The following is a 72,089-nucleotide window of genomic DNA, read 5'->3' as shown; positions in this document are numbered from 1 at the left end:
CAATTAGGAACACATAGTGATTCTGCGGGATCGAGCAGATTCAACGGTCAGGTGGGAAGTTTTAGAAATTCTGCAGGATCGAGTGAGTATAACCGTCAAGTTCAAACGTCTAGAAATCCCGCAGAATCGGGTGGTTCCAGTGAAGGTGGGAGCGTCAATCAATTCAGAGATGCGTATCCAAGCACAGGCGGCACTGGTGCTCAAAGCGAAATCTCAGAGGACATTGCTCCGTTACAAAGCGACCATAGTTTGCCTGCTCGCGTGGAATCTCAAGGGGGTGAAGCAGAGGGAAGTTTCAAGACTGAAAACAGTGGTTCTTTCAGCGACTATGATGGTTTCGGAGGGGATGTTACTGGTTCTGGCGAATTCGCCTCTTCTCATGGGCAACCAATCGGCCATAGCTCTGGAGAACAAGAAACAGTATCCTCGACAACCCAAACACCACATCAGCATTCTAGTCAAGCCTACAGCGTACAGGAAGATGGACGAGGCTCCTTAGAGCTTGCAAGAGACAAAGAGACATTCATCTCCCACAATGGTCAGAAGGAATATCACCTCCACAAGATCATCAAGCACATACCAGTAGAAGTTCCCCACCATATTCCTATTCACATTGTCAAGCATGTCCCATTGCCCATTGAACGTCCAGTTCCCGTCCAAGTCATCAAACACTATCCGGTCCATGTTCCTAAGCCTTACAAGGTCATTGTTGAGAAGAAAGTTCCTGTGGAAGTGGAAAGGAAGGTGCCGTATCCAGTGCCTCAACCAATAGCTGTGGAGATACCAAAACCTTATGTGATCCATGTTCCGAAACCAGTCCATGTCTATGTGAAGAAGACGTATCCCGTTGCGATATACAAGCACAATTCTTCTCACGATGGTGGTGGTGAGAAGGAAACGAATCAGAAGTAATCTACTATAACTGTATTCTGTTTTCTAACCTGTTCTGTTACGTTTTGTAATTAAATCCTTTTTGTACGTAAAATAATAATATTTGTTTTCTTCATAAAATCTGTCGAAAATCATGAACGTCAGGTTTGTCCAGGAGTGTTTGGTATTGGTTCTAATCCCCCATCTAATCTAGTTTAATAAGAAATTAACAGAAATATGTTAGAAGACAGACAGCAATGGTTATTTCACAGAGAAATTATAAAATTCATTATAAAATGGTAAATATGGTATTTGGAGACTTTGAAGTTACTGATATGGCTGTGTTAATGTTCTACCGATATATATATATATATATATATATATATATATATATATATATATATATATATATATATATATATATATATATATATATATATATATATATATATATACAGGGTGTCGCAAAACTCTTTCAACAACGCTTGGGTGCTGGTAGATATCATAAAAACAAGTAACTTCTCCCTATAAAGTTTACCTCGAAAGATTGTTAGTTTCTGCGCTGTAAACGCTTAAAATCTATCCTGTACGTATGCAACCCAACACACCAAACGCTTGCTCTGACATAACTACCAGGGGCGCGTGGCAGGGTTGCCACTAGCGTTTCTCGTTAAGAGAGACGACTTGAAAACAACAACTTAGGAGTCTTGCCTGAGCAAAATCCAAAACATTAATGATACTTGTGATGTTGTAAGAAGCATTAACAGTATTTATAAATTGACCAAGACAAAATGGGCAGACTGAAATTCAAGATTACTCATTCTAAAATCTCTATAATTTATTGATTGATTTGCTTTATTTCAATTCGCTTTTCTGCCACCTTTGGCTAATAGCGAAGATGAGGATGATATTATGAAATAACAAATGACACCAATGTCTAGGCCAGGATTTAAATCCGAGACACCTGACGCCGTAGCGAGCTGTGCTAACCACATCACCACGGAGTATTTCGTGTATATCAACAATTGCAAGGTACACGTGAGATAGGAGAAATCCACGAACGAACAAATGTAAACATGATGTGATTGCTGCCTCGTTTCAAACACGCAGACTGTAATATTATTACAATTTATTTATTAGAAAATTGTGAACTAGCGCTATTGCGAATCGAGTTTGTTATAAAAAGCAGGCAAACCTCTATACTGAAAAGAAACAAAAATCTTCGGCAGATGAATATTCTTGAGCCACTTCGGTGACTGAGTATGTTTAGTGATCAACACATGATTTCTCTACAGAATGATCCGGGCACGAGTTCCGACCTGGACACAGGTGTCACTGGATCTTGTTTACTATTTACCTGAAATTGCAGAAAAATGACGTACAATGAGAAGAATAGAAATTCATAGAAATATCTCGGAAATTCTAGATGTCAGAATCTCGCTCGTTTGCTACAAAACGTTGTGTCCAGGGTGAACTAAATGTTGACATTTTGGTGTCTTCCGAAAATGTTACTCTTACATTTCAATGTTGATATCAAGTTGCTACAATGAATGATAGATATGTACAATTTGTGACGTGTACTCAATGGTTTCCTTTTGATTATTTGTATCACGTTCGATGATAAGAATGCGAAACAAAGACACAAAATGAGAAAACTAATTCCCACACATGAAAAGAGTGTAAATTACGAGAATTTCTCTTGATGCATGTACCAATATCAAACGATATCGTGAAGTGCGGAACAAAATTGTACAAGCAGTATGCACCGAACTCAATGTAATTCCTTTCAATGAAATATTAATTTACAACTTCTTTAATAGAGCATTCAAGATGAACCAGTTTGAGTGGAAAGAGAGAGAGAGAAAGAGAGAGAAATAGTTTTTAAATGGCATGTTCTTAGTATTGCAAATAATCGTTGGAATTTTCTTGAAATCCACTTTTAAAACACATATTTTTTTCTTACATGCATATCAGGTGTCTCTAAAATTTATAGGTTGCCACTATTTTCTAAAATAAGTATTGTATGTTGGCTATTTGTGACCTTGGCCTCATAACGCTGCTGCGTGTTTCTTACGCGGGCGCTGTGGACACCAACCCCGAGGGTTTCTTCGTATTGTTACAGCGCCTTGAATAACGTAGTGTGGAAAACGGCAGGGTTCTGCGCTCTCTGGCTGGTGCCACTCGAATATGATCCGCTAGAGGCGCTGGTGTTGACCCCGGTGCTTGGTATTCGTCTGCTTATAATGGAAGTAAATTGAGTTTTCGCTCCAACGTCTGATTCTTTTACATGAAGCATTTCTATGAATGTGATAATTGCTATGATATTTGATACAGTGGTCGCGAAGATATTAACGAACATTCTAGACAATCCTGTTATTGTCATACTTTCGTTAATAATACGGGAGAAAAAAATACGCGTGGAATGCTCTTGGCAACTAAATTTCTGTGTATGAATTAGGTTCATTATTATTATCATCATCATCATTTCTTTTAAAGATATACACACTGAAGCATTTGTATTTTTGATATTTACTGTCTCTTTTCTTCCGCTTTAAACTAATCGTGGCAATGATGATAATGATGATTGCATGAAACGACAAGGGGAACCCCACAAACTCTCGTAGTGCCATCGTAAGCCACACGTGTCGCTGTGTCGCTTCTGCGTCTCTCAAACTGGGCCATTTCCTCAATAGCTTGCAACATGGTGTCGTGGTTTGTTGTTCGCGCATATGCGATGCAATGAGTGTCTTGCTTTAGTGAGATTGCGCACCAAAGCGACAAGCGGCACGCGACACTTATCGCTTGAGGATTTCACCAACCGAACGCTGGCCTGTGCTTCCCGTTATGCAGCTACGATGTGAAATGTTGCTCTTGATTGGCTCGTTTCCAAGCAACGTGTGTCGCTTCGGTATGAGAGTTGCCTTGGACCAAATGACCCGTGTCGCTTTGGTGTGAAATCCTCGTATCGTTTGTCGCGTGTCGCTTTGGTGTAAAATCTCCTTGAGGAAACGGTGCAGTCAGAGCTTGTGTCCCTACGGTTCGAAAGGCTGCATTGATTTCCGACTGCTAGCTTTCAAGCGACACTTGTGGTTTGTCGCCTCGGTATGAAATATCTCTCAGGATACTATTTATATTCTAATAACATAGAAAAATAAACTCTAATGCACAGTCCAAGACCTGACGCCCGGAATCACATTGCGATGTTTCTTGTGTTACGCACGCATGCTATTTATTTCTTCATTTTATTTTACTTTTCTTTCTAAATTAATACCATTTCGTGACTGCAAATCAATCCACAAATATAACTGTTTCCATCAATTCACGTACCGCCTTTCAAGACAAACAAATCTACATAATATATTCCAAAAACTAACAAAGCCGCATTACTTTCATAAGAAAATTAGCACCGACATTGATCGCACTGCCATCTATGTTTCTCATCCGTCTGGGGAACCAGTTTCTTGGGTCGTTTTCCACACTACGTTATTCAAGGCGCTGTAGTATTGTGGATGACGTTGGATTTCCCCTATCTCACGTGTCCCTTGCAATTGTTGATATACACGAAATACTCCGTGGTGATGTGGTTAGCACAGCTCGCTACGGCGTCAGGTGTCTCGGGTTTAAATCCTGGCCTAGACATTGGTGTCATTTGTTATTTCATAATATCATCCTCATCTTCGCTATTAGCCAAAGGTGGCAGAAAAGCGAATTAAAATAAACCAAATCAATCAATCAATTATGGAGATATTTTAGAATGAGTAATCTTGAATTTCAGTCTGCCCATTTTGTCTTGGTCAATTTATAAATACTGTTAATGCTTCTTACAACATCGCAAGTATCATTAATGTTTTGGATTTTGCTCAGGCAAGACTCCTAAGTTGTAGTTTTCAAGTCGTCTCTCTTAACGAGGAACGCCAGTGACAACCCTGCCACGCGCCCCTGGTAGTTATGTCAGAGCAAGCGTTTGGTGTGTTGGGTTGCATATGTACAGGATAGATTTTAAGCGTTTACAGCGCAGAAACTAAGCGCTTTCGAGGTAAACTTGATAGGGAGAAGTTACTTGCTTTTATGATATCTACCAGCACCCAAGCGTTGTTGTTGTATATATATATATATATGTGTGTGTGTGTGTGTGTGTGTGTGTGTGTGTGTAGTATAGTAAAATACTTGGGTTCTAAACCCTGAGTTGAATTATTGGAATCAAGAGGTACAACTGTTGCTTAAAGGCGTAGTTTTTCAGCCTTTATTTCTATAAAATTATTAGTATATGTGTTACTTAAATAGTAATTTAGGACAAAGAATTCATGGTGCATCGTGGCACTAAGCACAAATAAAATCTATAGGAATAGTAGACAAAAACACATCAACAAAATAGTAAAGGAATGACTATCTTCCAAAGTTTCGGATATTCATTTTGAATTTATTCATAATTCTCTGTTCAATGACCAGGTAGTCTGTTGTTACAATTAAAATATTTAGACTTTACTGTCTTATAGCTTATTGTCTTGTAGAGCATAGGAGCTACATAATTTAATGTAGGTTTCAGCTGAGACATACTTATTATTCAAGCTCCCTTCTCTTAACCATTGCTTCTATCTGCTGTTTCAATATCAGTGTCATCTATCGACTAAATATTACTATCTTAATAGTGCTGCAAGGCAGAACATTTTTTTTGTTTGCTTACATTCCCAATATTTGTTCAAATTTATTAATTTATTTATAAGATAAACAAGGAAACTATCATATAAGATACACAAAATTATCACTGGTTTCATAATTAAGTATAGTGCGATGGATAAATATTACCAAATTGTCCATCGCCCATGTACATTCTCTTTATTTAATCCAATGAGAACCTAAAGAATTGTAACACGATGCTGATAATTTCAGCACATGTAGAAATATATTCCTTAAAAGCACATAGGATGCAAGAGATACATTCATGAAAGTAGTCGTGGACAATTTGCCGAACACTTCTTGTGTATCCCACTGTACAGACCCGTAGCGTGACCTGGAAGTCTGAGACCAAGGCACAGGCGCATTGTTTTTATTTTTTAAAACACAACAAAGTCATAACATGACACGGAGAAAGTTACACTTGGCAGAGGTACATACAATGTATTTTTACTCGACTCTTTTTCAAATGATGAATTTACCCCTTGATACATCGTCTTAGGAACCGAGGGTCACCACTTGAAAATAGATGTCACCATTCAACTCAGTACATAGCGTTCCCTGTTTGACCACGTTGCGAAAAGATCCCTGTCATAAGTCCTTTTTAGTTTCTGAGGTTAATAAGAAGTTACATACTTATATAAATTTTACATTATGCATACTAACTGGCATTCTCAACCTGCCTTGAAAACTTCGTTGCATGAAATAACTTTATTTATATTTGTAATTAAAAACAGTCAGTAAAAGGCTGGAATTTTCTGTTTCGTAAAGTATTAGTAATAATACGCTTTTAAAGATGTTGCTCAGACACTATGACATAAAAACTAAAGCATATTTAAATATGCTAAACTTTCTTTTTTAAAAAAATCATAGATGAAAATTCTGAATCTTTAAATATGTATAACCTATATTATTTTGTAATGAGTTTTTTCTATGTTTACTCATTTCAAAAATATCGAAGGACGTACGTAAAATGTTGGTGCTTGGTAGTGCGGGGGGGGGGGGGGGGCGGGGGCTCCAAACTACAATCGTGCATAGGGCGCAAAAATATCTAGCTAAGGGGGCTGACACTGTACATTCTCCAAGTTTTAAGTATTCAGAACATTTTTTCATTGTAAAATCTTGCCATATCAAGAATATCACCTGATATAGATTCGTGAGTAATCTCTTTTGTTGAAATGTTTAGTCAACGCAGCGAGGAATGAATAGAAAAAAATGTTTGTAAACGCACTGTGCTGTGTCTTTCAAAGTCAATTCTTGCATGTGTTCTAATAACATGCTTAACCCATATACGTCTGCACTTGACACGGTTTCCCGGTGCCTAGAACTGGAGGTAACTGGTATAGTCCTCATGAAAGGCAGGGTGTGTGAAGAAAGCTCTCTCTGTCGGTGGCTGAGCCTACGAAGGGATCAATCAACACAAAGGATTCTAACCAGGTGTAATTGGAGCTCACTTAGTCACGTTTCAGATGCTTTCACTTGATACTGCGAGTTCGCCGCGTGGGAGAAGTTTTTTTGTCTTTCATTGGCCAGTCAACCTTGAAGGAGTGTTACCCTTTATACACCTGAGAACTTCATACTATCAGGACTTCTCCCCAAGTAACTAGGAAACAAGACCAAAGTTAAGGCCAAATAACACGGAACTGGATTTCCAGTACGAATACGCTAGTTGGCCCTGAACTGGCTACCCATCTGCTAGTTTTCGCCTCACACAATACTTTTTGCCGTACTTGTAGATAGTATTTTGTTCCCATAAGACATTGCGCAGAGCAGACAAGATATAAAGATGGACGAGCAATTTGAAGAACGTTGTAAGAGAATTACTGCTGTTATGAAAAATTACAAAAGAAAAGTATGGACTAGACAATGGCTAATAAAGGACAAGCTTTTTAATGAACTCGGGTATGCATATTCACACACGAGGTTCGCAGGGTTCATTCATAAAACAAATATTTTGTTCAACTAAATATATCAAACATTTAATACCGTCAAAGTGGGCAACTTCGTCTTTGAGAGGGTAACTTCGTCATGAGACCGATAGATGTCGGTAGTTGTTTCCTTATGATACATGTGCTGAACTTGTTTTGTTTTCAAACACGTTGTAAGATTTCAATGGTTAAAAGCAATAAAAAAATAAAATAAAATAAGAATAAGAGACACACAAACGTCACTAGTATGACAAGAGGATATATTTTGCAATTCATACCATTTTCCGTGACGATCTTACCTCTTCATGGGGGTAATTTTGACCTGCTAGAAACGTAAGCAGAGGAGATGAAGTGAATTTCTTTGGTATTCCTTCAGTACATTTATAAAGGACAAAGTGTTCCTCGCGTATAATTTTCGTGTTGTCACTCGCCACGGTTTTTGCAGGGCACATTAGAATATACCGAAATCTGTAAGAAGTGACGGTACATTGTAATAATAAGGATTTTCATTATTGGCTAATCATATTTTTCACGTGTACAAATCTCATCGCTTTCCATAAATACCCAAATATTAATGAACTGAACACGAATGCACATCGTCTCTGTTACTTGGTCTTTTATCGATAAGCGAACAAGAATAGCCAACACTCGGAAACCACAGACGAAAAACGTTCCTTTGGCAAACTCACAGATTATCCTCACATGGCCAAACTTCGTTCTGATTGGCCGTTCCACAGAATCCAGTCGAGGAAATACAATTTGAATTTGAACATGGCCTACTCGTCAAGGTAGCCAGTTCAGCGCCAATTAGGGCATTCCTACTGGAAATTCAGTTCCGTGTGATTGGCAACAAAACTGCTGTATACGAGGATTATGATTAATTAGACAAGCGTGACCTGATAGGTCAAATCACTATTATTTCCACCTTCAATTGCCCTGTGCTTTCTGTGATTTATTTTATCTCCAACAGAGGTCACCTTTATCAAATTTCAGAAAATTCCCCTTTAGCCATTTCAAACTGTTACTTCTTTTATACTCATCATTTAATAGTTCATATTTATTTTTATGACTTTATTGTTTCATTAATTTTAGTGTCACATCTTATTTAGTTTCATTGAGAGATTTTCACACCAAAAGTACCCCTGAGGGGCATTTGTGCATGTACATTATAAAATACATGTTGACATCCGACATATATACGTGTATTTATACATCAATTTGGTAGTATTATTATATTTAGCAAGTAAAACATAATATAATAGTAAAATCGTACAATGACAAATTATATCTTTAAGTGGAATAGTGCTGTAAGAGTACAATATTATATAGAGTATACAATCTAAATTTATTTTATAAAGTTATTTAATTCCTGAAATTCTTTAAGTGAATACAATGTAAAATTCCAATAGCAATTTTTTCACCTTACTTTTAAAACAGTGGTTCTTTGAAATTTTTTGTAACTATTTGGTAACATATTGTATAACTGGATGCCTGTGGAAAAAGATTTTGTTTGGTATGCAGTTAGCCGCACTTTGTGAATGTGGAAGTTATTTTTTTGTCTGCTATTTGAATTGTGAGTGTCTATGTTCTTTGGATAGTTCGTTCGATTTTGTTTCGTGTTTCAAGTATGTACAAACCTGGAAGTGTTAATATGTGACTTTTTAAAATAAAAAAAGAGGTTTACATGTATCAGTTTTGTGTGCATTTGCCAAAATACGCAATGCTCTTTTTTGAATTTTAAAAATCCTCTGCGATTGTGAGGAGTTCCCCCAAAATTGGATACCATATGTAAAAATACTTTCGAAGTTTGAGAAATAGTTATTTAGCATACATACCGTACTGAAACTATTTTCTAGAGTTCTCAATTGGTAACATACGGTGTTTAGCCTCTTGCATAAGTGATCTATGTGAACTTTCCAGTTTAGACACTCGCCTATTAATATTCCAAGAATTTGCAACGCTTTTATCAGTTCCATTATATTTACGTTTCCATGATATTTTTTTACAATTAGTTATACTGGATAAACTGTTTATATTGTTTTTGGAGATACGAAAGATTCTATTTAAATTCATTATTTATTACATTTTTCAACTTTGTACTATCGCATACCAAATAATCATGCTTCCAATACCTATAGGCTACTATGATGTAGATCGTAAACAACATTTACTTCATCAACAAGTATGCATTATGGTTATTTAAAATCTCTTCCTTCATCGCAAAGATTATGATTAACGGTGAATTGATGAAACTGAAGCATCAAAAACAACAAAATGTTCATGCCTTGTCGTGGCTGGGGCTACTGATTTCGTAGCACACTAAGCTTATCATAGCGTCACATTACCAAGTATTACCTCAATGATATTACATATATTAAAAAGGCTGAGCTTAACAAGACTGCCACGCTGAAGACCTGAGTCGATTCCCGAGAAGCATAGGCGTGCGCACGGGGGGAAATTGCCCCCCCTAAATCATTGGCGTCCGCAGATTTTTTCACGGAGGGAGAAGCAAGGTATTCCATGGGGCATATTACCCCGAAAATAGTGTTGCCCCCCTCAAAATACACGACTTGAATTTTTCCTGCATCGCCATTATAATAATTAATGTAAATTACTATGACTGAAATTATACGTGTGAAATACAAACTTTTAGGTTGACATTCGTTTTCTAAGGGGGAGGTGTGGCCATTCTTGCCCCTCCTCCATACACCTGCATTATTATACTTTTATCTAGAAATTTAGTGTAGAGGAATCTTATCGCCATTATTAAACGATATTATACGCTTAATGAAAATGAAGTATTTTCAAGCCGATGAAAGTTCAAAGCTACTACAGGTGAAGGGGGTGTAGTGGAGCGACCACAGGGGTTAGAGGAACCTTGCCCCCCAACCCTGGACGGAAATCAATTTTAGGGGGCAAGGAGGAAAACATTGAAGTAAAAGACTAGTAGAATCTAAAAGGATACTCAAGATGATATTAGTTTTCACGTTTTTCTTGCATTATTTCATCTAGACGGCCAAAAACACCTGCAGGGGGACACAGAGGGGCAATTGCTCTTCCATTTCAAATTTTATGGGGAGTTGACCCAGTGCGCTGAACGATCTAAATTAAAGAAAATTGTAAAAGAGAATCCCATTGCGACCTATGATTTTCTTGCGCCCTATTAAATTAATAAAATTAATATTGTTCTTCAGTTTGCAAAAAATTTAGGTCTAGAAATGTTCTTGCTCGCAATTTGGCCATTTCCTGTAATGCATTTTAAATTACCGGAGAGAGAAGTGAGAACAACTAGGTACCTCAAACAGCTAAACGGTTTTGTCTTAAATGAATGAACAATTCTTCGGAGGAAAGGGAGCGCGCACATTTCAAAGACAAATTTACATCATTTTTGATGTTGGTGTATATCATGCACACACACACACACACATCGATGCAATAAGACTAAAACAGTGAGATAATATGAGTTTTTCTTTCCATACTGAACTTTCATCAAGACCTTTGCCCCCCCCCCTCCCCCCGTTATTAGAGGGTTTGCGCACGCCTATGCCGAGAAGGGTGATCTCTGGTTGGGAAATCTTCGGCAATAACATAACATCACCCGTGGCTCTACAGCCCTCGAAAGGGGGGGGGGGGGCTTGGCCTATCTCCCGACTGCCAGTCTCCCTCCCACAATCCTACCCAGAGGTGTGGAGGTCCTCAACCGGTAATGGGATGACGTAGGGTCAGCACGTAGAACTCTCAACCGTTGTAGGAGATTTCCGAGACCGGGAATTCTTCGACAATGATGTCCCTACATTCTACACGTAGACAATTTTATACACGTAGATTACGTAAACTATGTCAACAACATGGCGAAAGGTCATAACTTAGCAGAGGGGCGCCGTGGAATTAAAAGAAAATTATACTGCATATCAGTTGCTGATGTGTAAGGATAACTTTTCATACTCTTTCTTCCAAATTCGAACAATTTCTCACCTAGGAAGAAACCTAATATAGGCAATATTCTAGTGTTTTATGGGAAAAAGATCACTCTTGGCTCACGACTGCCATCTGTTGTTGTTTTTGATTACTATTTATCTTCTTCCATAGTTGATAATAGAAGAGAAGATAAATTTTCTTGTAAATAGGGTTCTTTTAATTTCGTTAAGAACCAATATGTAGACCATGTAGACAACGCATGTAGACGTAACCGTATAGTCTACGGCACATCACTGGTGGAGACCAGTGATGTGCATCTATCTACGTGTAAACAACGATAGTCTACATTCTACACATAGACTATTTTATACACATATATAACATAATCTATATAAACAACATGACGGAAAGTGAAAACATAGCTAAGTACACTGTAGAAGTAAAACAAAATTATACTGCGTATCAGTTGCTAATGTGTGAGAAAAACTTTTCATACCCTTTCTTCCAAATTCGAACAATTTCTCACCTAGGATGAAACCTAATATAGGCAATATTCTAGTGTTTTATGGGGAAAAGGCCACTCTTGGCTCACGACTGCCATCTGTTGTTGTTTTTGATTACTATTTATCTTCTTCCATAGTTGATAATAGAAGAGAAGATAAATTTTCTTGTAAATAGGGTTCTTTTCATTTCGTTAAGAACCAATATAGTTGAAAATGTCACTTTCCTTTCATGAAAGCCTTGAAAATTAATTTTAATGCACTTTAGATTGTCTACGTAGTCTATGTAAACTACAACCTAATGTAATCTACGCGTAGATTACGTGTAGACAACGCATGTAGACGTAACCGTATAGTCTACGGCACATCACTGGTGGAGACTAAAGGAAACTGATCACATCGCCTCCACTATGGCCGAGATTGAGAATCTGTTGTGTCTGTGTGTCTCCATTGCATGGTACAACGGGATCCATGAGTATTACCGTGCAAATTGTCCATGACTATTTTTAGTTAATTTTTCTATTACATCCTATGTGTTTTTAAGCTATGGATTTTTATGTATGCTGGTGCAAAAGTTGTCAACAGCTTGTTTTGAGATTACTTTTAATTCCTGAAGCTCTTATTGGGTCAAATAAAGTGCACGAACATGGTGATGGACAATTTGCACGGCAATACTCATGGAAGACGTCTTGCTGACAGTGCAGTTTAAAATACGAATATATAGTTTGCTTTAATAATAGTAAGAATACTACAATTGAAATAAATTTTTAATGCGTTGAAGTATTAAAAAAGGAACACCGTAAGATGGCACCGTTATTTCATCTTTTATGTACATATTAAATTTACATCAATTACGAAATTTAAATTAAAAACTTCTATAATGTTTTGTATACTTTATCAGATTATTGTAAAGGATGAAGTATGTTCAGTAATGATAATCTTATTGCGGCAATAGGATTCAATTTGTTCGATATCCCGTATATAGTTATAGCATTGTGTCGTTATATCTTGGAAACCAAATAAATCATAAGTGGATTTGGAGGCAATTTAAATTGGGGAAATCCAATGATGTAAAGCATATACAAGTTTGATACTGTCCGACCACGGAAAACAGGATCAGCTTCAGAAGACCTATCTCAACGCGAAAGGGAATTTAGGTACAATTGCAAGAAATAATGCTGTAGGTTATAGATCAGTACTCATTTTCATGCGTTCGGTTGTTTTCTTTATTATCACTCGCTTTATTGTCTTTGCGGTGGCTTTGAGAACCTCCTAACTCCTTCCTCAATGTATTTTCGAAGCGATATAAGAGTGTTGGAGATTTCAATTTTTCTCCAGCAGCAGACGATTTTTGGGTTTTGGCTCATATTTCACATATTTTAGTTATTTTTGCATATTATTTCCATATTTCAGGACACTTCTCAACAGATTTAATATTGTTGAAACAATAGAGATTAAGGGCTCATGGAAAGGCTCCTGGTTGTTACAGACGTTATTTTCGCAACGTTGGAAGATAGTCCCATATCGAGCCGCCTATTGCAGCCTGTGGCAGAGCCATACAATTTATATTATTGTTATTATTATTGAATTGCATACATTTGTACTTTCCATATTCTGTATATCTATATACAGATAAATCAATGTAAAATAGAGTGCAAGCTTAAATTTAACCCTACTCAAAAACAATAATAATAATAATAATAATAATAATAATAATAATAATGATAATAGTTGCTGTACCTTTCGGTCTGTAAGTCATAGAAAACAATATTTCTTGTTATAAAATATCGCTACTATTTCGCCATTCGAATTACGTTAACTTTTTCAAGAAATCTCAATGGGGGGGGGGGGTCGATTTTTTCTATGACATACTTTTAAATGTTTATGACATAATTACATACATATTTTCCCATACAGCACAAATCTCCAGTGATATTCATTGGATACCCACAATGTCCAGATCAGGCAACATATATAAAATAAAATAAAGTTTTCGTAATACAAATAATGGTATGTTTGATTATAAATATAATGAAAAATTGTGTTTTAACACCCTTCGAAAGATGTGTGAACATTAAGCTACAAGCACGAGAAGAAAATGTAGTGCAGTGAATAAAAGTGAATTTCCCATGACCAACCCTTCTGATTCATGACTATATAATCAGGAGCTATGTGTGGTGAAAAACTGACATACTCAGAGATCGGTTAGTTCATATGAACTTTCCAGCCTGCTCATTACCAGTGCGTAGTTACAAATCGGTTAGTTCATTGAACTATCCAACTTAACTGGTGACTATTTTTAGGAGGAGCAAGACAATTAACGACAAACATTCGTGGTTTACTGTTGCATGCATCTTTTCATATCGAAATAATATCCAGATGAGATCCAAACGTAGTCCAAAAATTGTACTTTTCGTGTCCATACAATATCCAAAGTACGTACAAAAAAAGTCTAAATCAAAGCATAATGTCCAGATTACGTCCCACTTGATGTCCAAAACATGTCCAAAAGTGATCCAAAATATATCCAATTCTGGATATCACGTATGCGGACAAATTGATATCCAGGAGATATTCAATGGATATTCAGAACTTCCGACACAAATATCCAAAAGATATCCAATGGATATATTTTGGACATTTGTGTGCTGTGTGGGTTACAGTTTTAAAGGACGTTAAGTCCTGGGTCCCTAATCATAACCGTATAGCATCCACCTGCATCCCTATTTCGAGCAGACAAATTCTTCTAGAAAAACTTCCCTCTACCAGATTTCAGAATAACGCAGGTGAGCTCAAGCCTGTAATTTTCTCGCTCGTTCTTAGAAAACACCAGTTACGTTAGCTTGAAAGGAGGAAAAACCGTAGCAAATCCACATCCTGTAACAAAAAAAGATTAAAAAAAGAAAAAAAACACGGAGAAAAGCTTTCTAATTCGAAAAGGAAAGTGCAAAGAAACCAACTTGTGAACTGGAGAGTGTGGAAAAAGTGAACAAGCAAAAAGGAGGCACGAACAAGAAAAGAAGGAAGTGCCAATTACATCAAAGGACTGAATGGATAAGAAAAGTAGAAGGTCATTACCAATCCGCAACAGTTGCTGGTAAAAAGTGCCTAACAAATTGCGACTAATTGTTGCAGTGCCGCCATCTTGGGTTGGCCTTGATCTGCATGTAGCTGATGCTTCAGGCTGTGGAGGTTCTCGGGAGGGAGGGGGGAGAAATTCTTCCACTTTCAATGCCGAAAGTGAAAGGTGGACGAGTTCTGGTTTGAGTGCAACGGACGCATTTGGTCAACGAGGATGTGTGCTACGATGGCACCTGGCCGTGCCCAGTAAAATTCATGGGACTTCTAAATCTTGTGTGGCCGCCCACCATGGCAGAGTGGTTAGCACAGCGTGTTCGAATCCATGGTCTGATCTCAGGTTCTCTTTGTCAGTGTTCCTTCACCAATCTTATCATGTCATCACTCATCCTCATCTTCGCGATTAGCTAAAGTGACAGAAAAGTAAAGTAACCGAATCAATCAATGAAATCAATTCCTGTGCCCAGAATCGTAGCGTGGCGTCGCCGCCATTTAATCAAGGGGTCCTGGGTTCGATACACTGTGGAGGCATTTGGATCTCACTTTAAGCTGTAGGTCCAGTCCCGGTTAGCCTTTCTGTGCACAAAGTGAAGTTAAACAAGTAAACTCTGAGTAAAATCTTCAGATTGAGCCGCGAAGTTCTCCGATTTTCTCCAAGCGTCACGAATTGAAGACTAAAATTGGTAAACGCTGTAAGTGCCACAATAATTCAAACACCGTTTTCCACGTTAAACTGTCAAATGTGCCATGCTTTATAATGTGGTAAACGTGAAAAGTGGCTGGTAGCCCTCTAAGTAGTTCAAAGGGCGTGTAAAGAGGTCACTAGTGTGAACGTTCTTACGGGCTGATGTGCGGAACGATGCGATTTCCCAACACTTTCGCTTTTGGCACTTACAACGTTTACCACTTTTATTCCTGAATTCATGTGAATTCCACGGCCTTCCATATAAAATTAATGTGAACCTAAAATTATATATTTCAGAAATATTATTTCATTTGAGTCCCAGTAACTTATGGGGTAATACGTCTAGGACTGGTCTGGCCCCTTACCCAGGAAACTAATACCTTGTTTTACCCTCCCTGGTAAAATATCCTGCAGACGACCATGGCTATACCGTGGAAGACCAGTAGCGTCATCTAGGAGGGATAATAGGGGTTAAATTTCCCTCTTCAGTAACAGACCTCCCCCGATAACGTGGTGGTAACCAAGAGGTTCCGAGTTTGCTTCGATACACGGTGAAGGCACATTGCACTGGTTCGGTTCACACTTTAAATTGTAGGTCCAGTCTCAATTAGCCTATCTGTGAATAAAGTGGACTTATGGATTCCAAAAAAAACGTATTCAGTAACAATGTTAGGGGTTAGGTGGCAGAACAACCTCGCACTTTCAATAAAGGAAAATTAAAATTGAAATTGAATTTATATCTTATTTCTTTGTTAGATACGCAGTGCTACATTTTACTACGCTGTTTACGCATTCGATGCTTTTTTGTGAAAATAAAACAGTCAACATAAATATTGTCAACGCTTCAATATTTGTCCAGCAGTACAAAGTCTCAGCAAGCCCAGGCACCTGGCAACGCCGTGGGTGAGAATTAGACAAGGGAGATTACTTTAAATTATTCTGCCTCCCATTTCCTCCTCGAAACATACAAGTGGCTATTGTGGAGGTCACTGCAGGCAGGCTTAAAAATGCATTTCTGATTAAAAACTAGACGAGATATTTATATTTGCTTTAGTTACTTTACATTGCTTTTCTGCCTCTTGGGTTAAACACGATGATTCGAACCTAGGACGTCTTGCTTCGCAGCACATGACACTGACCACTCCAGCACAGAGACCAGTTAGAGAACATACATTTTTTTAAGTAATTTAGTTGTACCATGTGGTTATAATTAAAGTGACGGTGTTCAGAGTGGTACAGCACGGGCTGTAATGAGAGTAGCAGTCTGAAACTTCGTAGATAATGAAGCAATGCGCTCACGAATTATGCAAAAAAGTTCCAATTCTCGCCACCAGGGTAAAACATGGCGCTGTAAGCAGTCAAAACGTGGAATTTCCCGTAACTCTGACGTCAAAGTCGGTGACATTGCCTAACCATTGTGTGAGCTCCCTGGTTGTTGTTGGTGACGCTTGTTGCTTTTCTTCCTTTAGTGATGTGAATGTTCGCCGAACATTGGTATTAACATTTGGTATTAACCAAACCACACCCTATCAGTAGCAATAGAATAAGGATAATCAACTTACTGGTGCGCAAATTCATTGTTTAATTACTTATTCGTGACTATTACAAACCCAACGTTGACAACAAAAAAATCTCATCCATGATATTTACAGACAATAATGCACGTCACTCGTGCGCATTATGTGGGGTAAAATACAAAATCATAGTGTCATATGTAATATTCAATATGTTCATTTTATATGAAAAGCAGTCACTTGTTATTTAACTATGGGGAGAAAATTTTGCGGAAGTACTGCAAAGTAATTAACATTGACGTAATTTTCATTAATTATAACAATCGCGTCACAAGGTCTTTCTCTTGCAGATTGTACATATTAGGTTTTTTAGTGCATTAGATAATTAGCAATACTAAGGTGTGTCAAAGAGTTCTAAGAAAAATATTGGGCACTAGTTGTGTGCTAAAGAACTCACTAATTAATATTAAATATGGACATTGATATTTAGCGCAAGAATGTTGATAGGAAGGAATAACTGTCCAGGACCGTCAAGATATACTGTCATCCAACAAACCTTAAAAACAATTATCAAGATCGTTTCTAAAGCCATTATATAGTTACCTTAATTAATATAATTTTAATGGTTCAGTTTTTTAAAAAAATATATGTTCCTGGTACTCGCAACTGCAATTTATATCTACTACCTGTGTCTACTGGTGGCATGTTTGCAACACGCATAGTTCACTACTTCTTGAATGAATGTCTTGGAGAAAATGTATTCTGTATAGCACGCAATAGAAATATATTGTGATAAAAAAGCATTTAATACGAAATCTATGCAAATAGTCAGTTACGATATCTTGCAGAAGGTTTGATTTTATTAAAATGAATTCATCTTTTCTTCTATGGCATGGATAGTACTTAGAAGTATAATGTTGATCTATATTTACAATTTTAACTTGCATAATTATAATACCGTTGTAATATACATAACTGATATAGTAATCATTAGCTATCTAGTAATATGACACCCCATCTTTTGGGCGTTTCGCTAACTACAAAGTATTCAATGAAGAAAAACTTGAACACGTTCTGATGCAAAAGCGCTAATTTTATATATAATTTTGGGGGGTAGGAGCAAGATTGAACTAAGCAGTATTTATAAATGTGCAGTAAAACTTCGTTATACCGGACCCCGATAAGCCGGACTTCGCTTAGCTAATCCTGACAGGCAAAAAAAGAAGAAGAGCAGAATGCAAGGTTTTTAATGTGGCGAGAAGTCAAGAAGAGAACGTCCCAAAGAAAAGGCAGTCAACCACTGATGAAATTCTGTTTCCCGTAGACTTTGAACTGTACTGTATAGTGTATTTAGGCCTATGAACTTTAAATACACCATAATAAACGTGTTTTGTTGCTATAAACGGAGTTTTAATGCTCTTTCTACTGTGCTTTAAGGTTATTTCAGTTAATCCGGACTTTCGTTAAACCGGTCAACTTATCCCCCCATTAGTCCGGATTAACGAGGTTGTACTATATATATAAATAAAACTACACCCTCCATACAGTGAAGGAATTTTGGGAGATGTGATTGTAGTGCCATACATATATACAATCTCAGTTCTTTGTGCAGGTGGTGTGATCAGCACCACGCTCCTGCCACCAGGTACCCATTTTTAAAGGCTGGGTGAACCCCAGAGCCGCTCCATTCAGGGACATTGCTGAAAAAATTCCCACCTGAAATTGCCGAACCCGGGAATCGAACCCGGGCTTCCCCCGCGATAGTCATGCTCTACCCACTGGACCAAAACTGTTCCGTGTGTATGTATGAATGTATGTCTGCCTTTCCTGAAGAATTTTAAGGGGAAGGGAAGAAGGTGCATTGGCCGCAAAGTCGGCGTCTGTTTTCATAGTATAACTTGTGGGGACACTCACCACACCCTCCCCCAATTTTCAGGTTTATTAAAAAATTCAAGTTAATGGCATTTTCGAAGCCTCCTGGGACCTGTAATCATGGGGAACCGGGTTCGATACCCGGTGGAGGCACAAAGTGATTCGGATCCCACTTTAAACTGTAGATCCAGTCCAGATTAGCCTTACTGTGCATAATGTGGACTTAAAACACCAAATCAACCAACCAACATACACATCTTTACTCAAGCTTGTGTATTTGTCAACATATAGTTCCACAATTTGCGATATTATGAAATTTTTACATTTCTGGAAAGCAGTGTGATTATTTTTGCCATTTCGTAACAAGAATCCTGCACGGTCATTTTATCATGAGATTCGCACGCAAGGAACGTAAATCTTCCAGAGCGTAAAGATAGAATCAAATGTAAGGATCTGTATTGCAATTTAAGAATCTTGTTAGAAAGGTGCACCTCCCCAGATTAAATCATTAATTTCGTGACGTAATCACAGCGACAATTAATACGATTTCATGGTGCAAGTTGGTAATTGCATCGATGGGACTAGATATATAGGGTTAGCCAAAAATCAGGTTACATAGGTGAATGGCAACCACGCTCACCAGACCTAATGCCCTGGATATACAGTATTGGCCATATTATTGGACTCATTAGTTGAAAAATTGAAACACAGATTAACTCAATTTAAGTAGAGAAATTTGACATATTTAGTGCTTTTTTACAATGAGTCCAATAATTTGGCCAATACTATATACGTACTTGGGGCACATGTAAAGGGCATCATGTACGGAAAGAAAATTAAGAAGCTGGACCACCTAAAGACAGGATCACCCCACCACACCAGCAGACGCGGCTTCCCCGATCGCGAAGTGGTAGCTCGTCGCCTTGTAATCAAGGGGTCCCGGGTTCGATACCAGGTGGAGGAACATGGTGGTTCGGATCCCACTTTAAAACTGTAGGTCCAGTCCCAATTAGCCTTGCTGTGCATAAAGTGGACTTAAAACACCAATCAAAATCAATCAATCGGTATAGGTGGATGGGGGATTAATTATTTATTGGACAGCAGATGCTTTACGCAACTTGGGACGTCGACTTGAAGCATAACATTTGAGCATATTAAACATGTACTGAACATGCCAATCATGTGTATGTATGTGTTCACGTGTTTGCTTTAACTATGTAACCTCACTTTTGCTTCATCCTGTACAATGTTTCTGAAAATTTGTCACTCACAGGTGACGTTACGTTGTCGTGTACATACCTGCTTTTCCTTTCAAATTCTTATCCATATAGCATTTGTCAAAGCACACAAAACAAGATGCTCAATTTGAGTCGAATTTCCAACAGTGCTGCATCATTTGAGCATTATCTTTTGTAATTTACAATCTCGCGATTTGTCCTTTCAATTTCAATCTTGTTACTTCACGTCCCTTTTCTGCCCCTTTTGGCTCATCGCGACGACGAGGATGGGTGATAAATAGATGTAAGGTTGGGTACTAACAAAGAACACGGAGGATGGGACTCGAACCCGGAAACTTCAGAGGCGAGATTGAAAATAGAGCACTTAAGAGGCTTTTAAAAAGAAAAAAGTCTCGATGAAGTAGTGGCAATTACCCCTCTTGTACCCCCGCGCGAACGCCTATGACGCACCCTCAATGAACTTAAAGATCGGATACGGGAAAAGGTGGCTCAAATCCCTATCAAAAGTGTGGGACGAAATGAAGGTTTTCGTAGTAATGTTATTTTCAAATAAATCAACATGTAAGGATTGTGTTTGTATTTTCTTTCGGTATTTCTTCTTCAATGGATGAAGTAGTTATTTTTTTATTAATTTAAGAGCTTGGGTTTAAAACATGGTCATTTTTGAGTTCATTAAGAAAGAAGTTACTGTAGATAAATTGTTTTCATGTTGTGTTTACCAGTTTCAGAAGTTTTCACTGAGGCCAATTAATATTGCATGACATGGCAATTACACGTGAAAATTGAAGGACGTTGTTTTTACTTTCTAACTCAATAATCATCAAAATGTCATACACCATGATTTACGTTTTGTTATGCATTATGGATTGTTTTGTCTTAAGCAGTGATGTGCGTCTACGCGTAAACAACGATAGTCTACATTCTACACGTAGACTATTTTATAAACGTAGATTAGGTAAGCTATGTAAACAACATGGCGAAAGGTGATAACTTAGCAAAGGGCGCCGTGGAATTAAAAGAAAATTATACTGCGTATCAGTTGCTGATGTGTAAGGAGAACTTTTCATACTCTTTCTTCCAAATTCGAACAATTTCTCACCTAGGAAGAAACCTATTATACGAAATATTGTAGTGTTTTATGTGAAAGAGACCACTCTTACCTCACGACTGCCATCTGTTGTTGTTTTTTGCATACTATTTATCTTCTTCCATAGTTGATAATAGAAGAGTAGAGAAATTTTGTTGTAAATAGGATTCTTTTCATTTCGTTTGGAACTAATCTAGTTGAAAATGTCACTTTCCTTTCTTAAAACCCTTGAAAATGGACTTTAGATTGTCTACGTAGTTTATGTAAACTGCAACCCAATGTAATCTACGCGTAGATTACGTGTAGACAACGCATGTAGACGTAAACTTATAGTCTACGGCACATCACTGGTCTTAAGTCTGAAGTATTTATAATATTTTTCTATGTTAAAGAACTTTTTTTTTTACAAATTTACTGGTAACACGAACAATTTGAATACACTTAATCCTTGTGGCGATACAAATAATTCCACAGTATTTAAGTGAAGTCGGTACAGAACTTCTTGCGCAAACCTCACCGTAAACAACATTTTCTCGAGGTAATGAGTGTGCAAGACAACAATAAACATCCTTTGGATAACACTAACAGAAAACCAGAAAAGCACAGAAGCAGCCGACCTGAAACGCATGCTCCGACACAATTCATTAAGAGGTGTGTACGTTGGTAGACAAGGCCCTCTACGAGGACAATTCCAAGGCTTTTTCCATATCTTGCAAGCCACGTATTACAACCTCGTCTGGCCTGAGTACGTGAGATTTCCCACGTGTTGCGTCGGTGAAATCTGTAAGGTTTTACGTAACTAAAAGATAGCTTCTGAAATGATGAAATTTCAATTGCAAGTATTCGGAACGTGGAAGGTTATGAGGGACGAAACACCTTGATCTTACTCAACCAAAGATGCCCGGTGCTATACGAAGCATAATTCCTTCTTAGGAGAGGGGCGAGAGGGAGGGGCCTATAAAAAGTAAAGGAACGTCCAGATATATTTCGTAATTCCTTCTAGGATTGGAACAGTGAGGAGAGCTTTTCAAACCTCAGGAAAATGAACCTGGTAAGTACATGAAACTATTAGCCATATTAGGATTCTTCTATTTGGTTCATTAATGATATGATGTGAGTCCCGGGGGGGGGGGGGGGGGGTATCAACCTCGTTGCAGTAGTGGTTATCCTATCGCGATTTGAGGCCCCACAATATCCCGAAAATGTTTCGAAAAACCCCGATATTTGGTCATTTTAGTTCCAAATTTATCCCCAAAATTTGAACTTACATCCTCCAGAAAAAGAAATTTCTAGATAAATCCTAGTTCTAGGTCTTGGATGTTTCTTCCACCATCGATTTCATCACTGAGCCTCATCGCCGCGACACTACCTAGAAAGCTAGGAAACACAGGCGTGCGCACGTGGGACAAGAAGGGGCAGTTGCTCCTCTAATACTCTTACTTAGAAAGTTAGTGTGGAGGTATCTCATCACTCTTATTAAACGAAATTATTCGCTTTAAAAAATTAAGTATTTTCAAGCCGACGAACGTTCCAAGCAATTAGAGGGGGGCGTGCATTATTTCCTATGTAATTGAACTATTTAACTTCGTTCTCTAGTAAATTTCTTGTTATCAACACTATACACTGTATTCGTTACATGTGTTACCTCTATGTGTTTGCAGAATAAATTGCCCATACATTGGAAATCAAAGGGCTAGTTTAGTTTTTCTTTGTAGACAAGGTTTAGCATTAAGAGGGCATCTCCCTAATCTCCCTCCCTGTTGGAAATGAACAAATTGTGTGTAGTTATTTTGATTCTGCTGCATGGCCTCCCAGATGGCGCAGTGGTAGCGTCGTCGCCTTGTAATCTAAGATTCCCGGGTTCGATACTCGGTGAAGTCACATAGTGGTTCGGATCCCACTTTAAACTGTAGGCCCAGTCCCGATTAGCCTTACTGTGCATAAAGTTGACTTAAAAAGCCAAATCAATCAATCAATCTCTTTGATTCTGCTGCATGAATTACATGTGCATTAGTGTGAACCACAGGATGATGGGGGTAGTGGAATTGATGCAACAGAAATTTGAATTCTTCAAATACAGTGATTTTCGGTCCGGACACACACTATATACGACCCTGTTCCATACCCATCAATACAACAATTTTTCTTTCTCCGATTGAACTTTGTTCCCCTAATCAGAGCGCCCCTATGGTAGAAAAGTGAAGTAAAATAATCAGGGAAAATCAGCGAATGTATACCATGGATAGTTTCATCACTGCTAAACAAAGGGGTAATCAGGAGTGTATGCAAATAACTAGTAACCAGTAACGTTCAAGTAACAGTTACTTGCAAATGTAATTATCTACTTTCAAACGTAACTCTTACAGAAAGTTTTTATAATAGAAGTAACTTTATCAAGTTACTTTACGACACTTGAATTGTTCACTTCAAAATTTGCAATGCGAAGAATGGGCGTGTAACCTTGTTTCCAACAATGTGTATTCTCTGGATGCTAAGGGGGACGGATTCTTGTAATGACTGAGGCGACCAGGTAACAGCTACCTGTTGGCTAGACTGATGGAAGGGAGATTCCTTACGTTTTTAGGTTCTGGTAATGTGTTCTACTTCACAATATATCCTGATACATTTTGACTTACTTTTTTAAAATATATGTACATACTTCCTCAATTTAGCAGCGAGCAATGTAATTTTTAAATATGATATAGTTGAAGGATCGTCTTAAGAAGTCCACGAGTTGTTACTAAAAAAAAAATACTCCCAGACTATTATATACTCAGGACCTAAGCTTTCTGTATAAGTTATAAGATCTTCAATTTATGCAAATCTTCCATTTTCTGACTCGATTGAAAGCGAGAGAGATAGGGAGGGCATGGGGGAGGGGGAACGGAAAGAAGGACAGATGAGAGAAACAGAAAAGAGAGATACGATGGAGAGGAAGACTAAGAGGGATGGAGAGAGAGATAGAAAGAGACAGAGAAGACTAAAAGTGATAGAGAGAGAGACAGAAGGGGAAGAGGATACTAAAAGTGAGAGAGAGAGAGACAGAAGGGGAAGAGGATACTAAAAGTGAGAGAGAGAGAGACAGAAGGGGAAGAGGATACTAAAAGTGAGAGAGAGAGAGAGAGAGAGAGAGAGAGAGATAACAAGAGACAGAGAAGACTAAAAGTGATAGAGAGACAGAAGGGGAAGAGGAGACTAAAGGTGATAGAGAGAGAGACAGAAAGAGACAGAGGAGACTAAAAATGATAGACAGTGAGGGGGAAGAGAAGACTAAAAGTGATAGAGAGCGAGAGAGAGAAAGAGAAGGCTAAAAGTGAGATAGAGAGAGAGAGAGAGAGAGAGAGAGAGTAGAGAGAGAGAGAGAAAATAGAGAGAGAGAAAGAGTCAGAGAAGACTAAAAGTGACAGAGAGAGAGGGTGGAAGAGAAGACTAAAAGTGATAGAGTGTGAGGGGAAGAGAAGACTAAAAGTGACAGACAAAGAGATAGAAAGAGACGGATAAGACTAAAAGTGATAGAGAGTGAGGGGGAAGAGAAGACTAAAAGTGATAGAGAAAGAGATAGAAAGAGACAGAGAAGACTAAAAGTGATAGAGAGCGAGAGCGAGAGACAGAGAGAGAGAAAGAAAGAGTTCGAGAAGACTAAAAGTGACAGAGAGAGAGAAAGAGGAAGAGACGAGAATGAAAAAGGAGGAAACAGTGAAACAGAAAGAAAGAGATTGGAGAGAGACAGAGAAAGTAAGACTAAAATGGATAGAGAAAAAGAGAAAGAGCAATAAGGAGAAAACGGAAACAAATAAAGAATAATAAGAAACAGAATGAATGTGATAGGACAGAGAGAGAGAAACAGCCAAACAGAAAGACTAAAGCGATAGAGAGAGGAAAAACAGGGAATGGGAGATAAGACAGAGAAGTAGAGAAACTGATAGAAAGAAGGAAACGGAAAAATATGGACAGTGAGATAGAGAAAAGCGTATGCGAGAGAACTATACAACCTCAATGGAGCACACTCGAACAAAATTCTCCGATGACGTCAATGGCCAGTTTATTCAATCAAAAGTCTCCCTGCTACTAGAACATATATAACGCAGTCTGAGAAGGTCGCCATTGAGATTGGGAATGTCGTCAAAATCGAAGATGAAGGTTGGAGCAACTCATTATATCACAAAGTCTACTGTAAAAGGCCACTTTCTCTCGTAGCACCCAGTTATTTACCATTAGTATGCAACATGAATCGGTTTATATAGTGTTCTAATCAAGATTACGGGCAGTGACGTTATCCAACCATTCATAAATGCCAAGAACAGGGCACGTGCCGTAGCCTTGGGTTTGTGATTAGTGGAAAGGTACTGATATGATGACGTATTTTATACGAAATGTTCCCCACCATAAGCCATTGTAAAATTAACTGTCGCTGGAGCTGTGCGATTTGATTCCATGTGCTTTATTTAGCGTCGCTGTTCTACTTTTGGCTAATCGCAGTGATGAGGATGAATGATGATATGATAAAACTGATGAAGGGGCCCATGCCAAGGCATAAGAGGTCTAGCTTGATACCAGATGGAGGCACAAGTGATTCGGATCCCACTTTGAACTGTAGGTCCAGTCCCGATTAGCCTTCCTGTGATTAAACTGGACATAAAACTAGGGTTTTTAAAGGTCCAGTAACCCATAAATTCTAATGGGTTTTATTGGGTTTCGCTGAAGGACCGGAATCTTTTTTCTCGCACAATTTAAATTCGGTCTAAGTTGCGTATTGTTACATTGAAAAGAGGTTCCTGGATCGTATTTTAATTGTTCCTGAAAAAAGGTTCCTGGACCGAATTTAAATTGATCCGGAAAAAAGGTTCCTGGACCGAATTGAAATTGATCCGGAAAAAAGGTTCCTGGACCGAATTGAAATTGATCCGGAAAAAAGGTTCCTGGACCGAATTGAAATTGATCCGGAAAAAAGGTTCCTGGACCGAATTGAAATTGATCCGGAAAAAAGGTTCCTGGACCGAATTGAAATTGATCCGGAAAAAAGGTTCCTGGACCGAATTGAAATTGATCCGGAAAAAAGGTTCCTGGACCGAATTGAAATTGATCCGGAAAAAAGGTTCCTGGACCGAATTGAAATTGATCCGGAAAAAAGGTTCCTGGACCGAATTGAAATTGATCCGGAAAAAAGGTTCCTGGACCGAATTGAAATTGATCCGGAAAAAAGGTTCCTGGACCGAATTGAAATTGATCCGGAAAAAAGGTTCCTGGACCGAATTGAAATTGATCCGGAAAAAAGGTTCCTGGACCGAATTGAAATTGATCCGGAAAAAAGGTTCCTGGACCGAATTGAAATTGATCCGGAAAAAAGGTTCCTGGACCGAATTGAAATTGATCCGGAAAAAAGGTTCCTGGACCGAATTGAAATTGATCCGGAAAAAAGGTTCCTGGACCGAATTGAAATTGATCCGGAAAAAAGGTTCCTGGACCGAATTGAAATTGATCCGGAAAAAAGGTTCCTGGACCGAATTGAAATTGATCCGGAAAAAAGGTTTCTGGACCGAATTTAAATTGATCCAGAAAAAGGGTTCCTGGACCGAATTTAAATTGATCCGGAAAAAAAGGTTCGTGGACGGAATTTAAATTGATCCGGAAAAAAGGTTCCTGGACCGTATTTAAATTCATCCGGAAAGAAGGTTCCTGGACCGAAATGAAATTGATCCGGAAAAAAGGTTCCTGGACCCTATTTAAATTGATGCTGGAAAAAGGTTCCTGGACCGAATTGAAATCCTTTAAATATGAAAAGGCTCTACACTGTCTAGAACTTATTTACGTTTCCTGATTTATTTACAATTCCTGGACCATGCTTGATCGATCAAAAGTTGCCTTCTAAAAATGTCCGCAAGTACGTTTTACATTGGAATGTCACACTGCGGTTGTAGAAAACGTAGCTCAGGGAATAAATCAAAACGCTCTTGTTCTCTCGTGGCCCAGGTTCAAAAACTCCCTTGTCGAAGAGTTACTGTACATAACGCAATTGACTGACTACATTAGTGTGGCGTCACATTAAGTTCAAACAAACCCATCACGTGTTGCTCTGGCATCCGATCCAGGAACCGCAGCCAATAGGAGCCGTTGATGAGGCAACGTGAGTCTGCTTGTTCCCAGCAGATATTACAACAGGGAAGGGCAGTGCTGCTACAACCAAGTGATGGAACGCGCGCGAGAGAATGGGGCTACATGGTAAGGGGCAACGTGACTGCAGCTTTTGCGTTTCGCCCATCTCTACCTTGTACTTACCTTAGATTCTCGAGACAGCCAGCACCTGGATTAGTCTTTCAGGCTTTCAAGTGGATAAGTCTTTATCGTCAGGTCCGTATTCGATCAAAGTTGCGTATTGTTTCATTTCAATTCGAAACTTGGACCCTATTTAAACTAATTCGGAAAAAAGTGTTCCTGGACCGTATTTAAATTGATCCTGGAATAAATGTTCCTGGACCGTATTTAAATTAATCGGGAAAAAAGGTCCCTGGACCGAATTGAAATACTTTACAGATAAAAAGATTCTTTACGGTCCATAACCCATTTACGCTTGCTGATTTTCTCTCCTGGACCGGAATTGAATTTATCTAAAATTCCTGGACCTTTAACAACCCTGCAAAACCAAAAATCAAAACTCAAATCCACGCCAAGGCTGGGATTCGAACCCGAGACCTCTGGCGTCTTAGTACACTGTGCTAACCAGACCGTCATTGAGATCGATGCTGAGGCTGTGCGAGAGTGCTGAAAACTGTATTGGGCGCAAAGAACTTTTGAATGGCCACCACGCTCGCCGGATATAATTCCATTCCTTGGTGTATAGCATGAAGATTATCTATCTGGTCCACTTCCGCACCATGCTATAGCTTCAGATGATGTTCCCTGGGTGATCAACAATCTCTGATTCCTTCTATAGACATAGATGGGGAAACTCAATGGAGGCCATTAAACAAATACCGTAATTTGGCTTATGGTGCAGAACTTTTGGGACACCCTGCATGTCGCTTAATGCTAGTTCCTATTTGAATAAGAAGATCAGATAACGTTGATTTTCTATAAAGATTAAGTTCCACATCTGACTGCAATACTTATGACCAAACGAGTATCCGGGATTCGAACCGAGATCTTCATGTTAGCCTCACAAGGCTTTCTTGGTGTACTACAAAATCAACAGTGAAAGAAAACCTGATACAACAGCAAGTAGAAAGAGACAGAGAAAATGGGGGAAAATGTGGCCTTCATTGTTTGACGTGAGTAAAACCAACTCAGTCGGGACATGAACCTGAGTTTTTTTTCCGGTGTAAAAAATTAATTGAATTTTGTTTATTTATTAATTGTGGCCGCCCGCAGAGTTATATGGTTACACTGGACATGATACAATAAATCGTACAAAATTCAAGACAAGACCGAGATTTAGTGTACGAGATATTCAACTGGTACGAAACCTAATTCATTAGATTAGATGTAAGGCAGTGTTGCCACAAAAGGAAAAAGTTCCCTCCAGAGAGGGAACTTTCCCTCAAGAAAGGGACATTTCCCTTATAGTTCATAAATTTCAAGCTGACTTAAGTATTCCTCATTACTACTACTGCCCACAATAAATATAATAGTGCATAAAGTTTTGTGATGGCCGTTTCATTCTTTCAAAGACGAAGGAGGGTGCACAGCACCCTACGACGCCAGGGGTTCTTGATTCGAATTCCGGTGTCCCATCATCTCTTATCTTCGCGTTAGCCAAAAGTGGCGGAAAACCGAAGTAAAATCAAATTAATCAAAGATAAAATGGAATATATGGATAAAAAGGAAAATCGCGAGATCGGGTTATCAGCTTATTCATTCACTTGTGGTGCAATAAAAATCGGACTTTATTTAAAATACTGTATCAGACAGTTATCTGTGACATAATTTATAGATGGATTGTAAGTGTTGTATAATCCTCAGATACTTATGCTTTAGCTTGTTTTAATAAATATTTATTAACTTTTTTGTAACTGTTTGGATAGCAAGAACGAAAGAAGCTTATTCACTGCCGACTCTCATCCTGTCTCTAGTGGTGCCATCTGTACTTTAAGAGCAGAGGTAGATAATTTTCTGAACGTCTCCGTGTGAGTCTAACCAGCGAAACTGAAGAGTAAGGGTGGTCAAGATTACGTCAGCGATTCGCTGTAAGGGACGATACGTGATTGGAGGTTTCGTAAACTGAAACTCTCTCTCAAGTTGCCAGGTGTGTTACGGAAGTAATCCCACTATAATAATGTACAAAATTATGCGAGATATACAAATGAAAAAATCTTATTCGTAATGCTTCCGTCTTTCCAGTGCGGTAAACAGTCACGAACCACTCATAATAAACTACAAAAGAAATTCGAAAGACATCTTACAAAATATTAAAAACCTCAAAACGGCGTGACTATTACATGCCGTTTATGTATGGCACAATTGAATATTCGGGTGAAATCTGATCCGTGACCTCTCCAACCTTAAGACTCATCAGACTGAAAGTGAAACTGAAATAATAATGTTAATTCACTGTTATTTCCTCCCTACTATACCTATCTCCAACAGTGTTGCAATATCCAGAAGTATAATTTTTCCCATTTAAAGGTGCAACATTTCCCTTCTTCACCAAATCGTCCCCTTAGATTATAAAAATGAAGTTGTCATCAACAATACTTCTTAACTATTATTATTATTTATTTAATTATTGTTATTAGCAGAAGAAGAATTATTACAATTTTCACTGACTCTCAGAAAAAAATAGGCATCATTGAATTGAAGAAAATAAGGAGGGCATGCAAGATAATGAACATTAGTGATAAGAAATTGAATACTTGAGTGAATAATTTTATATTACAGAAGTTAGATAAAGATGGGAAAATATTAAGTGTTTCCAAGGCAAATTTTAAACTTTGTATTTCTCTTTGGGCGGATAATTTACTAACGAACAAAAAGATAATGCGTTTCAACTCTATTGGCCTCAACTATAATGTCTGAAGAGGATACACAAATGTCATTCCAATTTTCTCTTTTCCCGTTTCCCGGCGCCAAGGGATATTTTCCTACATATGCAACATTGTTCTGAGTGCGTATAAAAATGAGCGAAAGAAGAGGTAAAGCTTGTTTTTGATCCTCAACGCTGTTCGCGCATTACTTCATATCATGGTAAGAGCAATTTTCAATATTATTGACCTCACGTAGGTCAATTCTCGAACTTTTATTTCATGATAGATGGAATTTTGCCTTATATACAGGGTGTCCGAATTGAAACGCCCTAATTTCAAATACTTATATTAAACATAATATACAGGCAAGAACAGTGTGGTAGGTGGTATATGGTAGGTTAGCAGTGGAAATTTTAAATAGGTATTGAATAGTTGCTCTTTTTTCAGAATTGGTTGTCATTTTCACTTTTCACCCACTGGAACGATACAAAATAAACGAATCCTTACTATTCATTATCCATTTAAAATTTCCACAGCTAAGCTACCATATACCACCTACCAGACTGTTCTTGCCTGTATATTATGTTTAATATAAGTACTTGAAATTAGGGCGTTTCAATTCGGACACCCGGTATTTCTCTCGAAATTTCCATTTACTCATAATACATTATAATCGAAAAATTCAGGGATATAAGAAGTGACCTTTTGGGAGCATTCTTCCAGATATTACCCCCTGGAAGATAATATCCCGTTTCGCCTAATGGCTTTATCAGCGCAAGATTATTCAAGTTGGTTTGTTAGCGTATTATTGTTATTGATTGAGTTGCTTTTAAGTCCACCTTATGCACACTAAGGCTAATCGGGACTGGACCTACAATTTAATGTGGGATCCGAACCACTATGTGCCCCCACCGGGTATCGAACCCAGGACCCCATTATTACAATCCGACGACGCTACCACTGCGCCATCAGGAAGACCCATTTATTGTCTTATTGTGTTCAGAGGCGCCAACTTGAGATACATTTATGGGGGGCAGAAAGTGCCCCCTTCCAAAGTCGGCACCTATGATTGTGTTACTTTGTTATTGGGTTCATAATAACTACCCTATATATTGTGAAATATTCATAAATAGACGTGTGTCTATTTAGTTGCACAATTCGCTAAAATAAGATGTTATTAGTTTTTTCTCACCTGTAAAAAAGTGCCAGTACTGCGTAAAGTTGCGTACCACCAAGAACAAAAGTACTGTATAAATACACAAACATACACCGTGAGGGTAAAAAGAATGCACTAGTATAAGCAAAATCAACTCTGAAAATATGGGTTCGAAAATGAACCGTTTCTGGGATAATTCGGAATTATGAACGTATTGTTAGGATCCACCACTGATGTGGTTTATGGATGATGGTGTACATTCTGCTGTAACTGTGCGAAGATATGGATCAATTGAGTTGGGCCTGTACCGTTGCCTCCCCGATCACCTGATTTGAATCACCTGGATTTATGTGTCTGTGGTAATCTGAAAACCTCAGTGTACAGCTCCCCCATTACCTCACAGTCAGTATAACCCTCTGTGGATTATCCAGTGAAAAACAACGATCGTTATGTCTAAACTACTTTACATGTCTGTACAGTGAGAAAAATTTAGTGTTATTATGACGTCATTGAAAAATAACCGAAACTCTAAAATTCCTTTTTTTCATGCTCCTTTCTGACACAGAACCCAAATAAGGATAAGTATAGATGGAACTATATGACACAAGGAAGTCGTTCTACAGGGGCCATGAATTGTACGAATTCCATAGTGTGTTTCAATAATTTTATAACATCGCTAAATTTCTCACTTAGTGTACGTACGTTATCATTACAGTTTTTGTTAAAGTATTATATTAAATTTGATTTCCAGTACGTTTATCTTCTATATATACAGGGTGAACAGAAACTATAGGGACAAACTTCAGGAGGTTATTCCTGACAGATAAAGGAACAAAAAGTTCATATCAACATATGTCCGGAAATGGACCGTGAGTCTGCAATAAAGCAATTAGTACCGGTACACATTACATGACATGACATTCATCCATGTTACAACAGGTGTTCAAAGTGGCCTCCGTGGGTTGCAATGCAAGCGTCCACACGTAGCATCATGGATTGCCTCACTCGTTCGAATGTTCCAGCCTGTACCCGAATAGCGCCACAGGCTACACGGACACGCTGTTCAAGGGTCTGCACATCAGGGACTGGCTCAGCATACACAACACTTTGCAGATGCGCCCACAAGTAAAAATCAAGGGTTTTAGTCCGGTGATCGAGCGGGCCATGCCACAGGGCCTCCTCGTCTGATCCATCTTCTGAGTAAGATGTTGTTGAGGCATTGACGAACAATAATGCGAAAGTGGGCTGGCGCTCCATCATGCATCAGCCACATTACCTGTCGTATTGTCAAAGGCACATTCTGAAGCAGAAGAGGCAGAGTGTTCTGCATTAAATCCAGATACGTCTCTCCGTTAAGGCGTTGTGGAAGAACAAATGGTCTAAGTACATAGGTGGTCGCCAATAATGCCTGTCCAAACATTGATGCTGAACCGTTGCTGATGAGACGATTGAACCATTCCCCGAGGATTGGCTGTAGACCACAGATGACGATTGTGTAGGTTGACGATGCCATATCTACCAAAAGTTGCTTCATCGGTGAAGAGGACTGACGACAGAAATCCCAATATGGTAGAGGCCTGTTGCGAAAACCAGCGACAAAACCGTTCCCTTGGAGGAAAATACGCTGGTGATAATTCCTGCACACGTTGCAGGTGATAGGGATAGTAGCGGTTTTCATGCAGGATACACAACACCGTCGCTTGGCTTACAACATGCTGGCGGGCCACAAGCCTGGAGCTTGTAGAGGGGTTGTTCTCAATATAGTGTAGCACATGTTCCTCCAGATATGGTGTACGCATGTGCCGCTGCCGACCTCCTCCAATGTTCGCCTGTATGAAAGGATCCATGCTCACACAAAAGACCATAAATGGCTGTAAAGGTTTGTGGTTTGGGTGGGGCTGTTGTCCGGGTACGTGGCTCGATAAATCCGTGCGGCCTATCGACTGTTTTCATCTGCTTGACCGTATACGAAAACCATCATGGCATGTTCCTAGTATAATTAACACACCATGGTGCTTTGACGTAGCTCCAATCACACAATATATTTATTTACATTAATGAACTCAACAGGCTGACGGCCAGTTAGAGATTTCATGTTACATAATTGATCAGAGATACAGGTTTTCAATACAAAAAAGCACATTGTGAGTGTTGTTATGAGAGGATGATGTCGTTCTTCAGTGCCATCTACCTTGGCAAATATGCATTTCCGGATATATGTTGATACGAACTTTTTTGTTCCTTTATCTGTCAGGAATCACCTCCTGAAGTTTGTCCCTGTAGTTTCTGTTCACCCTGTATACAAATGGATGGATGTGTGTTTGTTCCGGCATAACTCTCGAACGCCTGGAGCGATTTCAACTAAACTTGGTACACATATCACTTGCAGTATGGAAATAAATACTGTCGAGGTAAGACACCCCTAAGGGGGGGTGGGAAGGGGGTGAAATGTAAAAATAATCGAAAACGACCGATATTAGTGTGGAATCCATAGTTTTCGGGGTCACTAAGGTGAATAGTGACACTCCCAATGCGTTCAACTCAAAGACACTAATAGCACCGGCCCGACCCTGTGGCCGAGTGGTTAGAACATCATCGCGCTGCGACGCCTAGGGTCCCGGGTTCGAATCCCGGTTGGGCTTGGTTGTTTGTGAATGTCCATTCATCAATTTCATCATTTCATCACTCATCCCCATCTTCGCAAATTAGCCAAGAGGCACAAAACGCGAAGTAAAATAAACTAAATCAATCAATCAATCAACTAATAGCAACGCTATGGTTGGGGGTGTGAAGGGGGTGACATGCAAAACGACCGAAATTACTGTGGAATTCATAGTTTTCGGGGTCGCTACGATAAATAGTGACACTCCCAATGCCGTCCAACTCCAAGACACCCCTGGCACCCATAGGGGTGGGGGTGGGAAGGGTGTGACATGTAAAACGACCGATATTAATGTGCAATCCATAGTTTTCGGGGTCGCTAAAATGAATAGTGACACTCCCAATGCAGTTCAACTCCAAGTTCATTTTACACTATAGTTAGAATTCATTATTTTTCTGTCAATGCTGGGTAATCAGTAAGTTTACATTATAATGAAACAGTGAGTTGATTACGTGCACCAATATTTCAAGAATTCAATATTTGTTAAATTCCATACTATACATTGAGTATATAAACGGCGATCATGATCTCTGATTCTATCAGATACCTTTGATATATCTACTAACTTGATTCGTAGTGACGTGGTACCACCAGGAACATTACTGCTTGCATAACAACCATATCTGCTGGAAAAAGTGATTTGATATGAAACTGAGTAACGCTTTGAGCTATGATTTTTGGCCTACAGCAAGGTCAGTCCGACAGGTATGCTAATAAGATATAAATTATATGTTGTGTAACTATTGGGCGGGCGAAGGCAGTAATTTGTTGTGACCTTCTGAAGGTAAAATGGGAAAAAATGATTGTGTCATAATCAAATTTTGTCTTCGATGATACATTGCGGTTTCTGATAATACGGAATTTGAATCTTTTAATTATCATGCTTATTGTTGCACAAAACTATTATTCCAGGGTTGTTGAAGGTCCATTTTAAATTTTAAATAGATTTGGACCGTAAAGAACCTTTTTTTATCTGTAAAGTGTTTAAATTCGGTCCAGAAACCTTTCTTCCGGATCAATTTAAGTACGGTCCCAGTTTCGTATTAAAATGAAACAATACCCAACTTGGACCGAATTTAAATTGTGCGAGAAAAGAGGTTTTGGTCCTGTTTCGGAACCCAATAAAACCATTAGAATTTATGTGTACCTGGACCTTCAAGAACCTTGATTTTCCCAAGTATTCCATGCTGAGTAGAACTGCAGTGGTCCGGAAGATACGGGTTCGATTCCCGGAGTGGAATTTATACTCCTGCATAAAGCAGCTCAGGGGTTCACCCAACCTATAATAAATGCATAGCTAAGGGTAAAAGCGGCTGGAGTGTGGTGCTGATCACATAGCCTCCAGAATAATAGTAATAATAATAAAAATAAGTCCTAGACCGTGAATGTTGAAGCCTTACCTACACATCTCACATGTGCCCTCGTGGCACGGGCTTGCCCGTCGCCTTATAATCAAATGGTCCTGGGTTCGATACCCGGTGGAGGCCTTAGTTGTTCGGATTCCACTTTTAAACTGTAGGACCAGTCCCAGATACCCTATCTCTACACAAAGTATAGATAAAACAAAAATAACTCAAGTAATGAGCACAAGAAGATTTAACTTACGTTGCTCAGCTAACGTAGTTCTGGCGACATATATTGCAATCAGTGATGTTTTTAGTAGGTAACCAAAATGCCATTCCAGCTCAGAACCATGTTATATGTGCCGAATGCAATTATGTTTAACTTCTATTTTTGGCTCATTTCTTTTCGGTCTGTCAACACTGCTTCTTTGCGACTTAAAGAATAACACTCATAGAGGGCGCTACAATTTGAAGAGAAAATTCTCAAAAAAACAGTGCTTTGTTTTTAGAAACAAGGATGGAGTAAGCATAAAATAAATGCCTTTAATTTAAATTTCTGACCTAAATATTTTATATTATTTTGACAAGTTTAAAAACGTCATCTTTGGGTGCATTTGAGCGAACTCCATCAAACCTTTTTATGGCAGTAAGATACAAATCAAAAGCAACAATTTTTTTTCTTCTTGAACTTGTCTTTCATCTCTCCTCCTTACATTTTCCTTTGTTTTTGTTTTTTTGTTTGCTATCAGAAATTGTTGAAAGTAAAATTAGATAAATTTCAGGTAAAATATTTTCAAGACATAAATAGCTTAAAGGTATAGAACGAGCGAGTTTTAATTTTTACTATACGTATTGCAATGCTGCAGTCACCAAGTTAAAGTATTTATATTGACTTTATTTATTCATAGCACCAACTGACCAATCAGGCGTGTCCTGCGTCATAAGAAAATATGGGGGGCAAAACTTAATTGACCTTGATAATACAATAAATATTAAACGATATGAAATACAGTGTGGCCTTAACAACGGCAACAGGAATACCTTGATAGCAACACTTTCGGTTACCTTATTTTGGGTCACCCGTTGCTTTGATTCTTCATAGTTCTATTTATTTTCAACAAAAGTGAGCGGTTATTGAGTGACTCTTTTATTTATTTTTGGTTATGTAGCGTCGTATTTCTAACTAATAGTTAACCGTGGCGATGAAGATGAGTAGATGATTAATGAAATAATGAAGAAACTCACAAAAATAATCTGGGTTCTAATTCTAAGGAGTGGATATTATTTGTGCTAATGTATATTTTTTTTCTGGTTAAAAGAATATTTTGTAATTTAGTCCAATATTACTCTTAGAGTGCAGTAGAACAAAAAAATCCTAAACCTCATTCACCTATTTTTAGAGTATTTATTATATCTACTCTGGCGCCCCTTGCAATTCAAATAATTAGGGTAGGAGGCCAAATGATTTTTATACAATTTTTTTATGTACACATAACTTATTTATAAGCTTTTTTCTGCCTAAATAAGTTTCTTATGATTTTTTTAAGTCCACTTTATGCACAGAAAGGCTAGTCGGGACTTGAACTACAGTTGAAAAAGGGATCTGAATCACTATAGTTCCTCCTTTGATTACAAGACAACGACGTTACAACTACACCAATTTGGGAGGCCTATGCCAAAAATAATTTACATCAATTTATCATAAAGAGTGGTGTGCTATATTTTAGAATGGGAGTGCACTATAGGTAATTTCATGTGGGAATTCTTGCAGCAATATTTCTGCAAGAAACTGCTCTTGGGTGCAACCAGCCTCTCAAAAGTGGGACAGCTCTTGTGATAAAGGTAAGTGGAAAAGTAGTGCTGGTCACAACAACGCCTCAAATGGCTGATGTCGTGAATGTGCGGAGCTCTACCCACATCAATGATTTATCCATACATCCTTTAACACACTCCAACATTACTTCAATGCTCCCTAAAATAATTCACAAATGCCCAATTTATGGTCATTTTGGCTCTAAATTTACCATTATACCTCCAAATACAAACTTGCACCTATCAGATGGAAAATTCTGGATGAACACCTCACCCCTACACACCCCATAGGTCTCCATGACGTATTTCTTTCATTGTACAGATGGTAGTGTTACTTTTAGACCCCAAAGTGAAGTGACACATGGATATGTCACTGTTACAAATAGCAAAATCGGAATCGTCATTGTATTTCACCTTAGTATAACGAGAGTCATTCATAAAAATCTCTAAAGCAGCACGTCATAAGTGCAATGGGGGGATATATTTACATTTGGCAATTACGTTTTTAGTGAATACGTTGAGAGAAATATATATTCAAAACACCTAACCTACCCATCTTTCCGTAGGGCAAATTTCAACTTATTTATTTCATCTCGGTATTGGTTGAATAGCATAGCCAGATGTCGGCCACACCTGGTATTGCCCTCTGACACGACCAATGTTGCCAGGGCACCTCGTAATATCGTAAAAAATATACTTTCTTGTGAATATGCCGTAATTAACCCCATAAAATCGTCTGTAATGCATAAACTGTGTAAATATTTTTTCGTTCGTTTATCATATAAATCCACACAGACCATCGTTATGCATGGAAAATTATTGCAAGTGACTACTCCGTAGCAAGTATTTCCACGTACTGAACTTTCATGTATACCATGACTTTCTTCATTAACGTTTCAAAAATATCCACAAAGACAAAGTTAACGTCAGCGTAGGTTTCATGTCTCTATTGCTTCTGGTACAAAAGTTACGTACATTCAATTTTTCGGTTGCATGACTTTTCGGACACTCTGTACATGAAAAACTCAATATGCTGACCAAGTCAGAAATTTATTTTATTATAACACATAAACTAAACGTAACGTTTCAACCTTCTAGCAAGGTCTTCTTCAGACTCTGCAACAAGTACAAATGTTAGAAGGTTGAAACGTTACGTTTAGTTTATGTTTTATAATAAAGTAAATTTCTGCCGTGGTCAGCATATTGAGTTTATCATATCATTGAAAGTCTGTACATATCTCTGTTGCGTGACTTTTCAAACACGCTGTTCATACCTTTTGTTGTGTAAATGTACATCAATTTAAGTATAAAAACATCATTGTTATTAATCAAAAGCTGGTAATGTATACAGTCAATATGCTAGATAATATTGTTACTTCTTCCTGTAGCATATATGGAGTAAAATTAGCAAGGACACAGCTTAGATGACGAGACCCAGTAACCACGTAATGCGCCATCTGTGTTTCGCCTAAGGAAATGCGTCATCATAAATGAACAATGACCTTTACTGAGGTTGTACAATTCATAATGCTTAGGCATGAGGAAGTACTTCCGAAGTAATAATTCTCAGAAGCGAGTGACCTGCAGCAAGGTGAGATGACTTTCAATGAACGAAAGAAGTAATGGAAAGATTTTTCATACTCACTTTCACAACGTGACGCTGCGATTTTTATTAATGGTCATATTGCACTGCCTAAAAATGAATTTCTTTTGGATGCTTTTGTTGTACACTGAATCGTTTCCAAATGCTACCAATTTATATTTAATACTTTTTCTTGGCGAGTTTTCATTTGTAGGAAGTATTTCGTATTTCACTTTGATTGAACTTGGTTATTTTACGTCACTTTTATGCCAATTTTGGCTAATCGCGAAGATGAGGATGAGTGATGATTAGACATCTGATTTTTAGGTTCTAAAAAGTGTGTTCCTAAAATAGGTTCGAAAAACCGTAAAATATGTTCGAAAATCATAAGTTATACATACTCAAAAAATCCCGAAGTATGTTCAAAAAGGCTTAAAATAGTTCAAAATTCCTGAGAAGTGCTGATTAGGTATAGTCACCGGCAATGAAAATGGGACACCTATATCCTGAAATACGCACTATCTTGCATAACGTTATGTGTGTTGCCTAACCATACGGCGATGGCTGAACTTACCATTGCAAATTTGCTATTAAAATTCACACATCGCAGTATAAATAGGCAAAATTCTTTTCTCATGTTATCCACAGCCTAACTTCGAACTTTTGTATGTTAGGATCATCTTATATGCTGAAAATAATCTTTCAACAAAAACATAGTCAGTGGTGCAAACTTCAATGCTGAAATGTTAGTTTGCAAGGCGTGATTCGTAAATGCTACAAAGCACCGAAGCGACGCGAAAGTGGGCAAGACCACACAGATCAGACCACTTTGGACTGTACAGGTAACAGTGGCACCAGACATTTCGCTTTGTTTAGAGCTTTGAAAAATCGGCATGGAATTGGAGGAAGGGAAATCGAAGAGAGTACATTTCAAACACGTTTGTCATTTTATTTTTTCTTGACCAAACAAAGCAAATGCCTCTGTGTGACATAAAAATCCTGCAAAACCTTTAAAAATATATAAAGAAGTAAAAAAAAGTTTTGATTTAGGCCCATAAACCTAAAATAGGTTCTAACAAGCAAAATAGGTTTCTTTAAGGCACTATAAAACTTCATCAGTTGTTGCGTTTTTTAACGAAACGCTGATATAACTTATTATTTCTTAAATACCTGTAAAGGAAAAAATAGGTTAAAAACCTAAAATTCGAGGTGTAGTGAAAATATGAATTGATGCAGTGACACTCGCAAAGAACACTCAGGCCGGAATTCGAATCCGAGACCGCTGGCGTCATAGCGCGCTGTTGTAATCATCCGCCACGGTGGGCGGCTCTTAAAGGTTCGGATCCCACTTCAAACTGTGAGCGGAATCATAATTGCATTACTTATACCTTCAAACTATCTCTTCACCCGTCTGTGAGATATATTTACTACTCCAAATGTTTTTATTTGGGGGGCAGAAGAATGGAAGACATTTTTAGGACGGGTTAGAGCCAGTGATGTGCGTCTACGCGTAAACAACGATAGTCTACATTCTACACGTAGACTATTTTATACACGTAGATCACGTAATCTATGTAAACAACATGGCGAAAGTTGATAACTTAGCAAAGGGCACCGTGGAATTAAAAGAAAATTCTACTGCGTATCAGTTGCTGATGTGTGAAGAGAACTTTTCATACTCTTTCTTCCAATTTCGAACAATATCTCACCTAGGAAGAAACCTAATATAAAAAATATTCTAGTGTTTTAAAGGGAAAATACCACTCTTGCCTCACGACTGCCATCTGTTGTTGTTTTTTGCATACTATTTATCTTCCATAGTTGATAATAGAAGAGAAGAGAAATTTTGTTGTAAATAGTATTCTTTTAATTTTCTTAAGAACCAATATAGTTGAAAAGGTCACTTTCCTTTCAAGAAACCTTTGAACATTAATTTTAATGCACTTTAGATTGTCTACGTAGTCTATGTAAACTACAACCCAATGCAATCTACACGTAGTTTACGTGTAGATAACGCATGTAGACGTACACTTATAGTCTACAGCACATCACTAGTGAGAGCACATCTGGTTATAACGCCCCTGCTATGAGGCTGTACAGTCACGGACACTTCTGCGCTGTAACACTCCCATTAATTTTCAATGGAATCAGTACAACCCAGAAGTGTCCGTGATTGTACAGTGTCTCTCAAAAGTTTTAGGACAACGACATTTTAAGCTAGGCAACCCAAATTACATAAGGCGCTGGTGGGTTGCGTGTAGAGTTAGGCTCAATTTCAGGGTTGCCATATGCACAATAGATGTTTATGAAATACGCAAAAGGAATACAACCAAGTATTATTGTATAAAACTCTAAAAAGATTGAAAAGTTTTCATCATGTGCAATTCTCCATTAAACGTTTGCGCCTATTCGAACTACCTTTGTTTTCTTTGTTACAAACAAGTATACTTTGCACATTACACGTAGGAGGAGAGTTGCATCTACATTTCACACTGGTCAGCTCCTCCTAGCTATTCTCAAGAACGAAAGTTTGTAAGGTATTGGTTACCGTTGTGTATTGTCAACCTGATGGTCGTAGGTTCAAACCCCTCCGGTGGCAGAAAATTTTCGTAAGTTTTAGACATATCCCATTGTGTTCATTGTCCAAGCAGTATGAAACGGAATGATTCTGGTTGGAATTGACGATGGGGGGAGGAGAAATGTTAAATAATAAAACCTCCATTTCAACGAACTGAGAAGTGAAGAAAAATTGGATAATTCTTATAAATATGAAAATTACATTCATGTATTTAGTGGTATAATCGCAGGTAAAATCAAAGATCTTACGTGGCAAATAATATCTAGCTCTGAACTCAGCCAAATGGCATTTCGCACCGATCTCATACATTTTCCAATTCATTTTAAAATATTATTGAATGTTTCATGTCGATATTTTGATCAATGCATCAATTCTTGAAGCTGAGACGATATCTTCTGCAAATACCTCTTCTATCCTCTCGTCTCCTTTCTCTTCTCTCCTTCTCCTCTTCTTCTCTCCCCTTCTTCTCATCTGCTTATATGTTATATCGTCTTCCCTCCTGTTCTCGCCTCTTGTCTCCATTCCATTCTTCTACACTCCTCTTATCTCCTCTCCTGTCTTAGATTTCTGACTCCACTGCATTCTTCTACTCTTCTTCTCGTTCTTCTCATGTTCTCTTATTTACTCTACTCTCAACTCCCCTCTTCTCGTCTCCTCCTCTCCTCTCCTCTCATCTCTTTCCCTCCTCTCTTCTCCTCATTGCTCCATTTTCCTCATCTCTCCAAGCCTCTTTTCCCTTTCTCCTCATTACTTCTCCTATCCACATCTGTCCTATCTTTTCTTCCCTTATTTACTTTCCTCTTCCCCTTTCGCTCTCTCTCTTCTCCTCTCATTTGTTGTCCCTTTTCGTTTCCTCTCTCCTCTTTTCCTTTGTGTAGACTCATCAGCGATGAAATACTAGAAAATCGATTTTCTTTCTTTCAGAAAGTATTTCTTATTTGCTACAAATGTAATGCTCATATATTTTTTTAGAGTTTTATACAATAATACTCGTACTTGGTTTTGTTCCTTTCGCGTATTTCATAAATATCTATTGTGCATATGGCAACCCTGAAATTGAGCCTAACTCTACACGCAACCCACCAGCGCCTTACATAATTTGGGTTGCCTACTTTAAAATGTTGTTGTCCTAAAACTTTTGAGAGACACTGTACAACTAACCCCCAGAATGACTCAACACCGTCTGGATGACATTTCTCAAAACGGAATCACCTCTTTTCCAGGAAACGAGACATATTCACCTGCCGAAGAGCTATTTTCCAAGGTACTTCCGCATTTCCAATCTGCGTGCCGGCTGCTTTACTAACCCAAACATACCCTCGCGGGCTAATCTTCCCTCAACTTGTCACCCAATCAACCAAAGGTCATGAAGAGAAAGGCAGAGCGATTGGCCAACCCTAAATAGCTTTGTAAGCTTGACATTGAGCTTCTGTTCTGTGTGGGAAGTGTGGAGGAATATAGGTCATTGGAACTGTGAAGCCAGAGCTAAGGCCAACCATTATCGCCTCTGCTTTGGCTGGTCCGAAGATGACATTGAAGAACTGACTGACCGGAAGCAGTTCTCGTGTGTTGTATAAAATAAGCTTGCTTTGTCCGAGGCATCCGTAGTTTGTTCAAGTATCCATTAGGCCGAGTGGTCATAGCACTCAAGTACCATGAGAAGTCAGGTAAGTTATTTTCCTATCTTTTTGTATGGACTCTCAAATATCATTCGTTTTCAGATCGTGTTTGAAAATCTCGTCAAGAGATGTCGCGCTCATCACTTCAATCTTCATTTGTTTTTTTCCATTAAGAATATATAAAGAAAATAGAAAATGCTTCACAAAACTCTAGCAATATAACAAAAGATATTGTTATTAAGAAGTGTATTTATTCTTCTTAGTAACTACCATTCTATTATGATTATAAATAAAATGTTATCCAGGTATACAATATTTAGGGGCATAATAGAAGAAAGAAAAGGAAGATTTGAAATTGTTCAAGTAGATCTTCTTAGTTTGTTATAATCTGTCTGTGCATATATTTAAGTTAGCAGATTAATAACGAGCAATATATTATTTATATAGGTACGGCGAGGCTTGCTACTAAACCTGAAATATTTGACGTTATCGTGACTCCTAATTTTTACGGTGATATTATCTCGAAACGAGGAGAATGTCATTAAATGTGTGAAAGTGTTAATACTTTCAATTTGATTGATTTATTTTACTTCGCATTTCTGCTACTTTTGGCTAATCGCGAAGATGAGGATGAGTGATAATAATATAAAACTGATGTAGGGATACGCAAAGAACACCCAGACGTGGATTCGAAGCCGGGATCCCTGTCGTCGTAGCGCGATGTGCTAACGACTCCTCCACAGAGGCAGGCCCTTTCAATTTGAAAGAATATGTATATTCTAACAAAAAAGTAAAGTATTACATATAATATAGGATACATGATTTGAAATGAGGGTAATATGTAATCATATGTAATCCGACTTTCTTATGTTAACTTGTGGTGAAATGAATGTCGTTGAATTTGTGTCATTATCAATGCATAGGTTTGTTCTCAAAGTCTGTGTACTATTAAACGCGATATAATGTTTTACGTCAGCGTATATTGTCCACATTCCGAAAAAGATTACGTGCTTGTGAAACAGTGTCTGGAATTTGTCACCAAGTGAGTGAATATAATACTGATCCAAACCATTATATCAAAATAATAAATAATAACCTGTGGCTTGACAGCCCTTGAAGGGCCTAGGCCGATCTCCCGACTGCCAGTCTCCCTCCCACAATCCTACCTAGAGGTGTGGAATCTTCAACCGGGAATGGGGTGGCTTTGACTCAGCACGTCGAACTCACAGCCGCTATAGGAGATTTCCGAGACCGTGTTACGCTACTCACTCGTAGCTCCCCAATTTCTTCACGATGGTGGGTTGCCACCGGTCGTATACACAGGCCGCGAACCCAGGCGGACTCGAACCAGTGTTGCCACATGAAGGGAAATTTCCCTTTTGCAGGGAAATTCGGACCGAAATTTTAGCCAAAAGGGAAAACGGAATTTCGATGAAAAATACCACAATTGCAGGGAAATTTTAAAGTCATCTCACTGTATTACTACAGTTTATGTTAATTTCGAATTTCATATCCCCATTTTTTATATTATTTATTTTTCTATTCCTACTTGTTTCTGCTCCTTTAAGTTAATTGTACGTTGCTTTTATGCATCTTTGGATAAATAATAACAATGAGGATTAACGATTAAATAGATTCCTGACCAGGACTCAAACCTGCAACATCTGGTCAGGAAGTGATGAAACTGAAATATGGAAATTTTTTAAAATATTTTTTATTCCAACGAATAATTCCACCACCACCACTAATAATGCTGCTACTACTACTAATTATTATTATTATTATTATTATATAATTTGCTTAGGTGAAGGGAAAAATTGGTCCAAAAAGGGAAATTTTGCACGTTGGAAAGGGAAATTATGCCCTCATATTGTAGCAACACTGACTCGAACCCATGCCGTACCGTAGTCGGAACCCAAAGCATAACGCCATAGACCGCACGGCCATGGAGGAGGCCATTATATCAAAAGTAAAGTAAAAACATAAAATATGAAACATTTGAATTAACTTTTGTGTAGAAAACTAACAGTGTAACATCTAGTTATTAATTAACCATTCAATAACGATTATAACAAAGATCAACAAATGATATAACCAAACTGTACACTATTTTCTTACACTTTGAATAAAACTAAATTTGTTATATTGTAACACAGTTTCAACTGAACTAAATTACCATAATACGAGTTAATTGATTTAGTATATTTTACTTTGCTTTCCTGCCAGTTTTGGCTAATTGCGAAGATGAGGATGAGTGATGATATGATAAAATTGATGAAAGGACACTCACAAACACCCATGCCTAGGCAGGGATTCGAACTCGGGACCCGTGGAGTCGTAGCGCGATGTGCTAACCACTCCGCCACGGAAGTCGGCCATAGTACGTACATACTGAACGATCGAAACTAGATTTATGGCACCAATGAGCAAGAGGTGAAAAAACTTCCCATCTAATAGCTCAACGAACTCAGAGAACTAAATGCATCTAATCGATTGATGCACCAGAATGCATCGGTTGATGCACTAAAGTGTGGTTTATGGCTTCTTCAAAGAATCAGATTCACATTTGATGCATTTGGGTGCATTATTGTATGTCGTGAAAGAAACACCAAAGTGCATAATTTGATTCAAGTAAGGATTCCTTTCAGTCGAGATGCACTTCAATGCATCAGTTTTGATGCACCTTCCTGCATCCTTTTTGATGATGCACTTAAACGTTTCGTCTCAGCTACATAAACTCAATATGGGAAGATTTACCATATTGCAAGATTGCAAGGTAAAGGCAAATCCATAACCAATTGGAGCAGTTGACGTCATTATTACAACCCATGGAAGTACAGCGCCACATTTCAACCTGGTGGCTAAAAATTGAACTATTTTTCTTTTTAAATCTCCATCCTCTTCCCCATGGTCTGCATAGTGGATTCACCCAATTTGAGAGTTCTAAGATGCCTCAAATAGGCTACAGAGGGTTCTGAGTTGGGTAACTTTAATTCTGGCCAGCTGGGTGCAAACTTATATGAGCCTGTGAGGCTCGAGACCGGCCAATAATTTGTCTGTTGTTATGTTTTAATATAGAAATAAAGTCTCCGCGCTTAATAAAACAAATTCTTTGGTCAGTATGCACCCCTAAGAAATCTCACGACTAAATTAATGACTGACTGTTGTCAAAATGTTTCATAAAAATTTGTTAGTCTTCCAATATAACACTATTCAGTGTCTTGTATTATTTATACTATCCATGGTCACGTCGTTATTAGGAAGTAAGGAAGAATAAGGGTTTATAACCAAGAATAGGTTCAATAGACCTAAATACTATTAAAATGGACCGAAAAAAGCACCGAAAATGCAAAATAGACACCAAAAGCGATTAACATCCACAGATTTTTCATCATTTTCCAGGATTAAGCACTCAAAAAGCAGTTATCTTCGAAATAGGCCACTGTAAGATTCATGTATTTCTCTCAAAAATTGCCTGATTGGTTAAGCACACATTTTCCGGTTAAGGAACAAACAAATGTTTTCTAAAGCAAATCCTCAGCCTATATATGACATACATTATTGCATAAAATTATACAACAAATCTCCCAGTTGAGCGGATCCAATGTTTATCAAAAGATGGCGCCCCTGCTCGAGACTGGTAATTTAGGTTCACTATAACCGAATGTTCACTACAAGCAGAGTTGCCTCTATAGTAAATTGACTTTCTCTTTCATTGTAGGTTTTCCTCGCTGTCTTTTTGATAGCCCTTATCAGTGCGGCGTCTGCCTACCAGTTTGGTGGTTTCGGCGATTTTGACTTCACATCATCTTTCGGCAGTAGCAATGGATTCTCAAACAACTTTGGCTACAGCATCAACCAGAGACCCTTTGGCCAAGGCTCCAATGACGTAGGGCCAGTACAGTTCCCAGTGACTCAATAACCAATCTAACCAAAGTTAACATTCAAATGTATGTGATAATTTAACCCTTACGTGTACAAAATATTAATTTATGAGAGAAATAAAACATTTATGAATGATTTCAACTTACATTTCAATTAAAACAGGTTGGAAAGTAAAATGATTATCATTGTGAAGAAAAACGCTAGATGTCTCTGTACCTACAATAAACGGAAAAGAAAGGTACGTAAGGAACTAGCACAAATATCCAAACCTTACTTATTATCATATGAACTTTTCTCTGTCGTATTCAAAGTAAATATAACATATACAGCACAAATATTCTCAATTTAATGAAAACTAATGCTTCACAGTAGCTGTCGTTGCAAGAATAATTACAAATTGGTATAGCTTGAAACATCCTTATGCATTAGTTTGTAAGTTGGAAGTGCTTGTACAATGTGCATAGTTCGAAGTTTTATGAGTCATGGCCAAAATTTTCAGAAGCAAAATTGTTCATGTTCTATAACGCAAGCATGTTTTGTGCTGCCAAACGTTTATGCACAAGCAAAATTGACAACAACTTGTTACCGACAAATGGATAATAGACCTTCAGGAAAAAGGTATATTATCCTAAAGTTTCGTTATCCATTTGTTGGTAACAAGTTGTTGTCACTTTTGCTTGTCCATAAACGTTTGTCAGCACAAAACATGTTTGCGTTATAGAACATGAACAATTTTGCTTCTGAAAATTTTAACCATGACTCTTATGACTACAAACTATGCAGAAGCGTGAAATTCGAATATAACAACCTATAAGTTGCAAATTTATTTCCGTGCGTTCTTAAAATATTTGAAAATATGCAATTAGTGTTTCTATCAATTTTCAAAATAATGTTAAGTGTGAACAATAACCTTAAGAAATTAATTAGATTAAGGGCTAGGTTATGTAATTGAGCCTCAGTTCAGTATGTTAATATAACAGAAAGAGTTCGTTGACCTCTATGGATAAATACAAAGATCTTAGAATTAGTTTCACTTATTTGTAAAATAACATGTAATTGAGGGATTTAGATTGCTTCGTAAAGATTACTTATTTATTTTCATTTTCAAAGTCATATTATTTCTTCTATCTTGGAATTGAGAAGGATAATTTGTTGCTGAATACAGAGATTCTGCGCGACTTATCTTAAAAGTATTAGAAAGGTAATTCTAATGACCCTATCATATTTCCGTCACGATTAGCCGAACAGTACAATCACATTAACTAAATTAATTAACTGTCTGAAAGGTCGTCAGTTAGTTTCAACACCTCCGTTTCTTCCTGTCGCCACTTGAGTAGGTCAAATCACTATCTTCCCATTTACACTAGCAAGTTGATAGGTTTTTCATCTCAAAACAGCCTTAATTACAAATTAGCAACTTCCACATTCGATTATATCGCTGTTCTTCTTCTATTATTGGTCAAAATATACTGCACATACTTCGCAGAAGTTGCGCGATTCCTGAGTACAGTATTGTTAACGAAATTTCCCATCCCAGGGTTCTATAATCGATTCTCGAATCCAGGATGCTCTAATCGATTCTCGAATCGAGGATTCTCTAACCGATTCCCGAATCCAGGAGAGACTATCCATAACCGATTCCCGAATCCAAGATTCTCTAACAGATTCTCGAATACAGGATTCGCTAACCGATTCTCGAATCAAGGATTGACTGATTGATTTGGTGTTTTAAGTCCACTTTGTGCATAGTAAGGCTAATCGGGACTGGACCTACAGTTTAAAGTGGGATCCGAACCACTATGTGCCTCCACCGGGTATCGAACCCGGGACCTTTTGATCACAGGGCTACGACGCTACCACTGCGTCAGCTGGGAGGCCCAATCGAGGTGCCTCGTGTTCGTTACCCGGTGGAGCGAGCCCCTTAGTGGTTCGTATCGCACTTTAAACTGTAGGTCCAGTCCCGATTAACCTATCTGTGAATAAAGTGGACTTAAAACAACAGGAACTCGAATCTAGGGTTCCTTAACCGGTTTTAGAATCAATGATACGTCACGCTATCCTGAATTAAGGTTTACTTATCCGAATCAGCAAAATTGCATACGTTAACGGAATCTATAAAGAGTATCATACGCGATTTTTTCAAGATTCTGGTTCACCCAACCATGTTGTTGACGAGTATGGTTCGAGTTAACGTATAAATCACGTCATAACGTTTTAAAAAAAGCAAATTTCCGAGATTTCTTTTAGTTTTTAGCAACAGTCTGGGAGCTTGTTTATCGAAGGCTTTTTCTGAGTCTGCTGCCGATCCTCAGACATTGCCCGAAGAAAGAAAAGAAACATCACGTTGTGCAACAGAAAGTGTGCCATCTCACGACAAGATGACGTGAATACTAATTAGAAGAAGACGTTAACCAATCACGTGCCCTGCCAGTCAAATATTTACTAAACGACGCGAAAAAGCAGCCGTTGACAAATGGCCTCACAGTAAATCAACGGTGTTGTGTGCATGTTTCAGAGGGTGAGTGCGATATCAGAACAAAAGCAATGTGTTGACACAAAGACTAAGTGGACGAGGGCAATTGCACGCACTGATGTTGCCATCAAAAGAAAGTTACCGCGAAGAACTCGAGGACATTGAAAGACTAGACGTGGAACGTTCCTCTGCCGGAAGATGATTTTTCTTATTTTCTTTCTCTGCTGACAAATGCAATGGAGAAAGCAGATGCAGTGATCATGGCGGTCTCGACGACTTCCGCAAAAGGGAAGTTTCCCAGACGATTTTCTTTGCGCGTTTTCTCTTTCATCTTTTGCGGTCATGCAAGCAACATTTACAGACCAACACGGGATGAAAACAGTGGGGGTGCCATCTTGTGTCTAAAATCAGAAATACTCAAGAGATAAACTGGTTGCATAGCATTTCAGGATATGGTCAGTTTTATCCTGCAAGTGCTACAACAAGTTAAACTCTTCTGTTTGTTCAGGTTGCAAATCTTAAGGTTACGATGTACAGTCAGCGGCAATAATTGATTGATTGATTGAGTTGGTGTTATAAGTCCACTTTATGCACAGTAAGGCTAATCGGGACTGGACGTACAGTTTGAAGTGGGACAAAGCTTCAGGAATTAGCAGACCTACCGTATCTCGCGAAGCCTAAATAAATATTAATGCTCAATAAGCTAAGCGGCATGGGACTTACAGTGTGAAATGTTCTACAGCCGGAAACCGAACTCAACAACCCTCTTTCAAGCTATATTGTCTGTTTGTTTATTGGATTTGTTATTTAGCGTCGCTTTTTTGCCACTTTCAGCTAATCACGACGATGAGAATGAGTAATGAAATTGATGAAAAGGCACTAACAAAGAACACCCATGCGGACCGGGATTCGAACCGGGAACCACTGGCGTCGTAGTAGTAACCACTCCACAACGGAGGTTGGCGATAATAATTTTAATACAACATTAATTACACCGTTTTGCCTATCTATGAAATCACAAAGGCTCCAAGAAGTGTAACTAACTACTCTCTAGCCTTTTCAAACCCGAGGGTGCAGAAACACAAGCCTTCCATCTGTCCCTATCCTCGGTAAGATCAATCCAATCCTTTCCATCCTTACCGATCTCCTTTAGGTCCATCTCAACGTTGTCCCTCCATCTTCGTCTTGGCCTTCCTACAGGTCTCTTACCATCAGGTTTCCCAACAAGAATCATGTAAACTCTTCTTTCCTCTCCCATTCGTGCCACATGGCCTGCCCACCTAAGTCTTCTTGATTTAATTATTCTACTAATATCCTGACATGAATACAAATTATGTTCCAAGAAGTGTAAGAAAGTTACATTCAAATGTTAATTATGATATAATTTATCTTTATTTGCAGTTCGTTAGGGATCTATGTATAACCAATAAACCCTCCCCGATAGCGCAGTGATAGCGTCATTGCCTTGTAATCAAGGGGTCCCGGGTTCGATACCTGGTGGAGGGACATAGTGGTTCGGATCCCCCTTTAAGCTGTAGGTCCAGTCACAATTAGCCTTACTGTGCATAAAGTGGACTTAAAACACTAATTAAATCAATCAATATAACCAATAAACAGGGGATATCTCAATGTGCACATGAATAGAGTGGGATTATTTCCGTAACATCTCTGGCTGTCTTGCGTTGGCAGCTTGGAAGCGAGTCTTAATTCCGGAATCCACCAATCAACGAGCGCGCCGTTTACGTCATCTCAAAGGAGCGCCTATCGCTAACCTTGTTGCTCACGCTCTAGGCTGTTGGTAGGCTCGCTAGTTGGACAGTCTCAATAAGCTGGAGATGTTACGAGAATAAACTGACTTATACTGATGAAGCACATCGCGCTATTAAACGCAGCTCTAACTAGTAAACTTTTTCAATTATGATTTCCGTCTCCGCTGTCCTCGTAATGGTGTTTCTAAACTTCTGCCAAATACGAAAACCAAGAAGACAGATTTCAATAAACTTTCCATACCTTTGTGAAGCGAACAAAGTTCTATTATTTGCACTTCCGTGTCTACTTCTGAGTAACTCTTACTATCCGGAAGGCCATGTGCGTAAATTTCCTGTCCATTGTTGAAACGGTCCCATTGTTTGGTGAGTCAACAGTAGGGCCTCCTTTTCTTTTTCCACCATTCAAGTTTCTTAATATGATTTGGACGATTGTCTCCAGACACCGAGGGAATGTAGTTTTGACATCCTGTCATGCGTTTAAAAAGCTTTTATGAACGCAAACATTGTCATTTTTTGGTAAAGCTTTGACTTCCGTTAATATCATAGGATAGAAGTGTTATGGAACTTTGAAGGAAATAATAGCCGATCTTCGTGGCGGAGTGGTTAGCATAGGGGTTCCGGATTCGACTCCCGAACTTGGCATGGGTGTCCTTTTCAGTGATGTGCGTCTACGCGTAAACAACGATAGTCTACATTCTACACGTAGACTATTTTATACACGTAGATTACGTAATCTGTGTAAACAACATGGAGAAAGGTGATAACTTTGCAAAGGGCGCGGTGGAATTAAAAAAAATTATACTGCGTATCAGTCGCTGATGTGTAAGGAGAACTTTTCATACTATTTCTTCCAAATTCGAACAATTTCTCACCTAGGAAGAAACCTAACATAGGAAATATTCTAGTGTTTTATGGGAAAAGAAAGGACCACTCTTGCCTCACGACTGCCATCTGTTGTTGTTTCTTGCATATTATTTATCTTCTTCCATAGTTGATAATAGAAGAGAAGATAAATTTTGTTGTAAATAGGATTCTTTTCATTTCGTTAGGAACCAATATAGTTGAAAATGTCACTTTCCTTTCATGAAAGCCTTGAAAATTAATTTTAATGCACTTTAGATTGTCTACGTAGTCTATGTAAACTACAACCCAATGTAGATTACGTGTAGACAACGCATGTAGACGTAAACTTATAGTCTACGGAACATCACTGGTCCTTTTTGAGTGTTCATCAATTTCATATCATCATTACATCGTCGCGATTAGTCAAAAGTGGCAGAAAAGCAACGTACAATGATGCATTACAATTAATCAAGGAAATACTACAAGAAAATCTTTATGTCGATACCAGTGCGGTGTTTAGGAGGGGGCGTGTGGGCAGTTCCCCTCCCACTTTTGCCACTATGGCGTCTTAAAGCTACGTCTTATCTGTCAAGAGAGAGTAAACTGTCCTCCCCCCTTAGTTTTGGCACTTAATCGCCTTTACTGGCCTATAATACCCTTTGTTCAATTCCTTCCCAGTTTTAGCACAGGGCAAGTAGAGTTTTGATGCATTTAGTATTCTGCAGACCCCTTCTAGTTAGCTGCACTTTTTGACACTAGATGTAGCGCAGGTGCAATAAATGACGTTCAACCAAGTAGACGATAAGCAGTGTTCAAGTTCAGAAGATCAAACAAATGCCTGTCTGCTGGTTAAAGGTTCGTATACATGTGCGAACCAAACCGTGAACCGCTTGTTCTCACCATTAGGACGTGGTTTGCAGCGCCGGGCGAACTGCTTGTGAACCGCTCGTGGCGATCCATCTACTGTCGGTTTTTGTTGTTGATTGTTGATTTGGTGTTTTAAGTCCACTTTATGCACAGTAAGGCTAATCGGGACTGGACCTACAGCTTAAAGTGGGATCCGAACCACTTGTGCCTCCACCGGGTATCGAACCCGGTACCCCTTGCACTGTCGGTTTTTCTGACGAACACAAGCGCGTTCGCACTTCGTTGCTTTTGGTCTGCTCGCGAACCTCCAGATTTTCTACTGGTTTCGTTGCAGTTTTTGATGTAATTATGGAGTGCACTAGAACTTATTGGTATTTATGAAACCAAATCTTTACTCTGGGATCCTAAACGTAAGGACCATTTTAAAAAAGAAATTAACAGACAATGCCTGGAGGGAAATAGGTGCAGAGATGAATACTTGTGCGGACAAATGTGACTTCAAATGCATCATAAGCTCCGTACCAGTGTGCTTTTATACAGTGCCACCAACGTCGTTGTTTCCTCTTCTTTCACAAACTAGCCATCACTAAAGTCGCACCACTCATCACCAAAATCGCATACTCTTCCCAGTGATGTGCGTCTACGCGTAAACAACGATAGTCTACATTCTACACATAGACTATTTTATACACGTAGATGACGTGATCTATGTAAACAACATGGCGAAAGTTTATAACTTAGCAAAGGGCGCCGTGGAATTAAAAAATATATATACTGCGCATCAGTTGCTGATGTGTAAGGAGAACTTTTCATACTATTTTTTCCAAATTCGAACAATTTCTCACCTGGGAAGAAACCTAATATAGGAAATATACTAGTGTTTTTTTGGGAAGAAGACCACTCTTGCCTCACAACTGCCATCTGTTGTTGTTTTTTGCATACTATTTATCTTCTTCCATAGTTGGTAATAGAAGAGAAGATACATTTTGTTGTAAATAGGGTTCTTTTCATTTCGATAGGAACCAATATAGTTGAAAATGTCACTTTCCTTTCATGAAAGCCTTGAAAATTAATTTTAGTGCACTTTAGATTTTCTACGTAGTCTATGTGAACTACAACCCTATGTAATCTACGCGTAGATTACGTGTAGACAACGCATGTAGACGTAAACTTATAGTCTACGGCACATCACTGACTCTTCCTCACGCGAAGACATGATGACAAGATGAACACTGAACAAATGATTGCCTGTGGTTCGCGGTTTCCCATGGATCGTTAGAAGTTAGCTGTAAGAATAATTTCAGCGAAAGGTTCACAAGCGGTTCGCGAACGGTTCATTTGATTAGCACGCACCATGTGATCATACACCAAACATTACACCTCCCTAGAATGTAGTGCAAACGGTGCAGACACCAAATGCACCACTTGACACCAAATGAACGAAGTAGACGAGTCAGTCGTGTACCGTCTAGGCATGGGAGTGCAGAGAGATTCAAAATGTGCTGGGAACTAGACAGGGCTTGTGTGTATCTCCCCACAGGACAGAGTGGACTGTATTCTCCTGCTTTTACTGAAGAAGAGGTTCCCATTTATTGCTCCGAGACTGGCATCAAAAGCAAAGCTTCTTTTTCCCTCACAAGACAAGCTTAACTTTCTCTCTCGTTGCAATTCTGTATACACTTTTTGTCATCCAATTCAAACAGTGCTGTTTTAATTTATAAAGAATTCATAATATGTTTCTTTGAAATTCATCACACATGTAAGTGACGGGAATCAGCATACCCTCTGGTAGGAAAGAGAGAACTTTCTAAAAAAAAAGAAGAAATGGGTGCGTGCATCGCACTTTTTCGGAGTTAACTTTCTTTGGAAACGAAGCACTGCCTCTCAGAGGCTTTGATATCACATCTCCCTGCAATAAACCTCGAGCTGAAGAAGCCTAAAAGAATTACCATGGGTAAAAGCGTCATTAATGTATTTTTAGATGTGCTGTTAAAGTGCCCTCTTCGTATCGTTAAGTTTTCTCAGTCCGCTCTTGGAATACTTTCACTTGCTGGCGCTCCTGTCTTTTTTTTTATGCCGATCACCTGCATTAGATACCGTGACAACCATTTCCTCGTAACACTAACAACATTGTGGGTACTTCGGGAATAAAAATATAAACAAAACATGTTCTTCCTCACTGAATAACTGAACTAATATACGCTCTGGCCATAAAGTGTGGAACTAATGGCGAAATGGACAGCAGATATGCTCCACAAGTCTCAACAAGCTTTCTCAAAGGGCGTAAGGCAGGGTTGTTAAAGGGCCAGGAATTTTAAATGAATTCAATTCCGGTCCAGGAGGAAAATTAAGCAAGCGTAAATGGGTTCTGGACCGTAAAGAACCCTTATATTTGTAAAGTATCTCAATTCGGTCCAGGAACCTTTTTTCCAGAACAATACGGTTCAGGAACTGTTTCTCCGTATCAATTTAACTTCGGTCCAGGAACCTTTTTTCAGTGTAACAATACGCAACTTGGACAGAATTTAAAATGTGTTAGAAAAAAGGTTCTCTTCCGGTAGCAGAACCCATTAGAATTTATGGGTTCATGGAGTTTTAACAACCTTCGCGTAAGGGATGGCCCTTTCGGAAGGTACCCAAATATCAACCTCTCTTCCACGTAGTACACCCTGAACTGCCCTTTGCAGACTAACGAGGCTCTGGCGCCTAGACCTGTAGCCATTATAATCCTCTGTAGAAATTGTGTTGCCCATATGAGTTTCTGGCATTGATTGATTTGGATAATTACTTCGCCTTTCTGCCACTTTTGGGTAATCGTGAAAATAAGGGGTCCCGGGTTCGATTCCCGGTGGACGTGCATGGCACAGTGCTTCGGATCCCACTTTAAACTGTGGGTCCAGTCCCGATTAGCCTTTCTGCGCATAAAGTGCACTTAAAACGTAAGATTATATTGGTGAGACAATCACAAACACAATAACGCAACACAAGTCCTACAACAAGTCCCTGCAGACGCCAGAGCCTTATTAGCCTACGAAATGTAGTCCGAGGTATACTATGTGGAAGAGATGTTGACGTTGTGACATTGCACATTAGGAGTTAGTTTTTTCTACTCTAACGGCGGGCGGCCCTCATGCTGGGAAGGGGAGTGGGGATTACGCAGCAGACAACCAGACGGCAGCGGTGGCGCCGAGAGACACGACGCGGCGGGAAGAAGTACTACCCGAACCTCTTTCTACTGGCTGCTGTGTTTCTTATCGCGCTGGATTGGTCGCTTTCCCGCTCCACCATGTAGGGCGCCCGCCGTAAGAGTAGAAAAGACCCTTTTTATAATGAAGAAGAGTTGTAAAGAGTATTTGTTGACAGTGAAAGTTTGTACTAAAATAGTGCCGCCGTACGAACCGGTCCAATCACAGCGCAGAACGGCTATCTTGACAAAATCCTGTTTCCCTGCTGGCTCCTTCGGGGAGGTGTGTTTGAAAGGTTGCCGGATGTTGCCCAAAGAGGGGGCAGCGCTGGGTTCCTTCGTAGGTAAACGCGGTAACAGACGGTGGCCAGCTATATGGGCGGTTGGAATGTAAGTCCACTTGCTGATCGCTACTGGACGTACAGTGTAACGTGGGATCGAACCACGACGTTGCAAGAACATACCAAGGCCACTCTGGCACTAGAATTGCACCAATTCGCTCTGCGGTCCACATTCTTCACGCGGCACCCAAATCGTTGAACCCACGCGTGCAACCAAGCACGAATGTCGTCTGGAAAAAAGCAGGGTCCCGTTACATCACATGCGAAGTCAAGGACGTGCGATGTCCTTCAAGGGCAGGTGGGAACCAGCCACCGCGAAGACAGACGACCGTGGCTAGGAGGAGCGGTATTGTACCGCTTTATGGCTGTTCGTGTCACTCACTTTTCCTCATGTAGGGCAGTGTGTAGGAAGTCACTTTGGTATTTTCTCTTCTGAATGACATAACGTTAAACTTTCCCTCCTTTATTTCTCTTTTATATTACTTTTACTCTCACGGTTTGTTCGCGAAAAGAACTGTGTTGTTCTACACTCACCGGCAATAATAATGGGACACTTAGATCTTGAAATACTCGCTTACCTGCAAAGGCGTTATGTGGGTTGCCTACCTATACGGCGTTCAGTGGGTTTTAATAGCAAATTCTCAATGGCAGCTTCAACCAGCGCCGCAGAGTTATGCAACCCACATAACGCCTCGCAGGGAAGAGATTAGTTCAGGATCTACGCATCCCACTTTTATTGCTGGTGACCGTACAGCAAGCTGCGAACAGTGGCGTGCCTATGTATCGTTCACGAGGGCTGAAATAACCCTAAAAATACAACAAAGTAATGATGTGATCTTGATTTGTTTATATTCATGGTCGCTTTCTGTTGTTCTTTGCTAATCGCGACGATGAGGATGACTGATGATATGATTAAATTGATGGGACACTCACAAAGCAAACCCAGGCCGGGATTCAAACCCGGGACCCCTGGCGTCCTAGCGCGTGGTACTAAACGCACCACCAAGGAGATCGGCAAAAAGTACCCAAAAACACATATTACTGGCTATAAAAGGAAATGTCAAAACAAAAACAACGTTCAATATGTTGACCAATTATTGTACAGTATGAGAAAACTAATAACGTCCACACTCCGGGTTCGAATCCCGGCCTCGGCATGTGTGTTCTTTGTGACTGTCCCCTCATTAATTTCATTATATTATCACTCATACTCACCGTTGCGATTAGCCAAAAGTTGCAGAAAAGCGACGCTAATTAATAAAAATCCTATCAAATAATTGCTTTTAAAATTGGGTAGTGAATGTCGTCAGTAGTATCGGAATTAGATAAGGCCGGTCGCTATTTAATATTCGCAATTCATTTGCACGGGTGTTAATTAATTTGCACGTACTTAGAACTAATTTGCACGGGTTTTAATTTATTTGCAAGTACTTAGAATACTTTACATTTATGTATTTGCATGTTTATAACTTTTTATGAATATATATTTATTTATTTTATGAAAAAATATGTATATAAAAGGTAATTAGAGGTACTAAACGCTATGCATATGGTTTTATATTCATTACTGCAAAGTATGTAATGTATGATTCGATAATATTAATGTTTATAATATTGAAAATAAATTTTCTATGGTTTATGAACCGCTATGAACGGTGTTAATGGGTGTAGGTACAGGTCCAATTACGAAAGAAGACGGTCCCGGTACTCGAACCCGCGATATGTAATATTATTAATTAGTACTATGTTTTAATGTTATATGTTATGAAAGACGGTGGTTTCACACGCCAGACAGAATACTGTCTCCGAATCTCGACTCGGCGGTGAAGGTAGACGAGAAAGGAATTTGGGGAAGTGCGGTGATGCCAGACAGAGAGAATGAATTAATATTCCGCGCAGGTAGAGGAGAAAGGAATTTGGGGAGTGTGCGTTCAAGGTCAAATGACGTCACAACGTCAGGACAAAGAGCGAACCCAATTGACCAATCAGAGAATGCGTCGGTAGATTTTCAGAACCGGTTTTTCCAAGGTTAACCAGTACGCAAGAACAGGGGAAAGCTATGCAATACTGTAGGGCAGGGGAGGGATTGATCCAGACAACAAAGGATGTCTGGAAATGCGCAGCAAGGGTCAAATCTCTGAAGCTATGCGTCGCTTGTAGAACCGGTTTCCGCCGCCAATTAATATTCCGCTCAGATTTGCCTTCAAGGCACAGGACGCTTTAGCGCAGGTTTTTTTTATCTGTACTATGAAGAAGGGAGAGCTATTAGGGACGGGGCCTACAGTTTTCACTATTTGCTTTTATCACGGGGTAACGAACCTAGGACCCTTTGATTATTGATTTAGGTAGTAAATGTATGTTACTGTGTGCTATTTAACTTAATTTTCAGTTTATTTTTTACCAAACTTTGACTTTATGTCAAACATTTTCACAGCTTATCCTTATTTTTACAAAAATAACACTATTTGTACTATTCAGGCAACACTTTTATTAAATTTTGGACTCACAAAGACATTTTTTCAACGTTTAACTTATTATTTTACAACTTTATATTAATTTTTTACCAAAATAACACTATTTGTACTATTCAGGCAACACTTTTATTAAATTTTGGACTCACAAAGACATTTTTTTCAACTTTTAACTTATTATTTTACAACTTTAAGTTAATTTTTTACCAAAATAACACTATTTGTACTATTCAAGCAACATTTTTTATTAAATTTTGGACTCACAAAGACATTTTTTCAACGTTTAACTTATTATTTTACAACTTTATATTAATTTTTTACCAAAATAACACTATTTGTACTAATCAGGCAACATTTTTTATTAAATTTTGGACTCACAAAGACATTTTTTCAACTTTTAATTTATTATTTACAAGTTTATGCCTATTTTTTACTCAAATAACACAATTCTATCTGTTCAGGAAAGACTTTTAGTTACATTTTCGACACACAAAGTGTGTGTTCTCAACTTCTATCTGTTTATTTCACAAGTTTAGGCTTATTATTACCAAAATAACACAATTCAATCTGTTCAGGAAAGACTTTTAGTTATATTTTCGACACACAGAGTGTGTGATCTCAATTTCTATCTGTTTATTTCACAAGTTTAGGCTTATTATTACCAAAATAACACAATTCAATCTGTTCAGGAAAGACTTTTAGTCGCATTTTCGACACACAGAGTGTGTGATCTCAATTTCTATCTGTTTATTTCACAAGTTTAGGCATATTATTACCAAAATAATACAATTCAATCTGTTCAGGAAAGACTTTTAGTCGCATTTTCGACACACAGAGTGTGTGATCTCAACTTCTATCTGTTTATTTCACAAGTTTAGGCTTATTATTACTCAAATAACACAATTCTATCTGTTCAGGAAAGATTTTTAGTTACATTTTCGGCACACAAAGTGTGTGTTCTCAACTTTTATTTCTTTATTTTACAAGTTTAGCCTAATATTTACTCAAATGACACTATTTACATTATTCAGGCACCATTTTTATTACATTTTGGACTCTCAAAGACACACACACACACACACAGAGAGAGAGAGAGAGAGAGATTTTTTCCAAGTTTACAGGATTATTTTCTAGTTTACTCAAATAACACAATTTAGATGTGTTTTGAATTATATTTTGGATGCAAAAGTATGTTTTGACAAGTTCTACCCTTTTATTTTACAAGTTTAGGCTTATTATTACTCAAATAACACAATTTAATCCAGTCAGGAAGGATTTGTTATTATATTTTGGATGCACAAAGAGAGGTTTTCAACTTTTTTATTGATTTTTTGCAGGGTATGTATTAATTTTTATTTATTTTGTTTTGTATCATATATACATTTACAAATTTTTAACTTAGAGTTTAGTATTTATTTAATTTTTTTCAAAAACACTAAAAAAAAGTACTTTTAGCTAAAATGTAAGCCACAGAATATATTATTATTATTATTATTATTATTAGGGTTTACTGATTTCCACTATGCTATTTTTGGTTCTGTATTTCTATATGTATTTATTTAGGGCAGGTTACGCCTGCCACGTAGGAAAGTTTGTTTATTTTAGAGTTTGCTGAGTATTTTGTTACTGCTATACTAGGTAAAAGTTTTCTAAATATACCAGATAGAGCTCTATATACTTTTGTTTTTGCTATTTTGGAGATGATGCGATCAGCACCACTCTCCATCTGCTTTTTATTTTATGTACCCAATATTATTTTGAGGCTTAGTGAATTCTAGAGCCTATTTATGCAGGAGAGAGGACTTGAAAATTTTGATCTCAGACAACCCACAACTATTTGTCAGAGTATTTTAAAGGATATTTTATACTTATTATGTGCCACTAGAATATCAAAGCTTGCTTAATTTTTATGTCTGTAACGCATTTATTGTATTTCTAGCTAAGGCTTACTGGATAAAGTACACGAAATGTTTAACATTTCAACTATTTGCTTTTATACGAGGGCAATTTTTTAGTGTAACGAAAATTATGATGTGTCTATGAGGTCTGAAACCCCTTTACCGAGGGTCCATATTTGGACGCTTACTAATATTGTTTTTTCCCCTTACATATAACAATTTAACAATATAATTACAATACGAAGTTAACAGACGGCTTAGGGGCCTAGTTCCACTTTCCAAACTTTTTTACTATTCTAGAAGAATTATTTAGCTTTATAACCTTTTTCAAGGTATTTTTGAAGTATTACTGGCTTTTTTGGGTGCATCAACACTTGGGTTATTTCCATTTGGTTTATTATACGAGGTTTATTTTTTACTCTAAGATCAATATATGTCTCCGAGGACTAAAATACATTTATTGAAGCTAAAAGCTTAGGCTGTAACTAGGGACTTAGCATGTATATCGACAATTTATAGGACAACACGAACCTTACAAAGGATTATAGGTGACGTAGGACCACACGCCAGAGCTTTGTTAATCTGCAAGAAGCAGTTGCAACTAATGCTATGAGGATATAATGTTAATTTTTCATTGTTTCACAAGGAGGCTATTTTTTACACAACCAATATTTGCTTTTTCAAGTAACTACATGTACCAGAAGCACACATGCCAACACTAACTAGATTTTGATTTATACTATCTCAGGTGCTAAATGTATCAAGAACACTGATTGTACATATTTTTGAGAATCCAACTATATCAGGATTTTTCTATGTAAGTATATTTTTATTGACTGGCTTATTTAACAGATCAAACAGAAAGACGGCAAAATTCACTAAATGTAGGTGATTGCATGAAAATAACTAGATCAAGGGGTGACCAACAGTGAGCTGAATGTATATATAGAGGGTTGCGCTCTATTATTCTCACCTTCGCTGGATTGGCGAAGGAACGCACTTGTGGGCGGTAGAACCTGAACGGGCTCCATCATGGCATCGGAGACTCGAAGCAGATGTTTTGGAGGATGAACCCAAGTAGGGTCATAGCCGCTACGACCAATTTGGTCATTGCTTTTTATATGAGGAACCAATTTGGCCCACTCCCAAAATTAACTTAGATTGCTTATAACTTATGAAATTTGAAGTCTGCACAAGATCCGATGACAAAATCTAAAATTGTAACAACCCTGCCAGGGACTTGAACCCTGAACAGATAGGTTAAAAGCCTAGCGCTATACAAACTAAGCTACCTGCATTTTTAAAAAGTTAGTTATGTTAAGAAATATATTGAAACACCTGAGAACACTCTTGGTCTGGTTCGACAGAGAAGGAGACAACATTTCCAAATTTTTACAGACTGGGTGTATTTTTCCACTATAGAGGCCTTCACTATATGTAATTCGAAACGCTAAAGTTCAGCTAGCTTCCAAAATTGAGGTAAAGATTGTGTTTGGCGAGATTAACAAGTTACAATTATATCCAATTACGGACAAATAAATCTAAAAGTCTCAGATTTGCTGTACTAGCCAAGTTTTAGTAACATTTTCTTCACTTTAGTACAAATATCAAAGAAATAGGTATATTTTTTTTATAATTTGACAAAATGTACTAGTATTTAATTCACAAAGTTAGGTAAAAAACAGTATTTTTAAAAAATATTGTTACTGCCTTCAAATTTTATGTTATTTAGCCACTAACAACTGGTTTACACTGTTTGACATTCTTTAAATAGGAAAATAAGGAATTATTTGTTTAGTATTTTTACTACTTTATATTTATTTAAGAAAACAATTCTACAGTTTAACTTAATTTTAACAAATTGTTACTAATTTATATATCAAAGTTATGTTATTTAGAGTGTATGAAGGCGTATAAAGTTAATATTTGTACTTATCAGTTCAACTAACAATTATATTTTACACACAAAAGATACAGTTAAATTACTTGAATCAGAGAATAATATTTTACAGTAATTGATTCATTCAGCACTACTCAGTACTTTTATGCATCAGAAAGTTTTCTTAATTTTCTATTACGCATGCTATTTTGGGCTATTCTTAAAATGTATTTTTAGGGCAAACTGGTTTAATTTTCTGCTTATAATGCAAAGTTGACAGTTTTCGCACAATGCATTGTACATTTGATATATTCTCTACTTACAATCCAAATATTATGCTTATTTAATGTATAACTAACTAACTCTCTACCCTTCTTAAACCCGAAGTTTCATGGCTGCAGCAACACATGCCTTTCATCTGTCCCTGTCCTGAGCAAGATCTATGTACTCCTTTCCTTCCCCACCAATTTCCTTTAGGTCCATCTCTACATTATCCCTCCATCTTTGTTTTGGTCTTTCTATTGGTCTTTTACCATCAGGTTTCCCAACAAGAATTCTGTATACTCTTCTTTCCTCTCCCATTCGTACCACATGATCTACACACCTAAGTCTTCTTGATTTAATTATTCTAATAATATCTGGGTATGAATACAAATTATGTACTTCCAAATTATGTAACCTTCTCCACTCATCTGTCTCCTCATCTGTTTTAGGCCCAAACATTTTCCTAAGGATTTTATTTTCAAATACTTTCAATTCAATTTATGTTCCTTTTTCAATGTAAGGGACCAAGTTCATTTACTGTATTTAACTTTTATTTTTTGTAATTAACAAAAATTAAAAGCTTATACTGTAGTTATTATATCTTTTTCTATCAGCTTATTTTGAAATTAATATTATTAGGTATAGTCTTTGATTTATAACTATATTGCTTTTTTATCAATTTATCTAAGAGTACACGCAGACAAACACATGTGTACACACTTTTATGTAAATAGATATGCTTTTTTTCAATATTTTAGTATGAAGATTGCACTTTAGCTATTTAAGCAAGGGTAGGAAAGGTAGGATTTCTGAGAATTTGTTGCAGGATTTTGTTGTCCAAGTATAGATGAGAACTGAGCTGGGAGACTGTTTTGAACCTTTTCATGAGAGTTTGCATGTGAACTGTATGCAAATTGAGCACTATTGACTATGCATGCTTCTAAGTTTTGCTGTTAGACTGTAGTCAGTTTTCCCATTTCAAGTAGTTTTTATTGATTGTATTTGTATATGTTGTGGGGACTTAGCAGTTTTATGTTATGAGGCACTTTGTTGTAGAATATTTTTACATGATTGTTTTGAGATATTGAGTGTCTGCTGTTTTACTTGTAATTATTTTCCTTCTTGTGTTGTGTATTTGACTATATTTTGTCCAAGTTCGTATTATTTAGAATAATTGTTATTGACTTGTAGATGTAGGGAGTAATAATCCTTTGCAAGATGCCCTATACTTTAGTCTGAACATTATTCTTAGTGTTCACTTTTGAAGCCTTAGTATTCTGGTAGTATTATTAATGTAGAGGTAAATTAGGCTGAAACGTAGGCATTTTTTCTGATAAATTATACTCACTTAGTTGTTTCAGCAGGTAGAAGTTGCATGATGGTTTACTGCTGATGATGTTAATTTGCTCTTCTCATGTACTACGTATGATGTAGCTTACTTGAGTAACTGGAATTTTCTACTGAAAAAAGGATTGCTTGTCTATTTTATTCCTATGTTGTTGAGTTTGTCCATAAGCAAGCCATGTTTTTACTCTATTTTATGCCTTGGAAGAATCTAGTTATATTGTGTTTGCAGTTTTATGCTTCTCTAAGGTTTCAGCTATGTAGTTTTTAAACTGTGCTATGGCTTAACTATTGATTTCTTTTTCTGGATGCCATGTTGGTTCTGTGTATTCCTTTTCCTTTTGTGTTATTATGTTCAGGAATGCGAGAGATTTGACAACTTTGTTATTGCTTAATTAAAGTTTATTCAAACTATGCATACTTAACATTATAAGCAATTGAAGTACTTAAATTATGTATTTAATAGGTAATTATATGCATGTATTGCTATATTAAAAGAAAGTCCAGCTAATAATGAATTGAACTTTTAATCTAAATAAAAGGACACAGTATCCAATTCGCAGATATGGAACTGTTTTGTGAGTTTTTTTAGATTTTAGAGGCTCCATTTTTATATTCATACTTTGCTAAATTTTGGAAATGTGTTTTCAGAAATCGGTCATACTCGGCACGAGCGCCGACCGTATGGTTGCAATGTAATCTGCAAAGTCTTATTTCGCATAAGGAGGCATAATTTTACCCTTACCACATAAGACACACGTTACTATGGAAAGAATATAAAATGCACATATTTTATATATTCAAGACAAAATAAAGTTTCCTAATTCTTTGGGTAAACGTATATTTTGTAGTTAATGGATAATATAGACGAAAGTCCTGGGGCGCAACCACAGGGGGAAGGGGGGGGGGCAAATATTGAAGTAAAAAAGCAAGACTAGCAGAATCTAAGAGTAGCAGGACAAAAGAATACTCAAGATGGAATTAGTTTTCATGTTTTTCTTGCATCTTTTTCTTCCAGACGGCCAATAGCACCTGCAGGGGGGCCACAGACGGGCAATTGCCCCCCTCCATTTCAAATGTTATACAAATAAAAATACATTTCGTAAACGTTTCTTGGTTACTTCGCAGGCAATATCTGCTTTTCTTACAGCCTCGCCGGCCCCAGTGGCGGAGTGGTTAGCACATCGCGCTATGACACCAGGAGTCCCGGGTTCGAATCCTGGCCTGGGCATAGATGTTTGTGAGTGTCCATTCATCAATTTCATCATATCATCACTGATCCCCATCTTTGGAAATTAGTCAAAACTGGCACACGAAGCGAAGTAAAATAAACAAATGAATCTATCTATCTTACAGTGTCGTCAAGTTCAGAGCTGTAGGCAGGGGGCGGCAATAGTCGGCCTTGGGAGCCGAACGATCTGAATGAAATAAAAAGTAAAAGAGAATGCTATGGCGACCGCGTGAAATTATTTGCGCCCTATTAAATCAATGTTGTTTTCAGTTAGGAAAAAATTCTATCTAGAAATTTTCTTCCTCGCTTCGTTCGCAATACCATTCCTTCCTGTAATAAATTGCAAATTACCAGGGAGACAAGTAAGACCAACTATGTATAGTCACGGACACTTCTGGGTTGTAATGATTCCATTGAAAGTCAGTGGGTTTGTTACAACCCAGCAGTGTCCGTGACTGTACTTCAGACTCTTCCTGCTAAACCGTCTTGTCTTTAATGCATGAAGAATTGCTTTGAGAAAATGGAGCGCGCACTATTGAGAGAATTTATATAATGTTTGCAGTTGGTTTGTTATGGGGCAATGAATTAATTATGCAATGTATTTAAATAATATGTTACACATATGTGTGTGTGTATTAAAGAAACTTTGAATACATACACAATTTAGTGTTAACATGTTACATATGTATTTTCTCATTTTGCGTCGCTCATGTTGAACATGTTGTTATACATACATGTTATATGTACAAAACGAATTATATTCGGAACGCGTTTATCATGCATTTTCTGTCTTTCAAAAATAATGTGAAATTGAATGTGTTGAAAAAAATATTTCAAATCGTTTGTTCCAACACAAATGCTTTAGCACCGACTTCTACCCCCTTTGTGCACTATTTACGAGGATATTAACGTCTTTGATATTACTACCACTACTACTAATAATAACAATAATAATATCATAATTATTATTATTGGTACGTTTATCCTGGTACTTGCTCCCCTTCAACGAGACAAAAATTCCACACAAATGCTTTGCGAAACAGTGAAGGCCGTTAGTGCAGTTGAAAGGAAATAGAAACCGTTCATCAGGGACACGCTTGCAGGCAGTGTCGTGCCCAAGGGGGGATTTGGACTTCATACTCCCTCCTTGTCCAGTATTTCTAAAAGAAAAGAAAAATTTACGAAATGTATTTTTACATGCATAAAATTTAAATCCAAGGCTGGACAATGCCCCCCCCCCCCTCATGGTTGTGCCACTTCACCACACGAACTTCATCCACAATAGACCTATTGTACGCTACAGCTAGGTCGAGCGTGACGCTTGCCGGAACTAAACGAAGAGACGCGAAATTACACGAGAGAGTAGCTGACGCAATCAAGTGATAAATTCCACCCGAGAAACCTGCAGACTTCTGGCCGAAAATTCCATGCTTCGGTTCCGCACGTTTCGCTGTAGTGTGCGTTACACCATTTGATTTCAATAGAAGCAGACGACAGAAGTTCTGTTGCCGGATCTTTCCCTGCCCCCCCCCCCACCCGCGTCGCAGGGGCCAAGAAGCTTTCGACCACTATCCTAAAACCACTATGCCACAGAGATCGACGAGATGATGAAAGGACAATCACATACACATGTGAACAGAACACCAACATAAGCCCCAGATAAGATTGTACTGGCTGTGAATCCCGACGACAGAGCCTCGTTAACATGAAAGAATGAGGTCCAGTTTGTACTACGTGCAGCAGGTTTTATACCTATTATGTATATAAACCAATGATGTGCGTCTACGTGTAAACAAATATAGTCTACATTCTACACGTAGACTATTTTATACACGATGACGTAATATATGCAAATAACATGGCAAAAGGTGTTAACTTAGGAAAGGGCGCTGTGGAAATAAACCAAAATTATACTACGTATCAGTTGCTGATGTGTGAGAAAAACCTTTCATACTCTTCCCTGTAAATTCGAACAAATTCTCACCTAAAAAAAATACATAGAAACATTCTAGTGTTTTATGGGGAAAATACTATTTTTGCCTCACGACTGCCATCTGTTATGTTTTTCTATACGATTTATCTCTTTCATAGATGATGATAGAAGACAAGAGAAATTTTATTGTAAATAGGAGTCTTGTCAATTTGTTAGGAACCAATATAGTTGAAAATGTCACTTTCCTTTCATGAAAGCCTTGAAAATTAATTTTAATGTACTTTAGATTGTCTACGTAGTCTATGTAAACTACAACCCAATGTAATCTACGTGTATACAACGCATGTAGACGTAAACTTATAGTGTACGGTGCCGTAGACTATAAGGTTAATTCTACATGCGTTGTCTACACGTAATCTACGCGTAGATTACATTGGGTTGTAGTCTACATATACTACGTAGACAATCTAAATTGTATTAAAATTAATTTTCAAGGGTTTCATGAGAGGAAAGTGACACTTTCAATTATATCGGTTCCTAACGAAATGAAAAGAATCCCATTTAAAACACAATTTATCTTCTCTTCTATTATCAACTATGGAAGAAGTTCAATAGTATTAAAAAACAACAACAGATGGCAGTCGTGAGGCAAAAGTGGTATTTTCCCCATAAAACACTGGAATATTTAATATATTAGGTTTCTTCCCAGGTGAGAAATTGTTCGAATTTGGAAGAAAGAGTATGAAAAATTCTCCTCACACATCGGCAACTGATACGCAGTATACTTTTCTTTCAATTCCACGGCGCCCTTTGCTAAGTTATCACCTTTCGCCATGTTATTTACATAGATTACGTAATCTACGTGTATAAAATAGTCTACGTGTAGAATGTAGACTATCATTGTTTACGCGTAGACGCACATCACTGTGTACGGCACATAACTGATGTACACACATACATAGAGAGGGAGAAAATGAATTCATGCAATCTCCTAAATTGCAGTTCAAGAGAGGAAAATACACAATGGGATATTGTGGAAACTCAAAAAAGATGTATAAAATAATAAACAGTAGAAAGAATAAAGCTAGGAAATGAAACTTAGCCTAACCTCTTTGCAAACATGCGGCGCTTGGCATGGCATTGCGTTATGCTGGTTTGGACTGTCATTTGTTTTGTTCCATTCATTCTTACCTGATATCAGACACGCCACTTGCTCATTATGGTGATTGAGGAAACTTCTGGGTACTGCAAAATATTTTATTTGCAACTGTCGTGTATGTTATGTTCATGTGCGAGTTTGGCATCGCCTAATTGGTTAAAGTAACATAAAAAAGGATTTTCAGACTTTTGTGTCCAGATTTCATGGCTTTAAGTATACAAAAATAGAGTGAGGTATGATGGTTGCAAGAAATTATGCACAAGGAGTGGTGACAAGTTTGTCAAAGTCCACGTTATGTGCGGAGGGGCTAATCGGGACTGGACCTACAGTTTAAAGTTAGACCCGAACTAAGAAGGAGGGAAGCATGTTAAGGTGCACACAGAACCCATAACGTGTCAATTGACACCAGGGTTGTGAAACGTCTAGGAATTTTAAATAAATTTAATTCCGGTCCAGGAGAGAAAATCAGCAAGTGTAAATGGGTTCTGGACCGTAAATAACCTTTTTGTCTGTAAAGTATTTCAATTCGGTCCAGGAACCTTTTCACCAGATCTATTTGAATACGGTCCAGGAACTTTTTTCCGGATCAATTTAAATTCGGTCCGGGAAATTTTTCTCACTGAAACAATACGAAACTTGGACCGAATTTAAATTGTGCCAAAAAAAGTTCCGGTCTGCAGCGGAACCCAATAGAACAATTAAAATTTATGTGTTCCAGGACCTTTAATAACCTTGATGGAAACTAATATGTTGACTGTAACACATTAACGTGCATACACTGCAAATGATGTGTCAAAATCCACACAGAAAAGCATAAAAGGGCACTTTCATCAGCTGGTGTTCCGTGTGATGCATTAAAATGCATCAGTTTGGAAGATCACAAAAGATAATTTCAAATATAACAAATTTCACTTTTAATGCATCAATTGACACAGCTAAATGTGTAATTTTGTTATCTTCGAAATGACCTTGTCTGATCTTCCCAACTGATGCATTTTAATGCATCACACGGAACACCAGCTGATGAAAGTGTCCTTTTATGCTTTTTTGTGTGGATTTTGACACAAAAAAGTGCATCATTTGCAGTTTAATTACGTTAATGTGTTACACGTGTCAACATATTTGTTTCAATTGACACACACGTTTCGGATTCTGTGTGTAGGAGATACAAGCATGAGAGCAGTGGATAAGCATAAATATTCTGGCTCACAGCAATTCGCTTGTACTTGTACAGTGCAGCGAGTGCTCCGTGCTGTTCGAGTTTCCCGCCCGCACGCTGCACCTCAAGGCCAGTCAGCAGAAAGGAGGAGCTGGGGAGCTTCTGTCTCAATGATTGCAATGCCACGGTGCACGCACGAATGCGACCGACGAAGCGTCCTGCCTCACTCGTTCTCTTCTTACAATGCTGCAGCACCGCTGCTAGCTCTGCAGTCCACACGTGCACACGAGAACGCTCTTCCACCTCTACGGAGAGTTGCCCAGGGCTTTATATGAGTGATAATTCAGTGATATGGATCTATAGAGAATGGATTAACAGCAAGGGAAGGGAACATGTAAAATTACTTTAGAAAAGATTGGAAGAGATGAGGACAAAGGATGAATTTAGACAGGGAAGCATGGCATAAGTAGTTCAACAGAACCTAGCAATTGTGAACATGTGTAAAGAAAGGGGGGCAAGAAGTGAAAAAACAATGAACTAAAAAGTACAAAGGAATAGAGAAGATGAGGATGAAATATGAAGATATTGAGATAAGAGAAATAGAACGAGTAACATTAAAGATGGGGATCTAAAAACAAAGGAAAGATTAGAACTTGAGAAGAAGAATGAAGGATATGAAGACAGTCACAGAAGGGGAGTAACGTGGGGAGCAGTGAAAGATGAGTAACGGGAAGATGGGGCAAGGGATGAATGGGGTGTGAAAAGACGAATGGCGTTGAGAGGAGGGGAGAAGAATTGAAAAGACTGAAAGATGTGGAACGGGAAAACACCGTAGAAAAGGGGTGCAGATAGGGTGGTAGGATAAAAGCGAAAAACGTTGAGAATGGATGAATGAAGAATAAGGAACTGTTAAAGAAGAGGAATGGAAAAAGGCCACAGAATAAACCGTGGATGGAGTTGGAGTAAGGAAAGGAAAAGATATCCACATGAGAGGGAGTACATCACAAAAGTGGGGAAATGCAAGATGGGTTGATTTAAATCACGATTTAAATAAAGTGATTTGTAAAAAAATCACTGATTTAAATCACTAAATAAATAATTTATAGAATAATGTGCATATGGATTTTGTAAATATCAGAATCACTTTTGTTGAAAGTACATTAGTCTCGTAATCATTTAATAGTGTTTATTAGGCTCTAAGAAAGGAAAAGAAAAAAAATATATGAACTGATGGGGTGAACCTCATACGAAAGGAAATGTATTATGTAAACTCAAAACACACTTAAATTTCACTTGGATTTAAAATTCAATAATTTTTATAGGCAGAAATTGCAAACATTTTGTGCATACAAAATACGAATCATGTTACACTGTAAATAGGGTCATTATCATTAAACTGTAAATAAACATAAACATGGCAACTGATATTTTGCAAACTACATCATAATATTTTAAGTTGCAATTGTTGTTACAATAGAGTACATCCAGAACGTTTTATTTTCACTGTTAGAAAAGTTACTGAAATTATTATAGTTGCATTAACACACTCAACAAACATTTCCATAGTAGATTCATGTAGTATCAGAAACAGCAAAATGTATATTTACAAATATTTTTTTTATTTTCTTTAATCAAACTGTTCAAATATTTTACAGGGTTATTTACCAAAAAAGAGCTCTTCTATAAAAAAAGATATATTTATATTTTTAAAAATCGATATAAATTTAAAAAATCATTAAAAATGATTTTTAAAAAATAAAAATCATTATTATCTTGCACGCTGGGAAATAGTACAGATAGATCAGGAATATTCTAGTTAAGTAAGTCTACACAAAGAGAGAGTTTATTAATAGTTTGAACCTCGTACATATCGTAACAACATCAGCATTTACACATACGACATGTTACATCGTTATCCGATGTTAATCAGGATTAAGAAATTCAACATATAAAATAAGTTTCTACAATCCAGAATCATTATTATATTATTTGATAATAATCTACGTGGATAGTTGTCTTCTAAACACGAATAACAGAATGATGCGCAAACAACAACTTTCTTAACTCATTGAACCAGAACGAAAGAAAAGTTTGTTAAGAATGCTTTGTGAATCTAATCGTAACAATCGTATTACTCGAAACCTCTTCTCTTCTGTATAATCACCACAAAACATAATTGCAAGATATTTATGTTACGTGTCAATTATAAACTTCCTTCTTATTAGTGTGGAAAATGTATTGTTTTAGTTAATAAACAATAGATGGAGCGGAAAAAGCGAAAAGAACATATTGTTAGGTATAGAATTAATTTTAATC

The 72,089-nt window shown here is 37.9% G+C and overlaps 1 protein-coding gene and 1 long non-coding RNA gene across 2 annotated transcripts in view; both read left to right on the top strand.

The window, feature by feature from the left end:
* LOC145980854 (uncharacterized) overlaps nucleotides 1-974 on the top strand; it is a 26,170-nt gene extending 25,196 nt beyond the window's left edge. Inside the window, exon 5 of the mRNA XM_083113937.1 lies at nucleotides 1-974. This exon is cut by the window's left edge and continues 2,178 nt beyond it. Within this exon, the coding sequence (XP_082970063.1) occupies nucleotides 1-912 (912 nt within the window). The 3' untranslated portion in view covers nucleotides 913-974.
* Nucleotides 975-22,315: 21,341 nt separating this feature from the next.
* Nucleotides 22,316-47,093, top strand: LOC145981065 (uncharacterized). Its single transcript, XR_014440923.1, has 2 exons — nucleotides 22,316-22,415; nucleotides 46,795-47,093. It is a non-coding gene; the product is annotated as an uncharacterized LOC145981065 (long non-coding RNA).
* The last annotated feature ends 24,996 nt before the right edge of the window (nucleotides 47,094-72,089 follow it).

This window comes from Lepisma saccharinum, chromosome 28 (genome assembly GCF_977018435.1).
Source record: "Lepisma saccharinum chromosome 28, izLepSacc3.1, whole genome shotgun sequence".
Lineage (NCBI taxonomy): Eukaryota > Metazoa > Arthropoda > Insecta > Zygentoma > Lepismatidae > Lepisma > Lepisma saccharinum.
Note: the sequence above shows the minus strand (reverse complement) of the source record. Positions and strands in the feature narration are given on the sequence as shown.